This window comes from Peromyscus eremicus, chromosome 6, assembly GCF_949786415.1.
Source record: "Peromyscus eremicus chromosome 6, PerEre_H2_v1, whole genome shotgun sequence".
In the NCBI taxonomy this organism is placed as follows: Eukaryota; Metazoa; Chordata; class Mammalia; order Rodentia; family Cricetidae; genus Peromyscus; species Peromyscus eremicus.
In genome coordinates, this window is record NC_081421.1 from 6,469,979 (window position 1) to 6,542,067 (window position 72,089).

Sequence of the window (72,089 nt, forward strand, 5' to 3'; positions counted from 1 at the left end):
AAGCAAAACAACAACAACAACAACAAGCTATGTAATGCTTTGATCAAAGGATGGCTTCAGTCCAGAAATTCAAGGCCAGCTTAGACAACACAGGGAAGCAGACACTGTCCCTTAAGACTAACATATTGTTTTGCTTTTATTCTTGTGAATATTTGTCTGTTACATCTTCAAAATTAATTTTGTCTGTAGCATTAAGTTTCATCTCGTAGCTTAGAATCTAATTGTGTTTATGATTAAAGGCATTATTTCTTTCATTTTTCCTATGAATACCATGAGATTACATATATATGTAATATATATATATATATATATATATATATATATATATATATATATATATGTGTATTCTAAAATTGTATCTGCCTAGGCAGTTCTTTGTTTTTATCCTAAAGTCAGACAAAGCTTAACAGTGTGAAATAAAGGCAGTGGGACAGCAAATCTTCACTTTCTCGGAGATTTGGTGGGTGAAAAGATCAAACCTGTGCACTAGTCATAAAGTCTTGATTGTATTGACAATGCAACTTCTAATTCAGCTCTGACTCTACATCTTATATGTTTTGATCTCTTTCTCACCATTTATCAAATTTGTGCCCACAAAGGAAGATATTGATAAGCAGTCCTTATTGTGAGACATTGAGTTACTTTTGATTCTGAATATGGGGAATTTCCTCTCTACTGAGTCATATGAGTTTGCATATGAAGAGGGGCTGTGTGAAGGGAGGGCTGGTTGAACATTCACCCCTTCCCCACTTTGCCATGAATTTAAACCAAGTCTTCTGTAGCTAATGCATCTACTCATTTTCTACTTTTAAGTAGCTTTTATGCTAAGAAAATATCGGAAGAGCTCCTGTCTCCTGGGAATAAAGGTATGTTGTGATATGTCAAAAGCAGAATTGTAAAAAAGATTATAAAGTTATCAAAGAATGGGAATCAAGATCAAATCAAAAGGCTAAGTCCTTTTAGTTTCCTCTATGCATTGTTTGCATTCCTCTTCTCTCTATTATAATCATGTCTATTTGGTAAAAGGTTATCCAAAATAAATTAGACTTTTAGAGCACTGACAGCTCAGCCATAGAGAAATTCTTTTTTTTTTTTTGCACTTTATATGTGAACACCTGCTACACTTTTAATGAGCTGTAAATTATACTTTACACCCATGTAACAAGAATGGATATTACTCTTTAGTTCTAATCAAAGAAAGTATCAGAATGACTTGTTGCTATGAGCAACAGCTTGTCAAAAATGGATACTTTCACCAGGAACAATATAGATAGATAGGTCCAGGTTGATAGATAGAAAATATGATTTATATTGCATTGAGAGTTATCAGTCTTTCAAATGTTCTTGTCTTCTGTGGTTTGGAAGGAATTTGTCATTGTTCTGTGGCTATGACTAGATTATTTTCCTCTGTTCTTATCTTTGTTCTTTCAGTCTCCTTGCATCTCATAGGCCAGAGGAGAAAAATGAACACTTCTGTGACAGTTTCACTGTTTCTGACACATTAAAATGAGTATGCACTAAGTAGGATTCAAAGAGACTCTTGAAACAGTGAAATATAATGTTAATTTTGATGTATTTCCCCTGATCTCCAGAAATACTTTTAAACACTTAACTTATGTAAATGATATTTAGCTATTGTCAGATTTCATTTTAAAGGATATTTAGTATATTATAGAACCATTGTGATGTGGCTATTGGCCTCCTGCATTCATGCAAGTGATGTTAGAAATTGTCATCAAACTGAGCTAATTTCTTTCCCCTGAAGAGTATGATTGTGATGCTTCTTACAGAGATGCGAGTTGGCTCTGTGGCCAAGAGAACTGCTGGTGGGAGTGGGTTGTTACCCACGCAGATAGCAGTGCAGGCCATAGGTGCTGCCTCTGAAGAGTAGGAATGGAAGTGTGGGTGTGCCGCATGAGTTCTGAACATCTGGGAATCACCACAGACATCTGCAAAGGGGACTACGTCCTCTACTGAGGACATGATTCGGGAAACAACTGGCATTAAACTAAGGAGAGAAGAAAAAGAAAGGATACTTTAGCACATGTCTCTGAGCCACTTATAAGCCCTGTAAGGACATGGAAAGAAGGGTACTGCTTAATAGGCAAAACAGAACGATAAATTGTGTACCTTTAGCTTTCTTTTATGAATATAAAAGTATTCTTTGGATTTGGGGAAATGAATAAAAATGCAGCAAACAGCACTACCTTCATGAGGAATGAACTAACATGGTTTCCTTCACGTTTAGAAACTCCAAGCCCTGTGCTCTTTTTTATAAAGAAAGAAGATTTAAACAACTCATTAAAAAGTAGAAAAAGACATGCAACTTTCTTCTTATCACCTATAACAAAAACTTCAAAAAGACAATTTAATTCCAAAGTTGTTCAATATGCAAGCTATCTATTTATACTAATTATGCAAGTCATGAGAAAATGAAAACCAGAGATAGAATTCTCACAAGAGAAAACAGTTGTGAATGCTCTGTGTGGGCATTCTTGAACTGCCATTTCATCCAGCAAAACTTCAGGTGAATACTGCATTTGCTATTCTAATTTAGCCAATATAAATTCTAGCTTTTTATAAGTAACAATAGCAATGATAGTGTATTCAAAGAGATGTTTACTTACTTAAGTTAGGTATAATAAGATCATTAAGTATGTAAAAAAGTCCTTTATGCTTCTTCATTTAAACTTCTTGAAATTAATAAGTAACAATACAAAATACTGGAACCAATGCTTGATTTGTTCTGTGGCTTTGTCAAAATTCAGAGAAAATATGTTAAATCTTGTGAATGTCTCTTTCCACATTTGGAAAGATACCAAACTCAGAGAAGTTTTAATGTTTTTGTTTGTTTGTTTGTTTGTTTGATTCGTTTTAATAACTAACCCTCTGTTTCCACTAGACAGTACCCAACTTGAGCACAGTGTGAAAGATGAAGTGTAGACACAGGTCTGTCAAATGTTCACTCTATGTACAATTTAATGTCCCATATAGTTGGACACCTCAGAAGAGGCACATACATATTTTCCTCATGTTAATCACACACTACAATTTAATTATTATATTAGATTTTATTTGGTTATTGATTCCCATTGAATCCTCACTCTACCAACTATAAATAGACATTTAACTGATAATTGCAGGAAAATGGCTAGAGAGATGATTTAGTAGTAAATGGCACATACTGTTATTGCAGAATATGCATTTTTCACAAGTATCTATAACTCTAGGCCCTCTGGCTAATGTAGGTACCTACACATACTTAGTGTACATAAATTCCTGCAGATGAGCGAGTATGTGCACGTGCGTGAGCGTGCGCCGCGCGCGCGCGCACACACACACACACACACACACACACACACACACAGACAGAGAGACAGAGAGAGACAGAGAGAGAAAATCACTGAGGAGTTTATTCCTGCATAAGTGAGAAGTCATGACAGTCAAGTCCAGTCCCTAGGCCTCCCTGGAAACTTTAGAGAGTTCAGCAGGTCTGAGAGTCCCCTTTCCCTATTCACTGTTTACAACTTTTGTGAACTTGTGGAGTGTCCTCATGAATCCTCTAAGATTTAGGGAAATCTTGAGTTTTGTGTTTGCTTTACAGAGCTCAGCTTCATGAGTCTTATGGCTTTCTCTCCTATAATTAGTAAAGAATGTTTCACATCTGGAGAAGCAGTTATATCAAGTAGAAAAAAGAGAATGTTGTGAAAATCCAAATAGAGTTTAGGAAATATCAATTCAGAGGAACACTTGGCCCCTACAAATGATACATCCTGAAGAAGGCTCCATACTTCAGAGGAAATGACTGCAAGATTTAGACTCCTGCAGGTTTGGAGCTATTTAGGGGCCAGAGGGCAGTAGTCCTGACACCTCTAAAATGGACTGAAAACGATCAAGTCCCAGAGATGGTACTATGGCAATTAACTGCTGCATCTGGATGGGGAAGTAACAGTGCTTTCAAGTGCACCAGAAGGGACACTATTGTGTATCGTCAAATTCAGGCATCCCTCACTATTAGGCAAAACTGTTTTCCCCAGAAACTCAGGTTCCTGAGTACGATACAGCCATCTCCAACACCTGTAAGGGAAATGCTTCTAAAGGACTGAGGGAGACCTTAAGGAGTTGACAATTAATTTACTTTCACCTTCTGGAATAGATGCCCATGCTAGAAAACCTGGCAGGTTGTGGAAAATATAAAGATATTTTTGAACTTGAGTTTTGTGAACAAATTCAAACTCAGATTCTATAGTGATTCTGAGTCAGCCACGTGCTACCCATAATTGTGTTCTTGGAGGTGTTGATGTGAAATGAGGAAAATATTTACGGGAAGAGATGTCAGGTAGACAGGTTTGATATTGAATCAGGCCTCTACTTCTCTATCTTTTTAAGGAAGGTGAGTCTTCACAGGTCTGTGTAGTTGGAGAATTTTTCTCCAGCTCCTACCAAGTCAGGCCAGTCCCAGAGCCCACTTATAAAATAAACACACAGACTCTTACATTATTTAAACTGTTTGACCGTTAGCTCAGGCCTGTCATTGTCTAGCTCTTACTCTTATATTTAGCGCATTTCTATTAATCTATACTTTGCCATGTGGCTTGTGGCTTACTGGTACCTTACATCTTGCTTGTCCTGGTGGCGGCTCCAGGCAGTCTCCCCTTTCCCTTCCTCTTTCCTCAAGTCTCCTCTCTGTTAGTCCCACCTATACTTCCTGTCTGGCTATTGGCCAATCAGTGTTTATTTATACAGAGTGATATCCACAGCAGGTCTGCTTTAGAAGTGCTGTGATTGTAGTGATTATATCAAATGCACTTCTCATTGCTCTAACAAAAATAACTTGCGGCAGCAAAGGTTTATTTTGGCTCATGATTTGAGGGTACAGCCCTCCATAGCATGGAGGCATTGCTACTATGAGCATGAGACAGTGAGGCACACTGTGTCCACAGTCCGGAAGTAGAGATGAATGACGATGCTCATGCTCATGATTTTGTGCAGCCTCCATTCAAAGTAAGTTTACCCACTTCAGTGCATTTGGAAACACTCTTACAGAACAGGACAAAGGTATATCTCCTAGGTGGTTGATTCCAAATTCTATCAAGTTGACAAGATTAACCATCACAAGGGTAGAGATAACTTTCATGTTACAAATAACAGTTTTTAATCTTTAAATGGAACATTTATAATCTGTTAGTTAAAACAGAAAATATTTAGGTGGGTTGTGTGTATAGAAACACATACTCAAATTCTCTTAGTTTCTTTTCATGTGGGAAAAACATGAAAGTAAAAGCCTTTGCATTTTATTGTCATTTAGTAGTGGGAAGTGTAAAAAAGCAATCAAGAGATCAGTTAATCAACTTAAGAATTTTTAGTTTAAAATAGCAAAAATAGATGAAGTGTAGAATTTTTCAAAAGAAACTAACAAAATGTATAGAAAGTGCATATATTCTTTATTTTACATACTTTATATAGAATGTTCTTCTCTCTTCATTCTCATTTGCCTGCTCATTGAGCTGTTTATTCATTTTAAGCTATTCTGCACTTCTGTCTCCAACAAATTCTGAAAAATTTTGATTAGTATCTCTTTCTGCATACACATCTTTTTGTTCTCATTTTCAACCATTCATTTTACTTTTTATTTTACTAAAGCCCTAAAGAGGTGATTTAATGCATTGACGTGAGTCATTAATGCCTAGATTTGATCACTCTACATTGATGGAAATATGCAGTACACCATTCCTTTAATAAAAAAATGTCATATAATAGGCAATTTAGTAGGTAATTATGCCTGAAAAAAATGAAAGCATGTCAGTATCTTTCTTATTATGTATAAAAATATCACATACTTCTATCTATGTAAAATCATAGGCCTTTGGAGATAGTCATGTAATAAGAATTCTAGAATATATTTAAAGCATGGGTAAATGAATAGACTATTGCCTGCTTTATGACTCTATCCTGGAATCCTGGCCATTTCCCAAATGTATCTTCACTCTCACTTGGTCTTGAACTTTCAATCTTGTAACAGCTACAGCTGACAAATTTGTCTGCCTGGCTTTAGCTTACACTAAGTTCCCCAAATATGGAACATTCACCTGTCTATTCCTGAGCTCTATCCGAGGGTTATGAAGAACAGATTCTATCAAACATTCCTTTTTAGTCTGTGTAATTAACATCCAAATTTATCTGGACTCGTTCTCTCCCTATCAGATTTATCCCTGTATGTGTAACAAACAACTGTAGGACTCTTCACAAGGCTATATGCTTAATGATCACTTAATTGCTTGACAGGTACAGAGACTAATAAAAATAGTTCATTACTTTTGAAAGACCCCTGGAGGAGATCTTCCCTCAGGAGAGACCCCAAGTCCAAGGAACACACCGAAACCATGGATCAGATGCAAACAGCAAGAGGGTTTATTCAGATACACAGGTACCCGGGGCAACAAAGTCTCTCGGAGGACTTGCGCGCCCTCCTTGGGTAAAGGGGACTTTTTATAGGATCCCAGGGGCAGAGGCACGGTTACAGAAGCGAGAAGCATAGTTACAGGGTTCCCATTGGTTGATTCAAAGAAGGCCAGGGTGAACTTGGGGACATATTTTTAATTCTCGGAAATTTGATGTGTGTGGCTGACTTGGCCTTGGGGGTGCTTTCCCAGCCCAACTGTTTATTCCCCAAGGCCAAGTGGCCAACCATAGATATCTTATTTTGACTCAACGGTTTCTCTCCCAGGGCGGGTGTTCAGGGTGGGTGTTTCCTTGGTCCCAGGCTTTTGCAGCTGGCTGATTACGGTTTATGCCAAGTGGTTTATCTAAACGTACATTTTGCAGTTAGGCCAAGGACGCCCTGTTTTTCTGGTACTTGCCTCGCAGAATGGTGTTTCTTATGCTAAGTAAAAGCCTGCTATAAGCGGGGTCTTTCACTTTATAGATAGTAGATCCTTCAACGTTACTTCACTTAGACTCCCCTTGAGTCAAGTTCAAGGGTACCACAATGTGCATATACTACTTTACTCAAGTACGTGGTCTTTCGTTTTGCTTTGCAGGATGGACTAAGAATCATCTATGTGTTTCCGTTCTTTATAAATATACATACTGTCATTTACCAAACTGCAAGTATAGTATTACTAAAATCAGTATATAAATGAACAACAAACAATAGGACATACAAAAATAAGAGGCACTGACAGGCATATTTGTTACAGAAGAATGTACTCAGTTGTTTTTTTAATGCCTCCTTTTCTAACTTCTGAAGTTATTTAGCAAGTCACATGTGCTAGAAAATAATCAACTTTCTCTCCCCAACATAAGAGGCTGTTTAATTATGAATCTTATCCCTTTATTCTGTGTTATCCTTGATTGTATCTTCTTTTGATGCTTCTGAGAACAAGTTAATGTAAGGTCTTTCATTATCTGTGATAGTTACTGTTTGCTTTATTTCCTGTGTGTTTGTGTGTGTGTGTGTGTATGTGTGTGTGTGTATGTGTGTATACACATGTGCATGCATATGTATGTATGTATACAAAGGCCCAATTGTGAACACTGGGTGTCTTCCTCAGTCATTTTCTAACCTATATTTTGAGACAGAGTCTTTCACTGGAGCTTACTGATTGGTGAGACTTGCAGGCACTGAGTCAATAGAGCCACTTGTCTCAGTTCCTCCGGCACTGGATTTATAGATGAACTGCAAAACACACAACATTTTGTGTGAGTTCTCGTGACTCAGTCTCAGCTCTTCATACTTCTGCATTCGTCACTTGAGTGACACTCAACTTCTGAGCCCTAATATTTCCTAATCTATAGATCTTCTTGCATACTGTATAACCATAATCAGGAATCCATTACCAAAATCAAGAAAAAATAAAACCTAAACAAGGATTATAAAAATGGAAAATGGCTTGACTTAAACTTGAACCAGTCCCTGTCTGTTCTCTCATTACCATGCTCCTGAAGTTCGAGAAAAGCCTACTCTATGCCTCCTACATCTTTATGAAAAAAACTCACATTTCACTCCATCATATTTGAATCTCTATCCTATGCTTTTTACAAATATTATGAGTTAGCTAACACATGATTAAACACAAATGTTAAAGCCTTGTTAATTTTTATATATACACACTTGTGACATTGTGAGCACAGTTATTCCATTTTTCTGAGTGATTACTGTTACAAATATGGTCTTAAGGATCTTTTCATTACTTCAATCACAGATAATTTAAATTTTTTCTTTACTTAAATGTCATTTTGAAAACCATTTTCCTTCTGAAAGGATCTCATGCATTATAGTCACTGTATTAATTGTGATCTTTATGTACTTGGTTGTAGTTAGTTTATTTATTTTTTACTCTTAGAGGGCCTGCCAATTAGCTCCCAAATAATACACAGAGACTTATTATTACTTATGAATTCCTGGCCTTAGCTTGGCTTGTTTCTATCTAACTTTTCTAACAAATTATCCCATCTACCTTATGCTTCTGGGCTTTTACCTTTCTCTCTTCTATATATCTTTATTTCTTACTCCTGTGTGGCTGGGTGGTTGGTGGCTGGCATCCTCCTCTCCTTCTTTTCTTGCTCCTCTTTTTCTCTTTTTTTCTCCTCTCATTTATTCTCTTTTCTTGGCAGCCCTGCATAGATATTGGCTGTTCCATTCTTTATTAGACCAATCAGATGTTTCAGACAGGCAAAGTAACACAGCTTCACAGAGTTAAATAAATGCAACATAAAAGAATGCAACACATATTTGCATCATTAAACAAATATTTCACAGCATAAACAAATGTAGCACATCTTAAATTAATATTCCACAACACTTGGTTATCATGTATGTCTTTATAGCCCATTTACTTTCCATATAGAGTTATATTTCTAGGTATATATATATAGTAAATTTTAACTTTGTTCATTATGAATCACTTCAAATTTATAGTTGTGGACATGCTGAGTGTCTTCAATATTACTATACTTCTCTTACATATTCATTATTTCTATTATAAGTGACAGTTTTCCTGTCATTCTAGAACCGTCCTTCAGATTTTTTTCTATTCTCAGACACCATCTGTTCTGCCATCCATTTGATCAGCCATTTTTACATTCGCATTGCACCTTAAAGCAATCTCTTTTCTCCTCTCTTTGTGTTATCATCTGAATTTAAACATCCAGTGCATTTCTTAAAATAAATCATTTATTGACAGGAACATTGCCAATCTTCCTCCTGCAGATATATAAGCTTTACATATTTCAAATCAGATATGTTTGTTTGCTTTCTCTACTGAGAAATCCCTACTGTTTCTTAGGTATTCATGATCACTTTTGCTATAAACATTGCCTCTCTCTGATCCCTTGAAGTAAATCACTATCTGTGTGAGTTAATTGGGTTTATTTTATTTCGCTTAATAAAAAATTCTCATGACTACAAAACCCATTTCTGGCCTGGTGAGGGACATATAAGGATTAGTTTTCCATAGGATGGGAATATTGTGGTAGTCATCATGAAAGCTGAGCTGGTTACCAAGTAGGTAACAACCAGTTAACACACAGTGTGTGTCCACCAGATGAAGGGATGATTCCTGTCTCAGGGTAACAAACTAGAATGGTACTGACTGCTATCAATTCTACAAGAGTGAAAGTTGAAATACATGAATATTTCATCTCTGGAATTTTCCACTTAATATTTTGGAATGATTGTTCACTGTAGGTAACTAAATTTTTGGTAAGTGTGATGGCTAATCTCAAATTTCAGGATAATGAGATCATTGAGGATCATCTGGGAACTTCTCTTTTGGGCACACTTACAGGGGATTATCTTGATTATATTAATTGAAATGAAGAGACCCACTTTCTCTAGGTTGCACTATATCTTGGCCTTAGATTTTGAACTCTATAGGAAAGATAAAGTGAGATGAGTACCAGTATTCATCCTACTCTGCTACTTCACTGTAGATGCAATATGACTAGCTGCCTCAAAATTCTAGCACTGGGATTCCCCTGCCATTGTTTTACTGCATTATGGATTATATCTTAAACTTTAAGCCAAAGTAAAATCTTCTTCCTATGTTACATATATATATATATATATATATATATATATATATATATATATGTAACATGTTTGTTTGCTTTGCTTTCTCTACTGAGAAATCCCTACTGTTTCTTAGGTATATATATATATATATATATATATATATATATATATATATATATATATATATATATATATGTGTGTGTGTGTGTAGCATGTATAAGTAAATGTATATCTTTCTATGTTACATATATATTATATATTGTTACATAGGAAGAAAAATTATAAGGGAATATATATATGTATATATATAAGATATATACATATATATAATATATTTTATAGCAACATGAGAAGCAGTTGTTCTAGCTTGTTTTCTATGCCTGTAATAAACAGTTTAAGGAAAAGCAATTTGAGCAAAGAATTTATTGGTTTTAAACTTCAAGGTCACAATTCATTATTCAGGGGAATTGGGCAGGAACTCAAGTAAAACCCATGGAAGAACATTGATTACTACATTACTTTCTGACTGGATCATGCTCAGCTAGCTCTATTGTACAACTCAGGACCACCTACATGGAGATGGGACTGTCCACAGTAGGTGGGGCCCTCTGACAATGCTCATCCTTCATGACAGTCTCACACAGAGTGGCCACAGGCCAATGTGGTGTGGGCAGTTCTTTAATTTCCCTTTTCCAGATACTCTAGGTTGTGTCCTGGTTGTATTGTGTTGTTCTTTTGAGAGTGTTGTACCAAGAATCTTCATTCTTACAGCACCTTTTCAAGTTGTGAAAATTCTTAGCAATGCAGTTGACTACTAGAAGTTAGCCTCAAAATCCAATACAAAAAGTAAAGAAGAAACAAAGTAACAACAAAACAAGCCTTGAACCCCCTCTGCTAATCTTTTCTACTTTAGAGGATGACAGTAGTGATTGCTTCATTATATCATAATCTTTAAATGTGTGTCCAGCGACATATTTACCCCTGTATCCATTATGCTATTCTTTGTGATCTGGTGATAAAAGGACAAGAGTTTGGTGGTATAGTCCCTTAGGTAGAGTGATTGCCTAGCATGCAGGAAGCCCTGGATTTGATCTCCAGCACCATATATGCACAGTATACTGGGATATATTTATAATCCTAGTTCTTTGGAAGTGAAGACAAGAACATGAGAGGTTCAAGGCCATGTTTAGATACATAAGAAGAGTTCATTCCAAGTACTTTAGGGATAACTTAGACCATCTGCATGTCCATTCCCCATGACTATCTTCCTTCTAATCTCCGGGAGAGGTCATTTGCTCCCTCTACCAGGGTGGTAATCCCTTTGTTGAAGATACTCAGTCCATTATTGGTAAGTTCACACTCATTAACTAGCCCCATCTTTACTAAAGGTTATGTTTAATATCCTTTCTATGTGATATACTTTCTTTTCTGTTTGTTGTTCTATGGCATGCTTAATTTTACAAATATGGAGGTGTTTTTTTATGCCTCTGTGAGTTTATATATATATATATATATATATATATATATATTAGATCCCATAGGGTCCTATATTTGAATTACTGGTCCCCAATCTGTGGAACTGTTTGGGAAAAATTGGGAAGTGTGGCTTAGTTGGAGGATGTGTATCACTGGGAGTGGACTTTGAGATTTCAAAACCCATACCATCATCTCATGCATGTGGTACAGAAAGGTATGACCAGTCAAAATGCAGAGTTATAGAGCTCAGTTCGAGTGAATACATCTACAAAACACTGCTGCCCCTAAGGCTCAGGGAACATTGTGGAACAGGGGAAAGAAAGCTTGTAAGAGCTGTTGGATCTGGTGAGACCAACCAGCAAAACCCATGAGGCCTCGACCCTACCCAAAGACTATAAGCAACTCAGAAAAGTTGGGAGCCAAAGCTATGGTCTTCCTAGGGAAGAACATACAATTGATTGCTCAGTGCCAAATGATCATCCCTGAAAACATGCATACAAATAACTTTATATAGACTGAGCATGTTATATTTGTGAATTTATGTGTGTGTGTATGTATATATATATATATATATATATATATATATATATATACATACACACACAAGCAATTACAATTAATGAAAAAAGGTATCATGAATCTGAAAGAGTGCAGGAAAGAGTATATAGAAGAGTTTAGAAGGAGGAGAGGAGGGATATATAATTGTACTATAAAATATTTAAAAATTTGAAAAATTAAACTAGAATAACTTTTGCTTTACATAAAAGTCAGAAAATAAAGATAATTATCATGAAGTCTTACACTATTTCCCCTTAGCCACCTCCTATATTAGTATGGTATGCATGTGCTTATTGGCAAAATGCTATTGAAAAATTATTACAGTTAATCAATTCTTTTACATGATCTATACAAGACATATCACAGATAGCTGTCAGTGTCATTAGATTTTTGTTGCTAACAACGGTCTCTGAATTTCCTTGATTTTTTATGACCTTCAATGTTTGAAAAACAATGCTGTGATATTCTGTAGAGTATCTTTTAATTTATATTCTTCTGGTGTTTTTCTTTTTATTAAGGTTGTAACTTCTCTGAGGAAGACTTCAGAGGCAACATGTCATCCTTGTCACCTTATAGTGAGAACATATATTACCATCACAATTTATCATTGTTCATAATAACTCCAGGTCAGTGTAAGCACTCATTCCATATTGTAGTCCTTGGAAGAAAGTCACTGTGCATAGCCTATACATAACAAGCCAGAACATTTCCTTCTCCTTGTGTATATAGGTCAATTGATAATAATTCTTCAATACAGAAAAATGTATGTTTTATTAGTAATCTAAGTACATATTTATCTATAATCTATCTATTATAAATTAGTCTATCATCTAGGTATCCATTTATTATCTATGAATCATATATCTCTATGGTATTTATCATCTATCACTGATCTATCTACTTATATTCTGTAATTTGTTTTCTATATATTTGCATCAATATAAGTCAAGGGATATTTAGATATTTATCATATAAACAGGACAACAATGAATGCAACTTTATCTCAATGTGCAATCTGTTTTAATTTGATCCATTAAAATATCTTTCATTGGTTACTGTCTGTCATAAACCCAGCATTATGAGATTTTTACCCTTTTCTGATGAGTTTCTTACTATACCAATGTCCATGTTCTTTATCCTTCCAGGACTAGAGCGAGTACTAGCCATTTATCTTTTTTATTAGAAATTTTTATTCATTTTATACACCAATCACAGATCCCCTTCTTCCCTCTTTCCACCCCTCCAGTCTTCATTCTTGTAGGAGGGAATGAGGGTTGGGGGTGGGCACCAGCCATTTCTTGAAGGCACCAAGGTTCTGGGTATTGGAAAAGAGCAATAAAATCCACAACTGAGTGTTCAATGTAGTTTCTCTTACAATGCTTTAACCTGTACACTTTGTTACTTCTAAGGCTTGGAATATTCTTATCTCTCTCTACACATACGGTCTTTTGTTCAAACTTTTTTTTTCTTCTGATTACCTCATGAATCTGGAAAGACTCAATCATAAGACACTTCTAATGCAGGATGTCAATTAAGATTTACTTTCTCTTAGCTTCACCTTACTCCTCCTATGCTTTTTTGCTGTTCTTTAGGTTAAATAAAAATCTATATTGTTTACTTGGTAATAAATGAGAACTCACTCTCACTCTAGGATTAAGCACAGTGTTAGAAACATTTGGTTTTGTTGATAAATTAAAATGATTGCAAAGTAAATGAAATTAACAACAGCAAAACCTAGTGCCATAACTGAGATCCTAACACTTTGGAGGTTGAAATAGGATGAACATAAACTTTAAGCCAACAAGGACTACACAGCATCATCATCACACATTAGTAAAAGAAAACGAAATTAAACTAGCAATGATAGTGGTTTCGTGTTACTAGTTTAGCTAATTGATGGGGTTGTAGAAAACAAATGTTTTTTTTTTCTATCTAGGGAGATTTTTGTCAACAACTATTAATAGGCTCCATTGTACTCTTGTAAATTTAACTTTTTTTTTCAATCTCAAGTAATTATATTAAACATGCTCTCTAGTCCCTATGTTGTCGCTAAATGAATTTCTGCTTGTAGTAGTATAAAAAAACGAATTCTCAAATTAAACTAAATTACAAATACATAATCTTGTCATTTCAAAAAGTGATATGTCTACACCTATAATGGGCACCCATAACTTAAAATTTTAGTAAGCCAAACCTACATTATGACCTTTAGCTTTGGGTTTATACTGAAGATACAAAGCCAAGCTAACTAGTTATGGTTGGCTTTCATTATGCTAGTCTAATATTTTGGAGAGGTACATATAGAGAAAATATAGAAATATTACTATAGAAAACTGTCTTTATTAAATTAAAACCATTGGTTTGGTTTCCCTTTTCTTAGCATTGTATTTTCACCGGTATTATTAATTTTTCAAAGTGTTTTTGACATTATAACATTTAACCCCTAGATTATTTAAGGTACATTTTCATAATATTAATAACACTACAAAATTCAATAATCTACTACTAATACAAAAGGCATATCTCATTAAAAATTGAAATATCTAAAATTTCCTAAATATTACTCTGAGCTGGTTTATTTTGTTAATTCTTGGCAAAAAATTTATCACAAGAGAGCCATATTTAAACTCCACATTAAGATCCTCAGAGGAACACTGACAGTAGCATGTATGGAATTTAAGGGGCATGTGTAAAGGATTGATTCATACCAATGTGAAACCTGATAGCCCAAGATCTTTAGAAAGTATGAAGGGAAGGAGCAAACCAGAGGTCCTGGAGCACTGACACTCTTGTTTAGTTGGGGAGGATCAGGCTTTTCATTATAAGATCTTTGAGTGTCTGGATGAATACTATCTATACTAAAAGGGACAGTCTACCAATTTAAATGTCAAACTCAAGAAACCACTCTCTCACAGAAACACATAGGTTTAATATAATGTTTCACTTAATGTATATCAAACCCATGATAAAACAAGTTAATGCACAGTATTAGGCATTTTAGATGCTTCATGTTATTAGTGTTTTAACTGAAAAGGGGGTGTGTCGAGATGGCTCAGTGTACAAAGCACTTGCCAGGAGACATCAGGAAAGGATGTTGGATCTGCAATACCTACAAAAGTTCCACATAGGTGTAATAACTTGTCTATAATCCCAGTGTCTGAAAGGTAGAGACAGGAAATCCATGGAGTAACCAGGCTAAATCTAATTAAAACTGGCTAAATCTGCAAGATCATGGTTTAAGTGAAAGACCTGGGTTCTGTAAATAAGGTGGAAGATGATGGAGAACAAAATTTGACATCAGCCGCTAGCCTTGACATACACTGGTACACATGTATTTGCATACAAAAGTGTTCCCACATGCATATGAATACATATACACACTTGAACATAGATATACATATGCAAAAAGAAACTACAAGCAATATGATTACTCATGAAATAAAATGTTTAAAGGTCTCAACTTTTCTTTTTCAGTTAATTTCACAGTAGAGTAATTATAATTCTACTAGTTTAACATATATGTTAAAAAGTCATCTCATAATGCTTTCCTCATTTTAATATCTCACATCATCAGACATTTTTCAAAACTAAGAAATTAATGTTGGTTCAGTATACTGAACCAGACATTATTTGGATTATTTGATATTTTTGGAAGCAAATCACTAGGACTGTATGAGGGAGCAGGATGGTAGAAATTTAACTCCACCTCCTGCAGGGAGAGTGCTTATAACTCTTATGCTAATTTTCACCTACATAGGAAATTTGGGCACCTATTTAGTTTTCACATTTTCTATTTCTGCCTTTGTCAACTCATATTCACTATTTTTAATTTTGGATTTTAGTCCAAATCTTCTGTTATCATTGTTGTGGCTTGTTCCAATTTGGGAATCTCTTTAGGAAATTCTCCCTTTATAATTCTGTATATTCCTGTAATTATTCCACCTATATTCTTACAGAAATCTCATGTCTACACTGTCTGAAAGGAAATAAATTAAACTCACTGAGTTCATTGAATTTCACAATATATATGATTATGAAGACTACTTTTCTATTCCTCATTTAATGTTTTTGTAAATGTACTTCCTATCATCTGATTACTTCAGTAAATTAATTTGACATATGAGGCTTTATTAAAACCCACTCACTGTGGAGACTATGAGAATTCATAGAATAGAAAAAAATAAGCTATCAAGCCATCTGTCAGTGAAATCTTGGTACTTAAAAGGATGCGCCTTCTCTTGACACTTGTACATCTCTCCCACTTCTCATATGCTGCTCTGAATTTGACAGCTGCATGGGTGATTGGATCCTTCACCTGTGAAATTCAAATTCAAATGCTTAATATGTCATTTTTAGCTAAAATAATATAGAGTAATGGAAAGGCTATCTATATTTATACATGCATATATTTGTACATTGTTGGCTTATCTTGCTACCAATGCACAAATGAAGCCTCAATGTGTCACATGCATTTGAGAGAGGACTCACAGCTTTAATATTTAAAGCTATATAAAAATCTAAATTTCAGTTATCCATTAGTGTTGTTTCATTTTTCTATGAAGGATCTTTCAATAAAGTCAAGATCAAATTTATCATCATATGCTATCTACTTTTTGTTTTATTTTGAAGGTTTATTTATCTTTATTTTCATTTGTGTGGGTGTTTTGCCTGTATGTATGTCTGTGTATCATGTGCAGGCATCATAACCAAGGAAGCAGGAAAAGGGTGTCATATCCCCTGAGACTGGAATTACAAATTGTGAGTGCTCTGAATTGAACCTGGGTCCCCTGATAGAAAATTCAGTGCTGCTAACCACTGAGTCATCTCACCATCCCTCTACTTAAATACATTCTGTGTATGTAACTTTTATATAAATACATAAAGAAATTTTATGTAGCTCAGAATTCTAGCTCTAAGAGTCTTTTCATCTTTGCCATACATAGAAAATGATCTCTTAATTATGTCAATGAACAATCAAATACCACAAGCAAATAACAAATCAAGTACAGCACTTGTTATAGAGTGGACCCTTGATATTTTTCTACCTTCCTTCTTCAAAAGCAGATGCTTACAAGGTTTTATTATGCAAAGAAAATTACGTAATTTTATTTTTAATGTGCATTAATAATTTATGGTTCAAATTACAATTGATTAGCCTTCATATTTTACCATCTCTCAATTTAAATGAATATTTAGTAATTTTTCTTGCATATGAGGACATTTTTTAAATCTTTTTTATTAAGAATTTTTTTTTACTCATTTTCCATACCAATCAAAGGTTTCCATCTTCCCTCCTTCCACTCCTCCAGCCTCCCCCACCCAATTCACCCCCCATTCCCTCCTACAAGAAGGTAAAGCCTCCCATGGGGAGGTACATTTAGTAAAGGCAAGTCCAAGCCCCTCTCCCTGACTCAAGGCTGTGTGAGGTGTCCCATCATAGGTAGTGGTTCCCCAAAAGCCTGCTCATGCACCAGAGATGGATTGTGATTCTACTGCCAGAGGGTTCCTTAAGCAGATCAACTGTCTTGCTATGCAGAGGGCCTAGTCCAGTCCAATGCAGGCTCCACAGCTGTTGATCTAAATTTCATGAGTTCCCACCAGTTTGGTTTGGTTATCTCTGTAGGTTTCCCCATCATGATCTTGATGCCCCTTGCTCATAGAATTCCTCTTCTCTTTCTTCAACTGGACTCCTGGAGCTCGGTCTGGTGCTTGGCTGTGGATCTCTGCATCTGCTTCCATCAGTTACTGGAGAAAGGCTCTATGATGACAGTTATGGTATTCACCAATCTTATTACTGGGGTAAGCCAGTTCAAGCACCCTCTCCACTATTGCTAGTAGTCTAAGCTAGGGTCATCCTTGTGGATTCATGGGAACTTCAATAGCTCCAGGTTTCTCTCTATCCCCATGATGTCTTCCTCTACCATGGTATCTCTTTCATTGCTCTCCTACTCCATCCCTTTTCCAGCTTGACCATCCTGTTCCCTTATGTTTTCATCCCCCATCTCCTACCCTCCATTGCCCACCCCTCAACCCAGTTTGCTCATGGAGATCTCATCTATTGCCCCTACCAGGGTGATCCATGCATCCCTCTTTGTGTCTTCCTAGTTAGTTAGCTTCTCTGGAGCTGTGGGTTGTAGTCTGGTTATGCTTTGCTTTACATCTAGTATTCACTTATGAGTGAGTACATACCATGTTTGTCCTTCTGAGTCTGGGCTACCTCATTCAGGATGATATTTTCTAGTTCTATCCATTTGCCTGTATATAGGGCACTTTTCAGAAATGCTTATGTTCATAAGAGTGCATATGTGTGTTTAGAGGTTAATGAAAAATATGCATGTGTGTATTCAGGTGTGTGTGCATATATATACATTTATATGAGGTCAGCCTTGGCTGCTCCTCAGGAGACATGCATCTTGTTAATAAGTCCTTGTCTTTCACTGGCATGGAGTTCTGGCTGGCCAGTCAGCACCAGGGATTAACCTATCTCTATCTCCCTAGCACTGGAATTATAAGGGTGTACCTCTAAGCCTGGCTTTTTTTTTTCCTTACATAGGTTCAGGGAATCTAACTCAGGTCTCAAATTACTGACTGTACCTCAATTCAGTATTTTTATTTAATAGTTCATGAAACACCAGTGTAATTTCTCATAAGGTTAAGTCACATTGAAAATTTTATGTTTATTTTGCAATCCTTCCAGATATGAAGATAAAATCTCATGATCATCATCTCTATTGCATGAGGATCAGGGCTTTTTCTACCTCTATATCCACTTTTTCCTTAAGAGCATATCAATCCCTTGTGGATAGTTTATTGTCTAAACTCTTGAAGCTGTTATTTTAGATAGAGAAGAGGAAATAAAACATGAAATGACATGTCTTGATCCTTTTCCAAAACCATGAGTACATTTCTGGAGGGTCTGATGGAGGTGTGTCTGTGCTGCTCAGTGGAGGGTCTGATGGAGGAGTGTCTGATAGTTATGATAAACAGCGCTGGTGGTAGTACTGGTTACTGGCAGAAAAGTCATGGGCCACGGCCACTATTACCAGAGTTACAAAGAGCTTTATTAGAAAGAAGTAGGGTGCCGGGCGGTGCCGGGCGGTGGTGGCGCACGCCTTTAATCCCAGCACTCTGGAGGCAGAGCCAGGCGGATCTCTGTGAGTTCGAGGCCAGCCTGGACTACCAAGTGAGTCCCAGGAAAGGCGCAAAACTACACAGAGAAACCCTGTCTCGAAAAACAAAAACAAAAAAGAAAGAAGTAGGGTATAGGAGGGAGGAGAGCCAGGCCTGGAGAGAAAGAAAGATGGCGGGAGCAGAGCCGAGAGAAGGAACAGAAAGAGAGCAGAGAGAGAGAGGGTGGGGATCCACATCTGGCTTTTTTAAGGCAAGTACGTAGTCACCAGTGCCAGTTGATGACATAAGGACGAAAGACCCTATGCTGTGCATGTGCGGGAGTGAGAGCAGGATCCTAACAGTGTCTGCATGCTCAGTGGAGGGTCTGATGGAGGAGTGTCTGTGATGTTTAGCTCAGACATACTTTGCTTTCTTAAGATCCATCACTTTCTGACATTATCTCCTACCTTGGTCACATTTTCATTTGCTGCTGCACATGGAATATGACAGAAGCACTATGCTGGGCAAAATAAATTCATGGTTGTTGATCTAGAATCTCTGGTTGCATTCACTGTCTCTCTCCAGAAGCCCATAGGCTTCTGGGTCAGGAATCACTAACATGAGTGCTGGTCAGAGTCAAGAGGATATAAATTGACAGAAAGTTATTTTAATTTGATAATATCAGTGTGCTTGAAAGGTCAGTAGTTTTTCCACGGGTATATAAACTTACTGAGAACAATGTTAAACGGTGTGAAAATGCAGAAACAATCACAATAACACCCATTTTGCCCAAATGCACTTGTTGTATTACTTCTTGAACTTTGTGAATATGTAAGCATTTATACAAAGCATATAACTATTTTCCTTGAAATATTTTTAGATCATTGAAGATGTTAAATATCCTGATACATGCCAATGGCTGTGCAACTTACTGCCAGTGATATTATTTAAACATTATAGCAAAAATTATTTTCCAGACAAGTTAAGATAAATATTTTCAGTTATTCAATTTTCAATAAGTACATAAATAATTAAATATTTAAAAATAGAACACTTGGCTCATGAGATAGCTCTGTAGGTAAATGAACGTGTCACCAGGCCTAATGAATTGATTCAGTCCCTGGTGATAGAGGGACTGAACTCATGTGTTAGAGATCCAATGTTTGTAAATTGTCCTGTGATTTTCACAGGTATGCCATGCCACACATCTACTTCTGTCTCTGCTCTCTCTCTCTCTCTCTCTCTCTCTCTCTCTCTCTCTCTCTCTCTCTCTCTTACACACACACACACACACACACACACACACACACACACCACACATACAATCAATAAAATGGAAATAAAAACAACCTTTGCAAGACTATGTTTTCTAGGTACAACAGGGATGCTACCCCTCTAGATGAAGGGCAATTGAAGTCCTGAGAGTGAGAATTAGTCATCTCCATACATGAACACCCCCAAAAATTAACTGATCCCAACTGGTCAGCCCTACAAAACATACATGCAACACTAAACAGACCCAGAAAGCTATATTTTTGTTTACATACACCCCCCCAACACACACACACACACACACACACACACACACACACACAGAGACAGAACGTTTATAAAGCAATAATAGTTATAGAGGCCATGAATTTGCATGATTTTGAAAGGAGGTGATGGAGATGTGGGTGAAGTTTCAAAGAGGAGAGGGAAGGGAGAATATGATGTAATTACATTTTAATTAAGTCAAATATACATATAAAAGTGGCTTTTGAGTTTGAGACAATAATCTCTTTGTGATTAAATTTGCAAAGTATTACAATATTTAATTTGATATGTTATAATTAAATTCAAATATTTCAATGATTCCTCTCTGTGCCTTTTTGTCTATAGGCAACATGGAAAGAAATGGCAAGCCTCAGACCAGTCCACTCACCTTCACAACTTTGATAATGCACTTAGATCAACTTCAGTTTGGATCACTTAGTGCATATAATGGCTTTTCTCTGTCTAAACACAAATTTTCATTGGAGATAAAGAAATATTCTTTAAGTATTGGTAAAGCCATTATTTTAGATATTTAAAAAAGATATTTATACTATATTCACAATGTTCAATATTAAATCTTATTTTAATTATTTTCCTTGGCTTACACAAAAGAATACTAATAATTCTTATGAATCCATATAGTTTGGGTTTGATTTCACAATTTTTGTTATAATAAAACTGACACTGAGATTTGTAAATATTTATTCCTTCTGACATCATGCGATTTATACTTAATTCAGTGTTTTTTTTAATACAAATCTCCAATACATATTATTTTCTAGAGGTATCATTTTTCTAAGAGTTTATTCTTCAAATCCATAAAATAATTTCTGTATGCATAAATATTGGAGCTGGTGAATCTTCGTCCGGTAGATAATCAAAGAAGGAAATGATTAATACATGCTGTGGTACGAGGAGATGACAGGAAGTCTCTGGTAAAAAAGACATTACTATTAGACAAGTTGGGATGGATGGAATCATGGAGATGCAGCAATTTCAAGTTTTCTTTAAAATTACAATTTGGAGTAGAATATATTTTAAATCAAGTTTCTAAATGCAGAAACACTAAAGACTAATGAGGTAAGAAAGTTACCTCAGTTTGTTCTGTTCTGATAAGTTCAATTTATTTAAGGAATGAATGTTTAATAGTTCCAATCCTTACACATTTTAAAGTTCACTGTTATTCTGCTCTGTGTTACACTGTGGCTGGGGTTTGAAAACAGATTGACTATTTCACTTTTAGAACTATGTACTTTGATGAGGTACACTCCCACTCTTACATATCACATTTTGGTGGTGAAAACATGACCAGACTACATGGGAAAAGTAAAGATTATACAGCAGAACAGGAAGCCAGAATGAAGGTAAGGGTGAAGCTCTGTGTTAGCCAGCTTTCTGTTAATATAAAAAAGTACCCGAGATAATTAATTTAAAAGGTGAAAAGACTACTTTGCGTCACAATTTCAGAGATTTTAGGTTAAGATAAATTACTCCCTCACATTGGCCCTGTGGTGAAAATTATATCATGATAGAAGTATGTGACAGATGTGACTGGTGTTAATTGTTAACATGAGAGAATCTAGAATTACCCAGGAGATGGGCCTCCGAGCAAGACCACTGGGATCATATTGATTGTATTAATTGAGGTAGGAAGAACCATCCACAGTAGGTGGCACCATTCTCCCTCTGGGATCCTGGACTATATAAATTTAGAAAGGAAATGCATCGTTCTCTGTTTCTTCATTAGTTATTTCAAGTTCTTCCTGCCTTAACTTCCCTGTTTGATGGACTATACTTGTAAGTCAGAAAAACACAGAAGCTGTCTTAGGCAGTGTTGTATTGCTGTGAAGAGGCACAATTACCACAGCAATTCTTATAAAGGAAAACATTTAACTGGAGCTTGCTTACAGTGCCAAGGGCTTAGTCCATTATAATCATAGCAGAAAGTATGGCAGCACACAGTCAGACATGGTAGCTGCAGGCATCTAGAAGTGAGAGACACTGGGACCTGCTTAGGGTTTTGAAAACAAGGAAGTTATCAAAAAGGGGGGGGGGGTTGGGGTAAATTACCTGATAGAAAAACAGACAAAGCAGCAGACAAGAAAACTGTAAGCTCTAAGGAAAACATTTTCATGAAAAACATTGAATATCTGAGTAGTATTTTGGAATAAAAACAATATAAGGTTGTGCAACAAAGAAAAATTCAGGGCAGTAGGCAGATGCAGTTCTTACCTCCGACACTGTCACAATCCCAGCCACCAGCACCCTTTGTCTCTCAGACCATGCTTATGTCCTCAGGGCAATGGTAATGGGACACTTTGCCATCAAAGATCACATCCGAAACAGATGCATGGGAAATGGGGCTGGAAGTGTGGCAGCTGTGTATTTGACTTTCATCGTGAAGCACTCTGTGCATCTCATATTTAAGCTCCTTCATTGTTTTCACTAGGTCGCTTGGTGTATGTGATCTGGAGCCCGCTTGCTTGCTTATCACTGTTCTTTCTTCTCTAAGGAAACTGGATAAAATGAAATATAAAACTGACCGAGGTAGCTGCTGCCAGCAACTAAGTTAACCTCCTTCAGCACATCCTGGCTGTGCTGCTGGAAATCCTATGACTTGGGCCACACCAGAATTATGGGATGTAGATGCTGTTACAGCTCCTAATGTAGAAAAGAGAAGGCAAATCTGACCAGGCCTGAGTCAGTGGCCAAGTCCAATCAACTCAGCCACTGGAGCCCAGGGTCTAGGTCAGAAGAAGCTGTAATGCCCTTTCACTTGAGTGGCTCACTCCTTAAAAACCTCCCATAAGGAAATAATTTTAATCACCCCATATATACTTCTGTTTAACTTAACAAGTATTGAAAACCCATTTTTAATTTTTATAATTTTATTTTTTATAATTATTTGACTTACAAAAATAAAAGTGCTGCATGAAACATCAATATCTCTTTGTCCTTTTTCCTTGCTATGATTTGTCACTAATAAGATCTGCTTCTCTTTGTTAAAGGACCCATTGATGGTGCTTATGCATTCATTTCAGCCAATTTTAGAAAACATGTGTTTGAAATGATGGCATTCTCTTTATAAAGTGGTTTTAAGGTGATGTTAATTGATAGATTCTTATTTGCCCCAGTTCTGTATTTTATTGTAAATTAAAACATTCCTTCAATAGATGTAGCTAGTAGATACTGCCTCCTTTTATGGTACAGTTTAACAATATGTAATATTCTCACAATCCACGGAAGCATAAAAATAGCTTGCCTTTGTTATCACTTGAGAGTTTTCTAATTTATTCTTCTTATTAAATCTTTAAGAAAAAGTAAAAGAGTGAAATTTGTGAATTACCCTATATTAAAGATAACCTCGCATTCTTTGCACAGTAGAATAGTGCATTAACACATACTTGGAAATGAGGTATACAGTCTTAAGAAAGAACATTATGCAAATATTTATAAAACAATATTAACAATTAGGTAAAGTTAATGAGGACTGCAAACAAGGTTGAATAAATTCATGTTGTTGCTAATATAGGTGACGAAAAGGAGAGTGTAAATATGGAATCGTCTTTCACTTGGAGAATATGCCTTTAAATAACTTCCACCTAAAACATATTTGTCAAAGGTTATTTAAATAAAAACACGTGAATTGGGCCAATGTATTTCCTTACAGAGGTGTCTCTCAAGAACTCCAAGCACACAGTTGGATCATCAGCTGTGTTGACATATATGGAACCACTGACAAGAAGATGCGTCCTATGTGTCAATGAGTCTTTGGATGCTCACAGGCGCAGTGCATGCACAGCGCTGTTGCACCAGCTCTCGCGAGACTAGCTGTTAGGGGCGTTGCTGCTGAGCTAGTGGCCACAGGGTGCAGGCCCCACTACAGGAAAGCGTGGCTTGCGATGACTCCCATCAAGCTGCTGGTGCAGCCTACTCAGAGTCTGGATGGCCGAACGTACGCGGAGTATGAATCTGTGAACGAATGCATGGAAGGCATCTGTAAGATGTACGAGGAGCACCTGAAGCGGATGAACCCCCTTAGCCAGTCCATCACTTATGGCATCAGTCAGTTGTTTGAGTTTATCGACCGTCTGGTGGACCTCAGCTGCCTGGTGTTCCGAGAAGATACCCAGACCTACAAGCCTTACAGCCGAGAGTGGATCAAAGAGAGGATCTACGTGCTCCTCAGTCAGCAGGCACAACCAGCCGCGACATAGTGATCTGGAGGATTCCGGGACTGGGGCTGACCTGGGCCACAGGTGTGTGTGGTGGATGGTGGTCGCTATGACTCATACCTTCTTTTATCCTCATTTTGTTAGGTGTTTGATGAAATCTGGACCTCTTTTTACTCTGAAAACTCCATTGCCCTCTTCATTGATTTTTCTCCTTTAACATTTTTTTTTTTTTTATGATGCTGTAGATGGAAATGGTTCATGTTTGCTTTATTCACTATGCCAACTCTTCGAGATAGCGAGGGGGTGGTGACACTGATATATGATGTTCTCCAGATAACTCGGTGAAAATAAAGTTCTTTAGTTACAAGTTTAAAATGGGGGCCAAGGGAGTCAGGAAAGATTCGTTTAGGCACCAGATTTTAGAGGGTTCTGCTCTTAGTGACTTGACTCTATTATTTACGCTCCTGGTGAGGCAGAACAGAACAATCACCTCATAACTAACAGGAAGCAAAATGCTTAGGCAGGAATTGGGGATGCTCAAGGTGTAGTGTAGAAAGTCATGAACTCGTGACCCACACTCAGCACATAGGTCTCTTCTCAAACAGCACTAGCAGCTATGAGCCTGGAGATTTGGTTTCATATTCAGATCATAAAATGCAACGTAAGTTTATATTTTACTTTGATTCTATTTTAATAAGTATAAATTGACTCTAATAAATACATTTTTTATGTCCTTACATACATACAGATAAAATGTGGTCAACAGAGATCTATGAGTTTAATTGTCCTTATTATTTCTGGTCATATATCTAACCCTGCATTCCCTTTAGTCCACCCATCCTGACAACAGAAGGAATGTGTTGTACTTCTCAATTTGTGGCATTTTTAATTGACTGATTAACATTTGTCTCTTTTGAATCATAAACAAGATTTTGTAATAACCTTATGATTAGTGAATGACTTTTCTCTCCTACGTCTAAGTGGCCATGCAAAAGAACGTGGATGTTAAGCACATTAGAATATGACCTCTCTAGTGCTAATTAAATTAGCTAACAGTTTGAAACAAATACACAGAGAGCTTTCTGATGATTGATCTCCTGATAGCTGCACCAACTGTGATGAGCTGTTATTGCTATTATTCCCCATTTTGCAGATGGAAAAGTAAATCTCACAGAACACATGAATTGTTCAAAGTCATATCTCTAATACATTGGATAAAGACAAATTCTTCATATTTTATGTCTATTTCTCATCATTCTTTTACTGTATTCATCCATTATGTATAAATATTTTATGATTGGGCAAATAGCTGTTTTTCTATTTGTAAATAATGGTGTCAGTAGGATACTTTTAAATATAGATATGGTGCTTGAAGATATTTCATTATATAAATTATGCTGTTGGACACTGAAATGAGCTATTTAGTGATTTGCATTGGTTTCTGTACATCATCGGGTTTGTTTCCACTGATGGAATTCTGAACTCTAACTAGCATATAAATACATGTCACCTTCATTTGTGAATCATTTAAATTGATATTTGTACTTTTTAACATTTCACTTTCATTTGTTTTTGCACATATGTGTAAGCACATGCATCCCATGGTGAGCTTGTGGAGCACAGAGAACAGTTGCGGGGGTCACTTCTTCCTACCATTTTGTAGACTCCAGGGATTTAACTTGGGTCTTCAGGCTTAGCAGCAAGTGCCTTAAGTAGTTAAACTATCTCATTGCCTTCAAATTCAGATGTCAAGAGAGGATTTCATGTAGCCCAGGCTTGCCTCAGAGTTGCTTTGTAGCTACAAAGCAATGTCATCTTCTCATTACCTCCCATGTGCTGGTATTACAGGTCTCCACCCAATCCTGCCTTATGTAATACTGAGGATTGAACCCAGAGCTTTGTGCTTGGTAGTCAGACACTCTACCAACTAAGCTACATAGCCATCCCTTTAACTTATACAGACAGTACCCTTTAGAAGAAGAATAATATTTAAAATCCAGTACTTCCCACTCTATTTTTCATGTGTTATACACAACAAGATCTTGTTGTGCTTAGGAGTAAGTATAACAGGAAGCATCAAGTATAACTCAAACTAAGCAACAGCACTAAGATAGGTAGCAAGGAAATGCCTGCCAGGTAATAATTTATCATTATTTTTCCAATTCAAATTCCATATAAACAAAAGGAAAGATAGCACTTGTGAGAGCTACGATAAGAACTGTCGGGGCTGCTCCCAGGAGAAGCTGAACCGACTGCAATAACTAAGAATTAAAATAGGGCCCAGTCAAAAAAGTGCTTGACTTCAGTCTCTGGAACACTTGTAAAAAAAGCCAACCATACAGGTATATACATATAAGCACAGGAGTCTCCTTGGAGCTCATTAGCCACCAGTCATGCCTGTTTGGCAAGTTACAGGCCCAGGAGAGATTGTATTAAAGCCATGGTGCATGGTCCCTGAAAAGTAGCACCAAGTAGCATGTGTATCCACACACACATGTACCTGAATATATATGAAAATGCATGCACACAAGTACACATGCAAGATTCAATAAAAAAACACATATAAAATTGCATTTGCATGTGTAACAAGATCTAGTTTAGAGTAGCAAGGTTGCATAAATAAGAAGAGCTTTATATAAAGAAATAATAAAATAATTTAGAAAATGTTAAACCAGAGGGGAAATTTGAAGTATAATGTGGAAACTATATTTGATAAAATGTGTATCAATATATATTTCTTGTCTGATATGATTTCATGAATATATATTTATATTGTTTTATTGACCTACAGGGACCATTCGTGATCAAAGAGGCAAGAGTAAGCTGTAGAGACGAGCCATTTCCCATGGAAGGCTACAACTAACCTGCGAATTATTTTTCTTCACATGAGCTTTGAGAATATGTGTCCTTGAAATTTGTATTGTCACCTACTAATAAAATTCAAAACAAATCATAGTAAAAGAATCCCTTTAAATTGCTTTAAATTTTAGATAGGTCTATATCAACTGCATATTAGAAAAATATCCATATTACATCTTTTTATCCTTTTTTTTCTCCCAACACATATCCATTGTATGTATGTCTACCATCATTGGATTTTGTCTGCTTTGGGTGTAATTTGTCTGCAAAGGATGACTAAGCAAGGAAGCAGTAGATTCAGGGTATCCTCTTTGAGTTCCATGGGATGCTGGGAATGATTGTATGTATTGGGCTTGGCTATAAAGGTGGGAATACAGAAAGACTGAATAAAACAAAAGAAATGAGGAACCATAAACTTCCAATAAAAAACAGTCACCTTCTTACCACTACTGGCGCTGTAAGCCCCACTGTAATCCCCTTTTCATTTTACTATTATTTTATTCTAACCAGGTTAGCTCATTGTACCAATGATAAAGGCATCTGATCTAAGGGGCAACAGTGGAGGTGGGTCTACCCTTCTGATAGCCCTTCTTGCTCCTGTTTTGTTGGATGGGTTTCTTTTGTATAACCCAGATGGAGATTATGAGTAGGTCCCAAAGCTGCTTCTCCACTGTTAGTGTGTCTAGGGTTACAGCTCTCAGGCTTTGGGTATTGAGAGGTTTGAACCTTACAGGGTTCGTTGTAGACGAATTTCTAAAAGGTCTTAATAAATAAAAAACACAGAGCTGGAAATCTGGGTTAAAGCCTGAGAGAAAGATCAGAGGAATAGGACAAACCATGAGCTATTCTCACCTCACCAACTCCACAGCTTCCAAAAAGAGCTTCTTCCTGTATAATCATGTTTATGTGCCTTTTCTGTTCTAGTCTCTCATTGGCTTTCTTAGCCCTGCTACATTACTTCCTCTTTCTACCCAGCTCTGTGTCACTTCCTGTCTGTCTGTACAGACCTCCATAGTTAACTAGTTTTGGAATTTAAGGTGTGTACCACCACACTTGGCTCCTTTTCCAGCGTGGCCTCGAATAGGATTAAAGACATGTGCTGCCGTTGCCCGACTTCTTTGTGTACTTAAAATGTCTTGCTATTTCCTCTGATCTCCAGGCAAGCTTTATTTATTAAAGCACAAATAAAACATCACCACATTTCAGCACAAATAAAATATCACCATAGTTGGTGGTACAGCTCTTGTGCCCAGCATATCAGAACCCACCCTAGGTCATCTGGCCTTAGCTCCCTAGAACTCCTCTAGTAACTGGACCAAAGGTACCTCATCTTTGATCTTCACAGGCTTTGACTGTCTGTTTTTGGTTATGGCCTCTGCTTCCGGACAGAGATGCCCTGGGATGCCTTTGAAACTTTTCAGCCACCTTCTCACCACCATTTTTACTGTAAACACTGCTGTCATCCCTATTGGTGAAATTATTAAGGCCACTCCACGTAGTTAAAAGGGAGGTTTATTTTGTGGGGTAACTTACAAGTGAAGGGATAGTTTACAGGGTCTGGGAAAGGTGTAGCGCAGTCAGGCTGTGTTCTCTGGAGAACTCTGCTTGGTCTACCTCCAGCGTCCAGGCTCCAGGAACCAAAAGGGCCCACGCATCCAGATCTCCGGTCTTCAGCGTCCTCTCTCAGCCCTGCCTTGTAGGCATGACCATTACCAAGCCTCAATGGGGGTTGGAACTTCCAGGTCAAAGCTGGAATGGCTACCCTCTACACATCCCCTCTTCATTTATTATTATTATTGTTGTTGTTGTTATTGTTTTATTATTATTGTAACCAGGTTAGCTCACTGTATCAATGATAAAGTCATATAGCCAGAGATTGAGAGTGGCATGGTTGTGGCATACAAATGAAATAAAACGATTTTCACCAATTACAGCTTAGCTTCTCATTCCACCAAAATTCCTAAAGAGTTAGTACAGAGCCTGCCAGAGTGATGAATAGGATTCAAAGTTAATAAGGCACATGATCTTTATACTAAATGACCCAGGGGCAATTCACACATGCTAAGCACGTGCTTTGCCACTGACCCACACTCCTACCCCAGAGACTGGTAATTTAAATGGAAATATTTCATTAAAGCAATTAAATACTGCTAGTGCATTCATAAATAGGCACATACCTCTCTTTCGTTTTGTCTTTCGCTCTCATTCATATACAAACATAAGTGAGACAAAGATCCATGAGTTGTGAATAAAAAAGCATTTCCCTAATATAGGATGATAAAGATCTTTTGAGGTCTATATTAATGTTCTATAATCCCTGAAAGAGATATATTAAAGTATACAGGTACAAAAATATCTGGAAAACATGGCTTGATACAAGTAGATTAAATTTAATTTACAGCATAAAATAACAGTATAAGTTATCAATAAGTAAAAAATAACAGGAGGGAGGGAGGGGAAAGGGAGAGAGAAGGAGAGGGAGAGCACTCACCATAATCTTGGAAGTGTTATGCAACCAAAACCCCCGCTAATTTGAGGAAATTATATCTGTGCTTAAACCCATGTCTGCCATCACCTGCATGATTATAGGTTCATGAAGGAATACAGATTTTCCCAGTGTTTTGTAACATTTTTCCTAATGGAAATGTTCCTTTCTGAAGAAAGGAAGAATTGAGACTTACAAGCCTCTAGAAGTTCATAAAATGTACCAGACTCAGGAAGCCCAGAAAATGGGTGATTCACAAGGCCCTTTGCCCAGGATGCATCTGTTGTAAGTAACTGGAGAGAGGAGATAATTTGGTGGAGCTGACTGAAAGTTGTGCAGGGAATCACAGGATACAGCTTTTGTGAATTGTCACTCTACTGGGCTGGCTTTGTAGTGATGCAATAGCCTTTATGTTGCCAATGATTCTATAAGTAGCCCCTCATGTATAGTCCTGTAAGCAAGCTCAGTTTAACTGAATGATTAAACGAAAGTTCTGCTCTATTTGCCTGTTTGTCATCAAAGTTTTAATTTTGTGTATTCTCATCTACTTTTCTCCCAACTTATTTACTGTTTCATGTCATCAGCACAACATCAGGATGCCCACTTATTCAGTTTTCAGTTTATTATTTTCAGATTTCTCACAGGAATAAAGCCCTTTTCCATTTATAAAAGTGATTCCTACTTGCCAAGGGTATTAAACCTTTGGGTTGTAGAAGTGTGTATTACTAATTAATCCACCAGGTAGCTTTCCTGTCTACTAATGTATTTTCCAACATTCCCGTTGTGATACATTTTTTTTTACATAGGTTTTGTGTGGTTATTTTTCAGTAAGTGGTGAACATTCTATGGGAAATACATGTAGAAAAGGCTTATTAATGTGTTATCCTTCCTCAAAAATTAAAGAGGGAAGCAGCTCGCAATCTTAGGTTATTTGACTCCATTTTTAAGATTGAGATCATGAATATTTTTTCTGTCCATATAAGGATGGGACAATTGTTTTATCTCATTTCTAATTCTCTTTCCTTGGCTCCTGGCACTTAAGTTTTTCTTGGATGGTTGTTCTTCCTTGCTCCTTTATTTTGTTTTGCCCCTTAGTTTGAACTTGACCTGATTTTCTAATTTGCTTTATTTATTTACTGTTTTATTTTGAAACTATTCTTTTCATTCCATGTTCTGCATTTTCATTCCCTTCCAATTTTCTAGATAGTTATGTTTCTAGTTATTTTTTTAAGTTGACAACCATGCTTAATAGCTAAAGTTTTGTGAATTGTTTCATTTTGTCACCACCTATTTATATTTTAATATGGATGCAAGAATATTTTAAGACTCTCTGAGCATACCAATAGGAATACTTTTAAATTTCCTTTCTTCTTGCTTTTTTTTCCCCTCTGAATTATATCGAAGTTCTTTGGGGACACATGTTCTATTTTATTTTTCTCTCTATGTTCCTTTCCTCATCCAAAATAGCAAGCATTTTGCAGCATTATTAATCCTCATTCTCTGAAGTGTTCACAGATTGTGACAATATCTGTGTCGGGATCATTGGGACCAAAGTCGTCTTATTCTATTACTATTTATCTGATTGGACAAGAAGTTGAGAATTCTCTATCTGGCGTGCAATGGTTCTGATGGACATAAAGCCCAGAGGAGCACCCTGGGACCACCTCTGGGATCATACCTCTCATCTATAGTTTTGTGTGTGCATGCACACACATACACACACACACACACACACACACACAGAGTCTTTTATATTGTTTGGTAAAATCATTGATCATTGTCATCACAAAATATTTTAAAGTAACAGTCACTTTGTAGTTCATAACATACGTCTCATTCATGTGGAAATCCTGGGGTTGTTTTTTCCTTCAGTCTTCCCTGCAATGGCCTCTCATGCTCACACTGACTTTTATGTAGCTATTCATTATCTAAACTTCTAAAGCATCTGCCCAATAATCGGTCGCAGAGTAGGCAGCTCTGGATCCTGATCTTTATCTTTTACAAGTGATTGTTAATGTTTGGGTGTTGTCATTTCCAGTCTCATTGTCGTTCTCCTTGTGAATTGTTGTCCCAGGCACTGTGGTACTCTAAGTGACTCGAAGATGGTAGATTATGTGTACACTATTCTGGTTTCTCAGCTGAGTGACCTTCATTTCATTTTTGTATGGATGTCACTTTATTTTGTTTCTAATTTATTATTTTTTTGAGATTATAACACAGTTACATTATTTCTCCATTCCTGTTGCTGTCTCTAAACATTACCATGTACCTCCTGGCTCTCTTTCAAATTCAAGGCCTGTTTTTTCACTACTTGTCCTTGCATGCATACTTGCACATGTAAGTACATATATATTCCTAAATATAACTTGCTCTTTTGGCATAATATTACTTGTATGTTGTGGTGATATTGTGTCCCCCAATATATTGTGCACCTTAATAAACTTATCTGGTGTCACAGAACAGAACAGCCGCTAGATAGACATAGAGGTTAGGAAATTGTGGCACACATACCTTTAATCCTAGCATTCTGGAGGCAGAGATCCACCTGGATCTCTGTGAGTTCAAAGCCACACTGGGAACAGCCAGACATGGTGACACTGGTGACACACGCCTTTAATCCCAGGAAGTGATGGCAGGAAGCAGAAAAGTATATCAGGTGTGAAAACCAGGAACTAGAGTCTGGTTAAGCTTTTAGGCTTTTAGCTGCAGTTCAGCTGAGATTCATTCCAGATGAAGACTCAGAGGCTTCCAGTTTGAGGAAACAGGATTGGCTGAGAAGTTGGCGAGGTGAGATTAGCTGTGGCCTGTTCTGTCTCTCTGATCTTCCAGCATTCACCCCCAATACCTGGCTCCAGGTTTGTTTTTATTAATAAGACCTTTTGAGATTCGTGCTACAGTATGTATGTGTTCAACGCTGACCATTTGATATTGGGTAACCAATTGGTGTGCTCTTCCCTGGAGAAGACTGTTTCTCCTGCTCTCAGAATTCCTTCAGTGCCTGTAGTTCTTTGTGTATGGTTGAGTCCTCATGGGCTTTTCCCTGTCCACTTTGGCATGTCTTCTGTGACAGTCCATTTTCAGCTCATGTTTAGGTAGTCATGTTAAGGTGGCTTTATGGGTGTATTTTTTTTTTAATAACATTCCTAGCAGACACAATCTCAAAGCACTCTCCCTAATCCCCTGGCTCTTACACTCTTGTTTGCTGGGACTAGGCTCAGCAGCTCTGCATTTTGGTTGGTTATGGTTTTCCATAATGATTTTTTTTCTGTTGCTAGAGGAATTTCCTTGATGTGAGGTAAAGACTACCCTTATCTGTGGATATAAGGACAAATACTTTGTGTGTAATTAGAGGTTATGCTAGGTTATTGAAGTGGTGGTTGTAGGTTTTGCCTCACATACGGTCTTCTCCTAAGCTATGTACCCAGTTCTCTTCTGGATTTCCTTGTCTGAGTCCTAAAACTGGCAAGGCATTAATCCTTGGTCACAGCATCAAATTTTATCAATGACAATTCCTTCAAAATATTGCTCACAAATACTCACATCTCATCAGTTATTTTCATTTCCAGTTCATCTCTTCTAGAAATCTAACCACGGTAATTACTACAAAACAAAGCACAATATTTTTTCTCCCATTTTTTTTTCTGTTTTATTTCCTAAAGTCACCATTCCAATTTCTAACTTCACAGTAAATCCTTAACATATCAACCATTATCAATTCTTATGTACAAATAGGTAAAAGAACAGAAATCTGTATGTTCATTTGAAAAATATGAAGAAATGTACCTAGTCAGAAGCCTATAGTGGTCAAAAGCCCAAAACTCTAACCAGGTTAATACACTTACTGTTGTACTGATATTGCTTAACTACATATTTTAACTAGCACATAAGCATTGTATAATTGTCCTCAGGTGGGTAATAGAAAGTGTGTGTAATGAGGGAACATATAAATACTCAAGCATAGCTCAGATCAGGCAACTGAAGCACTCTTATCATAAGATTATGGATGGAGTCATAATTTCCTTGCATGAATAATATGGAGGTTATTTTATCAGAGAATTGTTTTGTTTTAACTGGTCCACATCATTGAATACACTCCTGGAAAGAAGATGAAGTACTTTGTTTTCTGGGATTATACCAAGGAAACATTCCAAACTATTCTGTACGTATGTAAAGGTCATTCAATTTAATTAACATGACTACAAACATGCCATCCCATTTCTCATTCTCATTAGGAAAAACTTCTTTAATAAATCCACCTGCTGAGTTTCAGAAGTAATCATTGCATATTGATCAAAACAAAGCTTCTTCCTTGTTGCAGAATGCAGACACACAGAGGGAATGGGGATTTGGAACCCTGTGGTACAGCTGTAGGAGATATTAACAGCAGCAGCGGCAAGGGACTAGGGTGCCAGGTACCACTGGTGAGAAATTGAGAAAAGCATGCTGTGATGCTTGCAGAAAAAGATCCAATCTATAGTCACCAATTGTAGAGAAAAGCTGAATATGTCCCAAGTTAAGAGACAAAGTTAGAAATTAGAAAATTTTGAAGAGATGACATGTTTAAAAATCAAAGCGTGGCACAGTAAATTTCTAGGAAACTTGAGATCCTATAGACTTGAGTGAAAAATTAGATATTTTCTCCTGCAAAATGAAATCTTCTGTAAGACTTTCAATTGCATTGTGATTATTAAGTAGCTATTATGATATATGTCTTTGCTTTTCTTACTATTTAACATTTAATGTAACCTAGGATTGTGATATAGCTTAATAAAGAATAGAGTCTTTTATTGTTTTAAGTATTCCAAATAAAATATGACCAGTTATTGATGAAACAGAGAGAAGGGAGATAAAAAGATGGGAATTAGGAGAGAGAGAGAGAGAGAGAGAGAGAGAGAGAGCGAGAGAGAGAGAGAGAGAGAGAGAGAGAGAGAGAGAGAGAGAGAGAGAGAGAGAGAGAGAGAGAGAGACTTTACAAAGCATAGACCTGGCAAGGCAAAGAGGTCTATGACTTTATAAATATTTTTATTAGCTCTTTGAAAATGTCATAGAATGTATTTTGGTCATATCCATGCCCTCCCATAGCTCCCCTAGATCACCTGGCTTTCCTACTGACACAACTTTGAATTCCTTCATTTTTTCTTTTTCTTTTATTTTACCCTCAAAATCCTGATTTGTGATGCCCATATATTCTTAGATATGTAGCTTCCCATTGGAAGGGATGACAGTCCTGACCAAACTGACTCTCCCCCAGCAGTAGCCTGTTATCAATAACTCTTTAGCTTTAGGTGGGACTCTGCACATATCTCATATCTGCATGCTGAGATTTGGACTGCCTTGAGCAGGTCTAGTGCCTGCTGTCACAGCCACTGTGAGTCCATATGTGCAGCCTTCTACCTATGTCCAAAAGAAACTTACATGCACATCCTTTCTTCTCTGTCTTCTGTCATGATCCCTGATCCTTTGGAAGAGGTGTGTGATACAGATGGCCCTTTCAGGATTAAGCATCCCATAGTCCCTTACTAATAGTGTTAGAAGGTTCTATGGATAGTACCAGAGGACAAAATTAATCATCAGTATTATCCAAGTGTAAAACCAGCAAAGTACTACAATCACCTACCTGACAAGATCAGCTCACTGGTGCAAGAGTGACATGAACAACATTTGAATAAACAGTCACTTTTTAATTGGATTCAAGTACTGCTCTTCAAGATGAAACTTAAACCTGTCACTATTAGAGGTCATGGACCTATGGCTAGACAGATCATAAGATCTAGAAGATAAATTACTGCTGTTATTTTCCTAAATGAACATAGTACCAAAGGGACTAGTAAAGTATTTTATTTTTCAATTATAATTTCAATTTCTGAGAGTATAATGTAACTATATCTATTTTCCTTTTTCTTTTCCCAAAACTCTCCCATATACCCCTACTTGACCTTTTGAATCCATGGACTCTTCTTTTTACACTAGTTGTTATTATACACACACACTCACACATGCACATGCACAGGCACACAGACACACATGTGTATGTGCATGTGCATGTATGTGCATGCATGTGTGTGTGTGTGTGTGTGTGTGTGTGTGTGTTTTCCTAAATAATAAATATAACCTTCTCAATCTGTGTAATGTTTCTCGTATGTATATGTTTTCAGGGATGACCATTTATTTTTAGATAACCAATTGGTGTGCTCTTCCCTGAAGAATACTGTTTCTCACTCTCAGGTGTTCCTTAACTGTAGTTCTTTGTGTAAAGTTGGCTCTCCTGGCTTTTCAGCTCTCTACTTTAGTATACCTATTGATGTCATCTTGTTCAGCTCATGTTGAGGCTGTCTTGTCGGTGAGACATTATTAGTGTTACTGATGAGTTTCCTAGGAGACACAAACTCACAGAGAACTCCATTTCTATAACTCTTTTGATCAGTCATCATGTCATCTGCAATGATTCCTGGGCATTAACTATAGGAGTTTTTTTGTTTTGTTTTGTTTTGTTTTTGTGGATGTATCAGTTGCAACTGGGCTCCACAACTCTGTTTCTACTGGCTGTGGTTTTATGTAATGGTCTCCAACTGTTGCGAAGGGATGTTCCTTTAGTAAGGACTGAACTCATCTCTGTGTAAGGATAAATATTCAGAATTCAGTTAAGGATTTTTCTTGGTTAATAAAGAGCTGGCTGTAGGTTCTCCTCTCAGATCTATAACTTCACTGGCCCTGGGTAGTTGACTAGGTTCCCAGTACTAGGCATGATTTCTCTCTTAGGCCCAATTATGGAGCTGTTGATATCGATACTGCCAAAGTATGAGTGTCACTACTGTACTCTTAAGAGTTATTGTACCATGCTGCTCCCTGTTATTCATAAGTGACATAGCTGGGTATGACCGTTGGTTGCCTTCCGCCTTTGGAAGCTTACATTGGGGCTATTCAGGTCAGTTCCAGCTGAGGGGTCTCTGGGCCCTGAAACTGATTCCATGGTATCATCAGCAATAGATCATGCCTTCTACCTCTGGAGGGCACCCAAAGGTAATGACTATAGTCTGTATGTTTTGGAAGTCCTTTGTACAACCTTGACCAACAACTCAAAAGAGGGCTTTTCAGACCCACTAGTATGGTCTATGGATCTTGGAAGGACATTTTCATCCCAAATGGGAAAATTTCATTATATATATATATATATATATATATATATATATATATATATATATATATATATATTCATTTATTCTAGGAAATTTTAATCAAGTAGTTACTAGCATGATTCCTCATGACTTTTAAAGACATCCTTATTGTTATTTTACCCACACTGTTCCTCTGTTTTTTTCTCTCCCTTCCATCCCTAATTAGAGCTCCCCTTTTCCACTTCCTCAATTAGATCATCTGTACCCTGCTATTCCCCTTTAATGTTTCTTGGCAAATGTCTAAAGACCTTAACATCCTCCTCCACAGATACTTTTTGAGTGATATTCATTGCTACACTTTCACAGCATCTAGAAAATGGAAACAACCTACATCTTTCAACTGATGGACAGATAATGAAAACATGGCATGTATACATTATGGAATACTACTCAGCTATAAAGAACAATGAAATTAGCAATAAATAGATGCATGTAGAAAAAAATATTAATTGAAGTAACCCAGACCCAGAAAGACAAATGGTATATGCTCTCTCAAATAACCTGAGGCTCGTAGCTCCAAATGTTTGGTTGTGAGAGTATATAATCTGGATTAAGTGCAGAAGCCAGGAAAGTAAAAGAGTACTATTGAGGGAGTGAGGGGGTGGGGGATTGATAGAGTCTATACATTTTTTAAAAAAAGATTTATTTATTATGTATACAGTGTTCTGCCTGCATGTGTCCCTGCAGGCCAGAAGAGGGCACCAGATCTCATTACAGATGGTTGTGAGCCACCATGTGGGTGCTGGGAATTGAACTCAGGACCTCTGGAAGAACAGCCAGTGTTCTTAACCTCTGAGCCATCTCTCCAGCTCCGAGTCTATAACTTTTAATACTAACAGTAGGGGACCTGATTGAGGAAGTCCATGAGTATTGAGACAGTTTGCTGTACATAGTAAGACTCATTCTTGAAAGAGAGAGAGACAGAGACAGAGACACAGAGAAACAGAGACAGAGATAGAGACAAAGAGACACATAGAGAGAAATGAAGGAAGGAGAGAGAAGAAAGAAAAAAAGAAGAGAAAACATTGTTCTTCTGTAGTAATAGTAGGCAGTGATACTGCTTTTGAAACTTCTCATTTTTTAAAATTTTATCAAGGACAGTTGTTATCTTTTTCTCAACAGATGCTTGTGTTGGTGAGATGAAAAACTCTACTGTACAAAAGAACAAATATTTGAGGATGAAAATATGAAACGAAAAAGTTTTAATTTCCTACCGTTTTACCCAACCATTTTCAGTTGTCAACACTAAATAGTATTGAGTCATACATAATTTAAATTTTACAGAGATTTTAGAATTTTAGATTTTACTCTTTTAGTTCAATCCTTATTTTTTTTTTTTTTTTTTTTTTTTTTGGTTTTTCGAGGCAGGGTTTCTCTGTGTAGCTTTGTGCCTTTCCTGGAACTCACTTGGTAGTCCAGGCTGGCCTCGAACTCACAGAGATCCGCCTGGCTCTGCCTCCCGAGTGCTGGGATTAAAGGCGTGCGCCACCACCACCCGGCCATGTTTTTTTTTTTTTTTGAATCCTTAATATTTTTAAATAATCAGATTCAATAAGAAAAGTTCTTTTCACTGTGTTAGGCTTTCCAATAATTTAAGAACCTCGACGGTTGCTTATTTTGAAGCATTTAAGAAAAGATTATTAATTACTGCACAGTCATCTGATATTACCACTTAATATGTAATGTTTTTATGAAAAAAAATCTTAAATTATATTGTAATTTTCATGGGACACTGGCTAATCTTGTCTTTCCTATGAATTTTCTCCCTATCCATGGCTTCTTGCAGAAACATCATATTACCTAATTTTTTATATATATATTTAATATATATATATATTCCCTTGTAACAGAATCTGGGGTATCCCAGGATTTCCTCTATCTCCTTGTAGCTTTGGATGACCTTGAACTTATGATCATTAAGCCTCCTTAGTGCTGGCTTTACAGAAGGGTAGACAAGCAAACTAACAACCAAGTTACATCACTCATTGTGTTTAAATTACTTGGAAGACATTTTGGAGTTTTATATCAGTAAGTTTTCACAATCTATTCCTATAATAGCGTAACTTGAAGGTAAATCTGAATTGCACAACTACTTCAGGGAGAAATTAAAACAGGTACAGTGAACTATATCATTCCTATTTTCTAACTATGACATAAGGACTGACTGCCAAGAGCTGTAACTAACCTTTCAATTTACTTACTTTCCTTGGTTCCCCCTGGCTTATTGTTCTTCTGATTTTCATTTTAATAGTTTCTTCTTTTGATCATTCTCTTGGTACCAGTGAAAAATCTTAATTTAATAGAGTGAGTCACCAAAAATAGTGATGAAAAACACATCATTCTTGAGCAAAATAAATTCATACCTTTATCCAAGGATCCCTGTTAAAGTAAATAACTAAGTTCACCACCTTTAATTCTCCACACAAACCCACAAGTTCCCTGCTGAACAGCTAAACAGAACAGCAGGCTGGCTAAGCATGTGCTTAAGTAAAACTAGTACATCTTGTCTCATGTCCTGTTTTTGCCTCGTGTATCTGGTAATCTTTTCTGTGCTTTTCTTTATTCCCCATGAAAGCACAAAGAAATGGAGCCCCTTACAATGCACCAAACTGGGTATCTTCAAGTAATTTGATTGGGAGAATGCTTAAGATCCTTTACAGCAGTACCTCATTAGATGCTTCCCAGTATTAATTATGGGGTAACTGTAACAAGAGAGACTGGATATGCAACAAATGAGAATTAAGTAGGTTAATTTAGTCTTTGGGCAAAAATGTAAAATTGACTTTTAATATCACCCAAAATGGTTTAAAATCATTTAAGTTCTGATTTGGGGCCCTCCATTATCACTACTTCATGATTTATACCACATTTTACAAGAATACATTTTATGTCGAGTGAGCCTTTTGAGAAAATTTCCCAGGGGATGTATCTAAGGAAATGATTGCTTAAAATTAGTCTTTTCTACCTACCATTACTTGAAAATAATACACTGACAATAGAGGTAATCTTTTTTAAATTTTGTCGCCTGGTGGTGTCAAAGCAAACAACATTGGCGTCGGGCTTATTATTTATTCAATTCCTATTTAGTTGAAACTGCCAAACAAGATTAGCTCCACTTCAACATTGCTTTCGGATACTCTATATTGTTTAATGTTCCCATCCGCATACTTTATTTACTTTCTATATTGAATATCTCAGTTCTTTTACTTCAAGCACTAGCAGTGCAAACTTCAGCCAGCAATGTTCTTTTCCTCCTCCTTATTCTCAGTCACCCTCCACAAATCCATCTGGTGGTGTGCTGGTCAGTATTGATTGTCACATTGACATAACGTAAAAGCACATAGGACACAAGCTAGTGAGCCTGTTTGTGAGAGATGTTATAAACTGGATTCATTGAGGTGGGAAGGGTCAATCTAAATGTCGGTCTCAGGCTGAATAAAATGATGTGTTAGTTGAATACTAGATTTCATTTCTCTGTGCATCCTTTCTTCTGTAAGTTGCTCTTGTCCCCAAAACAAGAAACAGGTGCAGTTCACCCTCTAAGCACCAGTGAACGTAATCCCACAAAAATTCTCTAGTCTAACAGTCTTTGATGACAGGCTCTGAATTGTTCTTTGAAGACTTTACCTTCCCAGCCTTATGCGATGATGTTTAAGGGATTCCTTGCAGAGATCCTACCCCTGCCACACACTACCTGTCCTTCACACTCTTCTGCAAACGTGGCCCAAGCCTTACTGAGTCCCCCGAGTCTTATGTCTCTCATGTCTACAAAAAAACCCAGTACCACAAGGATATTGTTGATAGGTCCTGTTTGTGAATCAAAATGTAGTCTTCTATCACAGTTGTGATGATCCTAGTGAAGCTCAGAAACTGACCCTGGGAAAACAATTCCCTAAGGCTTTGTTCATAATCAGGCATCCCCTTTACATAGGCTTTCAGTTCCAATTATGTCTTTTGAAAGGAATTTGTATTTTCATGTATTGAACCTTCCACAAATGCTATATTGCTATCAAGATATCTTTCTTGTTGTCTCAGTTAAGAACAGGTTTTTGTTTGTTTTATTATCCTTTAATGATGCTAATCTTTTTAAGAATTACAGCTTTTCCTTCTGCATCCTCTTTGTTAGCAACTTCAAATGTGTCTGAAGGTCCACTGCTTGTCAAGCATCTCATGCTTTAGATCTTGCTACTACATTTATTCCTGTACCTAGTAATGTTAGGTAACTCTTAGTAAACAGAGCCTGCCACCTACCCTGACTGCTATTTGCTTTAAAGTTTCTTTGTCAGAAAAGTTAGTCAAATTTCCCTTTGCTAAAGTTCTTGGGACACTGGCAGACTATGGCCATTTTCTTTTTTGCCAGAATATAGTACAATTGTTCTTTGGCTTAGTTCCTGAGAGAATATTTGTTCATCCCTAAAACTGAGTCTTTACATCAAATTCCTCTTACAAATTCTGCTCTCAAACTAGAGCCCAAAAGCTTAAGTCATCTGGTCAGGTGTATCACAGCAATAGACCCAATCCTTAGTAGCAACTCCTTTAAGTTACTTTTGTCATTGGTGTGAACACACTTCAAGTGCAACTTAATGAAGTGAGCATTCATTTTAGCTCACAATTGAGTGTGAAAACTTCGTGAAAAGTCCACGAAAAAACTGGTCACATTGAATCTGTAGTCAGGAAATAGAGAAATAAATGCAGGAGCTCTTTGTTCTCTGATTTTATTTCTTTTGGGACCTAGCCTATGTGATGGTGCTGCCCACATTTGGGGAGTCATGTTCTGAAGGTACACACATTAAAGGATGAGTTTCCAAGGTGAATCTGAATTCAGTCAAGCTGAATATTAAGCACAACAACTTAGTCAATTTTTTGTATAATTGCTTTTTGTATTATCAGGATTATTTTCTAGAGTTCTACAATAGTTAATCTTATCTAAAATTTTAACATGCTCAGCTATGTGTTATATTCACTTTTAAATTATTCTCCATTAATTTGCATTTCATGATTTATTTATGCTGTCATTTCAAATTAAGACTTTTTACTACGCCTTCATTTTACTTTGAAAATATAATATTCTATGTTCTTATACTTTGTTGACTCATTTGAATGTTCTTCTCATGATTTTTATTAGATTAAATGGAATCTCTCTTTTTTCTGTTCACTTAATTGAAAGCATTAGGAGGCATCAGAGGGAAATATCTTCCCTTCCTTGTTTCTGGGTGTTTCACACATGAATTGTGTACAAGCTATGTAGCTACTCCTTTCTGATTCAGAGAATCCCTCTGAGTTCAACCCTCTGTGCTTCCTCTACAATTCCCTATGATGGCACGCAAAATGTTACTTAGTTGTGCTGCCACTGCGACTTCTGACATCTTCCTTTGGGAACTCTACTCACCTAAAATAGGAGAATCTTCTTACCTTCAGAGATAAGCATTACATTCTGTAAGAAATTGCAATGTAATATATTTCCAGTGACCTGAGGAGTTGCTGGTAAAATATGGCATATTTGCCCAGTGATTTCTCCCTGCCTCCCTCATCTCACCTTTCTCTCCTCACTCTCTCTTTCTCTCTTTCTTTTAGCATTACTTGGGCTCTGACAGAAATTACTGAGTCTCTTGTCTTAGACTTCCTTTTTCTCTGTGTGCTTTGTTATGTGTTTGTTTCTTTTCTGTCATGAATGTCATTAGGAAGTAAAAAGTACTTTCCTGGCATTATATTTAAGTTTATTGTTTTATGATGACAAGGGGATATGCCTACCACTGAACTGTGGTATTATTGGAATCAGTGGGTGCTGTGGATATCGCTCTGTATAAATAAAATGCTGATTGGCCAGTAGCCAGGCAGGAAGTATAGGCGGGACAAGCAGAGAAGAGAATTCTGGGAACAGGAAGGCTGAGTCAGGAGACGCTGCCAGCTGCCGCCATGAGTACCAACATGTAAGATACTAGTAAGCCACGAGCCATGTGGCAAAGTATAGATTAATAGAAATTGGGCTAATTTAAGATAGAAGAACTAGATAACAAGAAGCCTGCCATGGCCATACAGTTTGTAATCAATGTAAGTCTCTGTGTGTTTACTCAGTTAGGTCTGAGCAGCTGCAGGACTGGCGGGTGAGAGAGATTTGACCTGACCATGGACCAGGCAGAACTGAAGAAAACTCCAGCTACAAGTGGGTTACATCTTTGTCAGACATGTGATTTATTGAAATAAGTATAGCATAATGCTTGGCCCTCAAACCAGAACAGATTTTAAAATCACTTTACAATTATTTTTTGTTTATTAATTGGAAAGAGATAGTATGTAAACATCAATAATATCATCAGGAGATAAGACTGTTTATTTTTCTTCTGATAATATATCATTGTAGCAGCTGAGGAAATGGCTTACAATTTAAGAGCACTTGCTACTCTTCCAGAGGAGTCTGGTTCAATCTTATGAGTTTTCATTGAAGGAAGAAAAACAATCTAAAAATATGGAGGCATAGATCATTTATAGGAGAATAAAATCAAATGTCACATAATGCTGTTTTATATTAATTTATAAATTAAATGTGATGCAATAATAACCTTAAGAAAATCAATTTCATATTGATTTTCCAGTTATTTTTAAATTGACTATGAACAATTTTAATGGAAACAGGAATAACTAGTTCTACCAGAGATTTAGGTTTCTATAACTATGATGTTTAAAGGTATGAAATGTGTGGGAGAAAATAAGCCACGGTAAAATAAATCCAGTACTTTTTTTTTTGTTAACAATAGTTCATTTAAAATAAACATTCTTTCCCACATGACCTAGATATACCATTATTTTCCTATGTCAGGACAAAAATCAGAACTTCCAAATTCTTATTCTTCATGGAATAAATTACTAGCTGTATAATCTTGCTACCACTGTTCAGTTATAGGAAATTATTTGTTAAACAAATTTAGCTGCATTGTTCTTCCTGCATGCCCCTTATCATTGAACCAACCTCAGCCTTTACCAGCCAATAGCCTTCTTTAATGTTTGCACAGTACGATTTAGATCAACAGACCAACTCCTCATTTTCCATGTATTCCAAAAGACATTAGGCAAAGAAATTAGTAAAGACAAATAGTTTGATTTATAGTTGGCCAAATTGGAGTTGAAGGGAAGAGAAAAGAATGATTTCTACTCAACCATCTCAATGGCTACTACCTTAGCTACTATTCTATTGCTATGAAGAGACACCATGACCAAGACAACTTATAAAAGTAAACATTTAATTAAGGGCTTGCTTACAGTTTCAGAGGGTTAGTTTATGATCACTGGGCGGTTGGTCAGGGGACATGGCATCAGGTAGGCAGGTATAACCCTCAAACAGTAGTTGAGAACTCATATCTGATTTATAAATTGTTAGCACAGAGAGCCAGCATGGGCCTGGCATGGACTTTTGAAACAATAAAGCCCACCCCTTAGTGACACACCTCCACCAAAAAGGCCATTCCTCCTAATCCTTCTCAAAACATTCAAATAATTCAAACATATGAGCCTATGGGTGCTATTCTCATTCAAACCACCACACCACCATACAATTTTAGAAAGTTATTATTAGAGACATGGTTCAGAATCCAGAGGGCATCCAATAAAATTTCCAGGCTCTTGTATGTCTCAGAACTAACAATCAAATCAGTGACACATGAATACATAGAGGATCCCTGGATATATTATCAATTCTTTTGGAATATGAGCATAGAAAATATTTATGCAAAGTATGTCAATGGTGAGGGAGAAGATAGGCTGAATTAAGATGGGAAATATCTAGCATAGGTCAATGTTAACCAGTTGAGGTAAGACTATCAAAAATCTAAAATGTAGAATGTAGTAAAGAGGAACTCTGGGCAGAAAATATGACATTTTCTATTTGATCAGTGGGAAAGGTATCCAGAATAATATAATAATTCATTAATCATTAGTAAAGAATTACTGCAAAGCAGTGTGCCATATACATTCATTTTTTACTGTCATCTTTGTAGAGATTGTGTGACCATGCTGGGCTTTCTCAAAACTTTTGGTAGATCTCTATTGAAATTATTCTCTATTAGTTGTTTAGGGAAAGTCCTTTAATGTGGAAGGGGATGGTTAAAGAGTGAGAAGAACTACATAACTCAAATATACATAAAGTCTTCATTTAGACAGATTCTTAAATCATAGTGCTAAGGCAAGGCTTATGCCTTTGTCCAAAATAATACCTCAAAGAATTTTACTCCCAGTATATCATGGGAATGTTAGACACTCTATAAGTATCTCTAATGGGGTGCAGGTGGGGGCTATCTGTTCCCTTGCAACGTGTTCAGAGTAGAGAACATGTTTGTGATGCTCCTAGTCATGTATTAACTGACTTGAAGGTCATAGAAAATATATTTCTCTCTCATCATCAATATCTTGCCAAACCAGGCCTTGAAACTGCTAGACTTTTATTACTGCTCAGAAAAACCAGATCTGAGTTGAATCTTGGGTGTAATCACAATGTTCCAAATAACCAAAGTAACATACAATTGTAATCCAGATAGAACTTTCCTGGTGCAGAATAAAGAATTGCTATTGTCTCATTCTTTAAGAGTTAATCCAAACAGGTCTGCCAAATCCCTAAGCAAGAAAATAGCACTCAGGAAAAGCCATCTGTTTTAGGAACATTTGAAAACATAGTATAAAGCTTACCTAACAAAATTTTTATTGCCACATCATCACTTTGGTGATTATTCACTCTCACTGCTTGGGAGTGTTTACCTCCACAATGGTCTCTCTCTCCATTGTCCACTCATAAATATGAATGATTCTGCTGCAATGGTCGCGATGGTAAGGGACTATTACCCTTAAGAGTTCCCTGATCCTTATAACTAATGCATTTACCTCTATGGTATGATTTTTTATTTCCTGTCTCAATTCTGAATTAGTGACTTTCACTGTTATCACCGTGGGTGTTAAAGAAGATTCTGTAATGCTCATGACAGCCCCTAGCAACAAACAAATATATGTCTCAAATGTCAATAGTACTTAGGTTGAGAAACATCATGTACAGAATCAGACTTGTGTAAATAAAGCAACTTGCTCAGAGTATCAAAGCTTAAAAAAAATGAAGCAAATAGAACAGAAAACTATATTTCAATGTAACAACAGACCCTGAGTAATCTTTTGCAATTACATTATATACCCATTTAAGTTTGTAGAGATAAAAAAAGAATATGGAACCGCCAATGTTAGGACCTAGCAATTAAAGGGATTGCCGATGGGAATTAAATAAATAATGAGTGGGTTTGAAAACAAAAGGCTATTGAAATGAGGCTGCAAGCTCCAATCACTGCTTGCTTTGAGAATGTTATTTTACTGCATAGAGACAATGTGAACCAGTTAGAAATGCATTAACCAACACAGTGAGATAACCATATAACTGGCTAAAAGGAAGTCCAGAGAGTTTCAAAGTTATAGGTAATTCTTGTGGCACTGCCTATGAGATGGGAGTAAGCTCACTGAATAGTTTCTGCTTTCCATGACTAAAATAGTTGGTTAGATTTTTATCAAAAATTGTGTTTGGGAGCTAAGACAATAAATTCTACCTCCTTTTCTTCAATCCTTCCTTCTTATATTAAGTTGATAGAAAATATTCACACTAGCTCTAAAGCTAATCAAGAAGGAATGACTCTTAAGTCAATGACAGACTTTGATTAAGCACCATGTTTTTTCATTCATTGACATGAGTGGTCACCTCAAGTGGTTTTTAATTTCTTGCCTATTAAAATGTAATGCTCTTGGTTCTTATATAAACATAAGCAAACCAAATCATTAACTTGCATTTCAAGTCTCATCTAGCAATATCAGTTATTTGAACAACATTTCATAGAACATTGGGAGTAGGACTCTTGCCTTGATTTCTTTATGAGTAGTTCAGTGTTAGCTATATTATGCACATGCTATGTGTTTATGAGATGTATTAACAATTGTAGGAATGTTTGATAATGTAAGTTGTGACGATGATCTTGGGGGAATTGTTTCAGGTCCATACATTTTTTTTTTTTTGGTTTTTTTCGAGACAGGGTTTCTCTGTGTAGCTATGTGCCTTTCCTGGGACTCACTTGGTAGCCCAGGCTGGCCTCGAACTCACAGAGATCCGCCTGCCTCTGCCTCCCAAGTGCTGGGATTAAAGGCGTGCACCACCACCGCCCGGCTCAGGTCCATACTTCTTACAAAGCCATTTTCATCTACAGGCTTTTGAAAGAACAGACTGTGAGAAGAAACACTAAGCTATTATTGGCTTTTTTGAAAATTATCAGTCCTATGTCCATGTGGACTCTGTGAGCTACAGTAACAACTGGTCTGACAAGATGTGCCCACTGGACGATAATGATACAAATGTCATAGGAGTAGCCAACTACTTTCTCATTGGATCTAAGTTAAGTCTGGTCTCATGAAATGGACTCATATCTGGCATTGTTAATTGGGCCAAGAATAGGTAGCTAGATGAGTCATAAGGCCTAAAGGAGAACCTGCTACTATTATTCTGGTAAATGGACATAGTAATGAAAGAAGTACTAAGTCTCATAGCTATTCCCACAGGTCAGTGCATCTCTCAACAGCATCTGAAAGTCATGACACTTCGCAATTTTAATATCTATATCAATAAATTAAAATATTTATCATTTTTATTGAATCTGAATCTATTTGAGTTGTTTTAACTAAATATTAAAGTAAGGTTGATGTTTCCTATGGCATGATTCCAAGGGCATAAGAATTGCATGTTTCCTAGATATTTTTTGAATGCTGATGGCTTCTACATCTTTCGCTGGTTTGAGATTATGTAGTATCTCTTATCCTATTAATATCTTTAAAACTTCAAAGATGCTTCTATCAATATTTGTAGAGTGTCTCAAGTTGAGGTGTGATCTCTAATGATGGAATTAGGCCAATTCTTGATGTGCTTATGGCTTCAATCAGCTTACCTTATCTGCTTTTTTGGAGAAAAGCCATTTAGCTATAAAAGATTCAAGCAGCTTGAAGATTACCAAACAGTGTGTGTTCTTTTAGTAATATAGCTTAAAGTGTTCCCATTGAGGAGGGAAGAAATTCTCTCTGAATGCAACCAGCCACCAACAAAGTACAAAGTATGCTGCATAAGACTTGGTAATTCATTCATTTATTGTATTTGTTTGTATTCTTTATATTCACATACATAGCTTAATAGAGTTGATTTTAGAAGGGAAAGAGTAAAATTACTTTGAGCCAGTTTCGTGGTTTCTGGTCATTTTCTAAATTTGATGCACTGTGTTTCCACAGTTTTCATGTTTATGATACTAAAATAATAAAAATAAGGCACAAGTTATGTGGATATTTCTACATGATTGTAAATGGTGCCTTGCTGAAGCAATCTATGAACACTGGTTTATTTATTTTCCTTAAAATAAGTGCATTAAGAAAAGGGTTCTCCCCCCTTTCTGTCTCTCTGTCTGTCACTTTCCGTGTGTGTGTTTCTTTTTATTGAAAGTGTTAAAATTAAGTGACAGACGGCTGTTATAATGGGCTAGCTCCTGCACATGACTGACAGACAAGCATAATCATTACAATGGGACAATTGAAGCTAAAATGCTATCACTAAGCTGAAATGTTTGCTCCAAACCTCTGAGAAATAACAGAAAAATTTCCCAAGCAGACCAGTTTCAGTTCTCATGATTCTGAAGTCAATTCTCACAGAAAAGAAGAAACCTGCAATAAATTAATGTTAACTAGTCTAGAATTTTGCTATGTTGTCTGCCTCTTCCCTTCCTTTTGCAAGAGAAGTCAGCCAAACCAGAAACACTCCTCCAGTCTGCTCTGCTTAGCCTTTTTTCACTTATGAAACCAACTTCTTCAGTTCAGTCAGTTGACACACAGAATGAGGGACAAGTGGCAAGTTATCCCTTCTGACACCTGGTGCCCATGATGAATCCTTCAGACCTAGTCAACTTCACTTGATAACACATTAAATACTAAGTGTGCCAACTGACCACCAAGGATAGGCACTTTTGGTGAGAGAGCATGTAACTTCTACCTAGTGTGAAAATATAGATGAGTAGGAAAAGATGTATTTACATAATATAACTAAATATTAAATGTTTTTAAATAATCAAATATTATCTCAAAACTTAATATCACTGATAATAAAAATGTACAGAAAATTATAAATTAATGTGGTAGATTTACAAAGAGAAATAAATGCTTGCTTAACTGTATGTCTTAGATGGATATTCTAGTGCTGGTTTAGTGTGTCATTCTCTATTAATGCAAGAATTGTCTGAGAATAATTTCAGGAAGTATAAATATGCATGATCTCTGTGCATGTATGCAACTAAATTGTCATCTCTACATATGCTTTCTCTATCCTTCAGTAGTAGAAGAGATGAGTTAGGCATCTAGGCCCAATAATTTAAGACATAGGAACATGAAATATGTCCTTCAAAGGCACACTGTTCGAGCTGGAAAAGAATGTCTCTTCATGGCAGATGCTTGCTACTTCTTCCAAATCCAGCAATCTCTGATTGAGGCCCATTAAAACCTATCACTGTCTGTCGCCTTGCAGTGTAGCATCATGCAATCAGGACACAATGATGCCAGATGTATTTTGACTCCTGAATAGTCTGTATAATTAGATTTGGCAGAATTACCACAAAATATCTCTTCTCACACTGACAAAGGAAACAAATCTGATATTTTAATGAAGCTCATTCTGAATTCTCACATATTATAAGCATTGATAAAAAGTATAATTTGATTAGGTTTAAATGCATCATTCATGAAAAATATAAGCTATACTTATAAGTCAATACCAGAAAATTGAATTCATAAAAATATTCTGGATTATGTTAAACCAAAGATTCATAAAGCTTTCTTTCTACTTTAATGTTTATAAAAGCAATTACCCCAAAAGGTCAACATAAAGTTGTTTTCTTCAGTTAGAATTTCCAAAAGAAAATGAAAAAGAGTATAGACTTAAAGATTTTGGTCATTTTTGAGTAAGTTTGAACCTTGAATTTCAGAAAGCTCTAAACATCTTATCATGATTATTATTTTTATATGAAATATGACATAAATAGTTTACTCTACTTAAGCATATATGTGGTTTTATAAATACCCCAGAGCGTCACTGCTGTTATGTGATTTTCTCAAAAAGCAAACTTTTCTTGGATGTCTCTGTACAAATTTGAGCACTATTGTTCATGCCGATTTTTCTTAAGCTGAAAGATGTTACTGCTGGGTCTTAAACACACTGAGAAGAGTGCCAAGAAGAACAACTTGCCCAGTATCTGTCAAGTCAGGCTGAGCTTAGGGCAGTGCCCAGAATCTAAAAAAAAAAAAAAAAAAAAGAAATGCTCTAAAGGTCAGGACGACAATTAGCTTCCACGGGCTTAAAATTAACTATCAATAAGCAAATACACGTTTAAGGTTTACCAGGCATAAGTGCGTATGCATTTGTAGTCTGTCAGAAATTAGAGGACCATAGATGATGTTATTAGGAGTAACACACTTCAGATAAGGTTGTGGTTCAGTAATAATGCTATAATATAATTTAAAAGATATTAAGTTCAATTTATGCTATAAAATTACTGAAAACAACTTCAGATACTTAAAACCCAGAAAATTAATTTAGTTAAAAATGCAGAGCAAATGTAACATATTGAGAAAATAAGAGAGTAATTATTTCTCTAGTGTTAAAATCAATAGAAAACAGGTATTCTGTAATTGAAATAAGACTTTATGTCATGGCAAAGAAAATGAGAATTTCATTTCCAGTCTCTAGAGGGGGCAGCAATGCAGCTGTTGTTTTGTGTTGTTACTCTTTGTTTATTTGTTTGTTTTTCATTACACGAACAAAGGACAAGTAATAAATATTTTAAAACTACAAGTGTGAAATAAAAATAAATAACAAAGTGTTTCAATTTAGGCAACTGTTTCTCAACAGAGAGAGGGCCAACAAAAAAGGAGAGAGCTAAGATATTAAAAAACTTAGTTAATTTTTGAAAAATAGTATGGTTATCTCAAATAGATTTAGATATATTATTAAGAGGAGTTGTAAAGATGCCTTCATGTAACAAATATTAGGCTCTTTATCATGTTCCGTGTTTTCAATGGTTTTAAATAATGGTTTATTTGTATAAAAAAGAGAACTAATATTTCTCCTATTTCATGCCCTGTAGTTTTTAATTATATTTTTCACATCTGTCGATCATTTACAGTTATTTTTTTCATTTCCCATAAGATCTGAGTTGTCCTTTGGGTTTGCCAGGGTGTCATGAGCATAACTAGAGCACAGCCCATTCACATTGTGTGTGCCTTTGAAGGCATATAGTCAGTAGTTATAGGAGCAGACAAAAAAAGAAATGGAAGAATTTGTAATAAACATAAAGACCACATATTTGACATATTTTTCACTGGACTCTTTTTTTACTAGAATCTAAAAATAGCTTCATAAAAATGATAAATATTAAAATTAATAACAGGATACATGTTAAGTGATGATACAATCACTAACTTGCTAAAAGACTAGAGATTCTAAATGTGAATTGAAATGGCTTCAGGTTTTATGTCATATTTGATACTGAAAATTTTAAATCACCTTTTAAAGGTTAAGAAATGAAATACTTGCTTTAATTGACTATTGTTTGTTTTATTAAAATCTACAATGTGTATATATAGAAGCTGCTGTCCCCGAAGTGCAAATGAACTTTGCTAGAAAATTGTTATCATATTTTTCTTCCAAAAATACACTTGCTTGCCTGAAAAATTATTTTTGTAAGATCTGGTGAGCTTTGTTTTCACTTAAAATAAATTCTTTCCTTAGTTATTATTACAAAATGAATAATCTACTACTATGATTTAATCTTCCACTAAATATTTAAAGCAAATTTCAAAGCTGTTGATAGTAAAGTGGACAGTAAAAAATTCCTTACATATATTCAAAGGATAACATATTTATAATTCTTTTTTAGATTTATTTATTTTATTTTATATGTGTGAGTGTTTGGTCTGCATATATGTTTGTGTACCACATGCTTACCTGGTACTCTTGGGGGTCAGAAGAAGGCGTTGTGTCTCCTGGCACTGAGGTTACAGGTGGTTGTGAGTTTCCATGTGGGTGCTGAGAATACAATCCAGGGCTTCTGTAAGAACAAGTTCCCCAATTGCTGAGCCATCTGTCCATTGCTGATAGTTTTTTAAAGGGTATAAATAATCAAATGGAAATTATGAAATTGTATAAGTTTTTAAATTAAATTACCATAAGACTTTAAAAATTAAAGAATTTACTAAGTTAATTCATTTGACCATGTTAATATGTAAGTTTTAAAAACACCAAATAAACTTAAAGTCTTTTTTAATATAGCTTTTAATTCTTTTCCATCATGCCATCAATTACATCAACAAGTAAATTCTAACTATACATTAGCAAAGCTAATACAAACTTTAGCAATACTCTGTAACTTCTCAGTAATTTTAGATGAAAAGAAACATTAAAAATAGTTATTGAACTTTGATATCAATAAACGTGTGTGTGTGTGTGTGTGTGTGTGTGTGTGTGTGTGTGTGTGTGCATGCATGCTTCAAAGAGAACTTTATTGTGGGATGGAGATTTAGCTCTCTGATAGAACACTTGCTAAACATGTGAGACACCCAGGGTCTGATCTGCAGTGATGCACAGCATTACAAAAGAATCACCCAAAACTTAAAAAAAAAAAAAATTACTTTTTGTTCAGTGCTTACACATCAGCATCAAATTGTAAATCTGCCTTTTAAAAAAACTTTTGCACTGAGTATTTCACATTAAAAATTACTTGATCATCTTATGTGTAGGCATTTTTGCCTCCATGTATGTGTGCCTGGTTTCTAATGAGGCCAGAAAAAGGAGTCAGATCCCCTGAAAATGGAGTTACAGATGCTTGTGAGCCAGGAATTGAACTTGGTCCTCTGAAAAAGCAGTCAGTGCTCTTTATCTCTGAGAGATCTTTTAAATTAGCCTGTAGTTAACATTTAGTCAATTGAACAAAAAAAATATCTAGATATTTTGAACATCTAATTGAAAAATATTTAAGGAACATCTATTGAAAACAGACACATTGCTGTCAGTACACCACTCACTTCAAGCATTATCCATTGGACCACTCACTTACATTGCTTATGCATGCGTTTGTGGATTTTTTTGCCACTTTCAAAGTATCTCTTTGGTGTCAAATCAATTCAAATAATAATTTATGGAACATAATAAAGAAGACCAGTTTCTTCTCATGTGCATAATTGGACTGGGTAATGACTGTTCATACTTCTGATAATATGTAAGGTCTGTGTTAGAATAAACCATGTCCTACCTTATCTTCATTTAAGGAAAACATGTCCTCACTGCTGGAAAGTATTTGCATTTGTACACTGCGCAGCAGCCAGCTTTACCTTCAGACAAGAGAAACCCATTCATCCATTTCACTTTCTCAAGTGCAAATGAATGAGAGTCAAATGCGGTAACAGTGTTCATTGGCAAAATGAGGTGTCATCAAGACAAGAACAATTACCTCCCATGCTAAGAATATGAAGGAGTGTTCAAGTATTCCAAGTAGTGAAAATGGATATCCAAGAACATGTATATAAGAATTGGAAAACTGAGTCTATTATTATTATTATTATTATTATTATTATTATTATTATTATTATTATATTTATGCTGCATTATTATTCAATATTTATTATAGGGTAGATATTTAAGAAATACATTCTGTGACAAAAGCTGATACTAGCTTCTGTCATCAATTAAACAAACTACTGTGACATCTCTTGTTCATACTGCTGCTCACCATTGAACCTCATTTTATTTTTCATTTTAGTGGCAAGATTAATATAACATCTTCAGCTTCTCAGAAAATATTTACAGAAAATTATCACTGCCTCTTTGGGATACAAATTCTGTTCATTCTTAAATAAAAGTGCAACATTTGGCTTAAAATTCTATAGTTGGAATACTTTATTATTTGCATGTTGAACTAACTAGTAAACAATAAATCAGAATATTACAAAAACATTAGCATTATCATTTACCTATTTATCTCTCTATTTCTACTATCAATCTATCATATGCAATCTTTCTATTCTTCTTATATTTTTGGTAAACTCTAGACAGAAGTTCTTGTGTAAACAGTGTCATTCATTTCTGTATGATTGGGTCTCCTTTCTATTGTGTGTTCCTGTGGAGATGATATTTCTATCTTTGGCTGCTGGAGAGGGGGCCACAGGGAATCTTAACTGATGGTCAGCTCAAAAATTAGAAGAGTTATTTTGTGTACCTGCTCTAGGTCATTTCATGTTTGTCCTGGAGTAACTCAGCTCGAAGATAAGGTGAGACATTAACTTCAGTGCCTGGGTTCAGCAACTCCTCTAATCATCTGTTCCTTTCTAGTAGCTTCTTCCCAGAACAACCCACTTGAGTGCTGTGCAGTGACGGACATGCCCGGGTGTTAGTACTTCCTTATTTCTCCATATTTAATGCTTCAAAGTATATGCAAGAAAACTGATCTGGGAGCAGAAATCCAAAGCCTTTTCCTTGCATGTGATTCAGTGTCATCAGGATGCTTGAAATGTCTGACCAACTACCAAATGATGTTAGACAAATTATTCAAAGTGTTTCAAATGATTAAATCCCTTTAATTCTATTAAGTAAAATAAAAATTTTCACAAAGAAGCTGACAATGTATTTCTGATATTTGCTTTTACTGCTGAATCAGCATCAAACCACTTCTAAATTTTAAAATAAAGAAATAAAGACATACAATTTCTGTTAATGTATAGAAAAGGAAAATCAATTTGTAAATATATATACATTTATATATATGAACTTAAAGGTGAAGTGTCGGTTTTCATAGTATAAATGAAGGTACAACAAACACAAGGCATTAGTATTATTTGAGGAGGTTACATGTGAAATTTCTAACATATAATTAACTAGAAAAAATTGCATTAATTTCTAGAATATACAATGCAAACTTTCTTACTTCTTTGTCTTCATTAGCTACTCTACGGAGGGTTACTTCGTTTTAGCCAAGATAACTGTCCTTCTACATTCACATACATATATGAATGTGGCTTATGTCTTGAGACTTATGCATCATTATATTCATTGAGTGTGGGAGCCCACAGACGTTTCCCAGTGAGATCTGAGCTTGCTTTACCCAACACAGCTGTATTAGGGGATGGCTTGACCATGTGTGTGGTTACCAAGGTTTTGGAAGGGTCTGTGCTAGAGGGATATCTTTTGCCCTTCCTTCCCTTTGGCATTTCTATAAAAAGCCCTTTTGAAGAGACAGAAGGGGCCAGTGGACATTGATACAGGTCCTCTCAAAGCTATCCTGTATTTTTGTCTGTCTTCTCCACACTATCTATCTAAATATTTATTATCCCTCTCTCCTGAAGAGTACCCTGGGAAAACGTGGGAGCTGGCCTCCTACAACTGAGGATAAGAAAACATACACATATACCCGATATTGCTTCAGCTTTATACTATGAGGGGAATACATACGGTTTTTTCCTCTTTTATCTGTTGAATGGAACACAAGCAATGACAGCTCCATTAAGATAATACAGTACAGGCAGGCTGTTCATTCCTTTGACCTCTCCAAAGCCTCTTTTCATTCTCCACCTTGCTTGATTCCCTACTCTTAATGGGGTGCACCATGTGTGCTGGACCTAGCCTGGAAGTCAAGGAGCTGATAACCTTTCCCCAGTGGATGAGGACAGTGAAAGCATGGTCTTTATTTCTTTGTTTAAAGAGATCCAAGGCTTGTGTTTGCTAAGGCTAGCACTGAACAGCCATCTTCCAAACGCTCTCTCCTGTGTGTGAAGTACCTATTTCATTGCAGGACCTGACATCATAATAGACACTTCTGTCTCCCCTGTTCCTGATTGACAGACTCAAGTAGTATACTGTAGTTTCTTGATTTTCCTAACATCTTTCTGCAACTTTCTTTCATTAAACCCTGTCCAAACACTCCATTTCTGTGAGCCACAGCTCTTCCACGTGGAATCTGAGTGTTGAACTGAACTGTTTATTTGTGGGACAAAATTACACAAGAAATGGAAAAGAGCATTTCAAATAAGATAGAGTTTTGCTTGAAAACTTATTACAAATTTATACATAATGTGGCAATTTCATTTCATTTTAAAATGAAATGTCCTTAGTTATCAAGTTCTGAGCAAAGCAGATGATTTGATGCTGCTGTGGCTCAGATTTGGAAGATACCCTGTATTCCACAAGTGAAAGTCTAGGTTTTAGCTTGACACTTAAAAAGTGATGAACACTTTAAGATGTGGGCTCCAGTGAGAGGTTTTATGTTGTTGGGTTCAAAACTTCGAGGGGACTTTGAGAGCTGGTGTCTTCTTTCTCCTGCTGTTTCGCAGCTCCAAGAGAGCAGACACTAGCTTCACCAATCTATCACAAGGTTAGTCCACCATGGACTGAAAGCAGAAGTCAACCAAGCCTTAACCTTTTCAAGTAGGTTTTCTTAGATATATCACTGTAGTAAAAAGATGTTGATATATATGAAAACAACCAAATATGTTTAGTATGTTATATATCAATTCTTAATAAATATGTGAAAGAATACCATGTGTAATGCTATCCATGTACTTCAAAGTGTCTATTTTCTTTAAGTGTTTATTGCAAGCAGGACTTAGAGTTTCATGCATATCTGAAAATAAAATTAAAAATCAAAGTGTCTACATCAGTGATTTATTGTTTTTATTTTCAATCTTTCATGTGTTTCTTAATGATAGTATTACATCCATCGTCAACTCTTTTTCAGGTATTTTTATTTGAGAAAATTAATTTTTGTACCTATTAGTAACCAGCAAAGGAGTAATTCACTTCCATATAAAATTTGTTGGAAACCAAGTGTGATGGTGCACCCCATGCCTTTCTCCCTAGCATACTGGAGGCACAGGCAGCAAGATCAGAAATTCAAAGTTATCCTCAGCTATAGAGAGAGTCTAAGGGCACCCTGAGCTACATAAGCCCCCATCTCTGAACAAATAAACATTCAGCAACAATAAAACAAGAAGGAACTCCCAGAAGTGATAGTCTTGGTAACATACATGAAATAACAAAACTCCAAATACAAAGTTGCTGATTTTTAGTAAACTGTAGCTACTGTGAAACTGTAGCGTGAGAGTAGAAGCTGAGATTACACTGGCTGTTATTGTTTCCCTGTCGCTGTTCTCAGATCCACAGGACAATTGAAGGGTTCCATTTAAACAAAGCTCTCCCTCTTCCCACAGTAAAGCTATTTCTTTCCATTACTTTACAGCAGATAATATTAATTCCAACTTAGAGAAAACTGTGGCTGTTTGGACTCAAGTGATCAAGGTACTATGCACTCAGGAAAATCCAGGGCATATTAATTCTTCCTGACAATTTTGTCATGGCAGATATGACTATGCTTTAGTTTTAAAGAACATGAATAAAATAAAAAAAAAACCATCCTTGTATCCCTGGGATAAAGAGAATATGGCATTAAAGAAACTACATAAGGAGTTAACTTTCATTGTGGCAAAAGTTAGCCACTGAACAACCAAGTATTCTCGAATCGACTGCTGACAAACAGGACAGACAGGACATGAAACAAAGGACTACCCATTCTTGCCAAAACAAGTGTGATTGTGGCTTTAACAAAAGACATCTTCTGAGGCCAGGACAATATGGCACCATCCCTGAAGTGGGCTTTGCAATCCGGAAAAGGTACAGTGTCCTTTTCTTCGAAAGCAGCTGAACAGGCAATGGGCCCATGGCTTCTGATGTGCAGTGGAACAGCACCTGAAACAGTCATTCTTGAAGAGTAACTAAGCTCACACTTCTCAATGGTAGACTGGCATTTAATAGAGGGATGTGGAGAACAATGGGATGCTGAGATGAAGCCACACACACACAGCCAAAAAGAATGGACAGCTGAATTCAAAAAACATCAACAATTTCCAGAATTTAAAATCCTGAATCATGACATGACACTAGTGGAATTCATATGTTTCTGGTACATGGACTGCTCTCACCCAATGTGAGGTCGAACTGTTGACCTTGTGTACATCCTACTTCACAAATGAGTCTGTCAGATACGCTAAGCCTATAGGCTGAAGATGATGCCCCAACACTGTGGAGAAACCTCAGGTGACTGTCCAGGCAGCTGGCTGTTTCTGTCAACTCACATTTTTTTTTTGAAGCTGCTTGCATGTACTTCCTGTTTTTATTTTTATATTAGGTAATATTATTTCCTTCTTGGCTCTCTGAGGGAGTTGAAGATTAGTTAGTTATAGTTGAAGATTAGATAGTTATAGTTATAGTTTTCTTTGTTAAGAATTTCAGAAAAGAAACTCACTAAAGAGGTGAAAGTGTATAAATTTGAAAGACATTATAAGATAGTTGTGTTAGTAATATAAGTTAGGATAGAAAGTGAATTAGATACATTTTGGACTTACCAAAATAGGATAGATAATGGAATTATTTTCTCTGAATTTGTCAAATACAAATGGACTAGAAAAAAAAAAAAAAAGGAAATGACCAAAGAGAGAAACCAACAGACCTCCTTAATGGTCTTGCTATCTCTTATTAAAATGCAAGACTCAGTTCCAGAAGCTACTTTTAAGAGTGCTTACATTAATGTGTAAAATAACCATTGATTGTAAATGCTAATTTTTATGTGTGGAATCTTTGTAAGTAAAGTGAAAATTAATATTTAAAATTATGGAATGTAGTTCTATGTTTTTAACAATTCAATAACTTTTAGGAAGATGAAGAGACTGTAAATGTTCATAATTTAGGAACAACCTGCATTTACACATTTAGAATGATAGAAAATAGAAGAAGCTATTTGGTTATGTTAGGCTTGAAATAATTATGTTTAGTTAGCTTTATTGAATGTGTATTAAGTATTGTCAAGATTGATGGACATGGATTACCATGAGACTAGTAAGGAAACTCTCAACAGTTAGAACGTTGCTGTCATTTTTATTGTTTGAGTGAAGCCTTGTTTCTCTTTTCTGTGCTGGATGGGGAGTTCTGGCTTTGATGAGGATCTATATAATCAGAGACAGACAAGTTTTGAAACCAAAAGCATGGAGTCATTTGAGTCCCATAAAACTCAAAGTCTTCTGTAGAAGTCAGGGATAAATGCAATACTAGTCCTTTAGGGCAGGATGTGAATCTAAGAGGAAACTTTTAGCAATAATCCTCATGATTGTTTTATATGTGAATTTTTCCACCATACATATGCCCTTAAATTATATCTAATCTCCAAACGTGGATATGAGTAGGTCCTACATCTACCAACCATGATAAAATTATCTCACACAGACAAATTAATCATTTTCTAGAGACAAATGTCCTCGGGAATATATCACATGGCAGACATTATGCTGTAAAATAAACAATACACAACCACATCTCAGTGTTAAGTGAGGACATCTTAAGTCATATGGGATGGAAATAATGGGAAGCAACAGGGCTTTGATCACCAAGACTGATCTGGGTATACTGTAGCCAGTTGATCTCTGGAGCCATCTTTGAGCACTCTTTATCTTTTTCATTGAGGTAAGATCTCTCATTTGGAACAAGAGCCCACTACTATGACTATTGAAGCTACTCATCTTCCTATAAGGATCCGTCTCTGTCTCTCTAGTTGACCTCTGCACAATAGGCTATCAGTGGGTATTGGGGATCTGAATTACAGCTCATATATTCACTTCTTACAAGGAAATACTCTGACCATGGAACAATTTCTCTAGTCACTAAAATCATATGTTTTCATGCCGGTTTCTCAACAGACCTTTCATAAAGTACTAACATAGTATCCATATAAGGACTCTGTACCCGTATTTGCCTGAGGTTCCTAATACCATTGTGGGTACCAATGAGTTTAATTCCTGACAAGCTATAAAATTTTCTGTCTTTATCCTAAAATAGATTATTTTGTCCTTTGTAAACGTCGATGTTTGACTCAGGAATGGCGCCTCTATTCTCAAATACTCATATGTTGGTGGCTTGATTTTCCACAATGGGCTTTAGGAAAATGACTGGATCATTAAAATCATCAAGCGATCTTTATCTTCTATTCCACATCTTTGCATGAAAGTCCAGATCTAATATGAAATCACAATCAGAGAATAAGGAGATGATTGTCCCTGACTTTGAAAATACTTATACTATGTTGCATTTTGAACAATGTTAATATTTTCACACAAAATTCAGAATATATCAGAATTTTCAAATAGTATTCATCAAAAACCACAGAAGATTAGCAGAGGGCTCATTGTGATTTGAGATAGCATAATGTAAATGTAATATCTTGGAGAGATACCATAATTTATTAAATGACAGGAACCTAGCATAAAAAAATCCTCTTTAAAAATATTATCAAAGATGAGTGTAGTACCTTCCAATTGATGAGCAGCACAGGACAAACAAAGAATAATACAAAAATGAAAGAACATATGAACTTTGTTTAAAAAAATCACAATCTTGGACTTGTAATTATGTTATTACTAATTTCTTTTTTGTTTTTTTTTTAAGACAGGGTTTCTCAGTGTAGCTTTGCGCCTTTTCCTGGAACTCACTTGGTAGCCCAGGCTGGCCTCAAACTCACAGAGATCCGCCTGTCTCTGCCTCCCGAGTGCTGGGATTAAAGGCGTGCGCCACCACCGCCTGGCCTACTAATTTTTAATACTGAGATATAACATTGTTCCAGAAAGTTAACCAAGTTGATTGCTAAGTTTACCACTTTATTAAAGCCCTCTTTTGTTGCTTGAGAGAGACCAAGGATAAAAGGAGCACATTATTCCTGCTTTGTTTGAATGGTAAGTATCCAGGTCTGTCATTCGATGGGCACACAAAATGATTTGATTCAATGGTAATATCCAAGCATGTCTTCAGGGTTAATTATTAACTATCTTCATCACATCTGTGAATTTTCAGACTATTAAATCAGACAAAGAAATTATCCTGACTGCACACCTGCTGCTATTTATATATACAAGAACCTGTCATTTTAGAGCAAGGTCCAAAAATAAAAAATAAAAAAAATCTCCATTTGGAACATTGTGGCTTTACAATATCAGCAAATGTAACAAGTGAGATTGAGCTATAATCTTTTAACTTTTATGGAGCAAAGGTAAATTACAAATAATGAAAATGTAATAACATTGATTCAGTTGATAGCGATGCCCTAAATCAGTGCTGGAGCTAGATGCAGCTGTTGATACCTTACTGAAACCCAAAGTAAATTGGGGCAGTTCCCCCAGCAGCATAAATTAGTCAGAACCTTGGAGACATTGGGTATATTTTAGGAGTGAAGCAATGAACTCTCTTTCTAAGAATTATGTCACCTTAATTCAGTAATTTGGTATGCCTCGGGGTTTGCATGTATTTCAGAGATACTGTAATGAAGTGTGTGAGTATTCATTTAAACACAGAAGTCCCCCAAGAATAAAAGGCATGTCTAATTCACGAGGAACACTTCATTCTCAGAATGTTTCCAGAAGCAATGGCAACATGGACCAGTTAGGTGAGATAAGTTATTAGGAACACATGGGGTTGAAATGGACAAAATGTACTACAGAAATCATTGAAAACCAGGTCACTTGCAAATGAATTAATAAAGACCCATACAGTTTACAAACTGTCGAGCCAGGGAGTGTCTCCTCTTTCCATTTCTTACTGCTCTCTCTGGCTTGCACACACTTACCACCACAGTTTCATAGTCTCTACACCATACTCTTTGATTTTAGTGATTTAAGTCAAGTGTTACTCATAAAAAGGAGAATATAAAATGGGAGAAATTTTATTGGCCTTTTTCAGTAGTCCAAAAGAAAAAAAAAACTTACCATTGTATATTTTTGAAAATGATGAAAGAGGTATAGATTTTCATGATGAAGTCATCATGTTTATATTTATGACTGTAATTTGGTCACCAACAACACTGACTACTAGTAAAATTATGCACTACTAAACTGTCTTCATTCACAATAAACTGCTTCTATATAGAATATGCTTTTATTTTTACATGGGACTCATATATCAGTCTTGAGTTTACTATAATTGCATGTAATCTATATTTTACTTTCCAGAATAGAAATAAGGAGAGCATATTAGAAAAATTTGAGTTTTAGAATTAAAGGACTATTTTGAAACTTTGCCCTGTCATTTCTTGTTTTATTATTATTGTTATTAATTAAACTCTTAGAACTATAAGTTCTGATTTCATTTATGGGAACTATATGTGAGTCTTGAGAGACCATGCTTTTCCTTTATCACTGTGAACTACTTTTATATTAAGCCTAGAAATGTTAATTCTTGTCAATTTGGGTAATGAGAAGAAAACAAATGTTTGTTTGTCCCATTCTATTTGGTGTTTACATTAAATGCTTAAATGGTGTTGGTTTTCTCATTACTAGATTATGTGTGATTTGATTGTAGCTTTAAACTAATTTCATATTTAATTGTGCTAAGGATGTTTCAAAAAGTTGGTTGATTTTCTATGGTTCTAGAAAATAAACCTGAACTAAAACATCATCATGAGAAAATATCAATAGGACTGCACGACAAATTTACACACACACACACATGTACACACACACACAGAGGGAGAGACAGAGAGGGGGGGACAGAGGGAGAGAGGGAGGGAGGAAGGGAGGGAGGCAGGGAGAGATTGTTAACAAGAACTGAATCCATCCCAAGTGATCTCTAATAACCTAATTTTATGCTGGGCAGGAATGTATACAGAAAATGAAAAAAATATATATAACCACCAGTTTATGTGCACCCAATGTCAACATTTAAACAGATAAAAGGTGAAAACATGAACCTGGTATTTTGATTTCATTTTAAGTAACAAGATTACTGTTTTGGTTCATTTATTTTCACTAATGTTGCTGCAGTTTTGCTCATATAGACACAGCCTATGTTAGGTATTTTCATGGGGGGGGACTTCCAGGAGGGCATACTGAAAAAATTTTCATATTTTTCCTCTTTGGAGTTTATACTGTTAAATATTACTAGATATGTACCGACGACATGTTTAGATTAGAATTTCTTGGACCCTCTCTTAATAGTATGATTATCATAACATTTTAATTAAGGTACAGAAGTGTTGTCATGGTCACTTCAGCTGGAAAAATCAAGGCCATTATTGTGGAGGACAAATACTAATTAGTGATCATTAGTGTATTAGTATTATTTGTATTGCTGTGATGAATTAGGACACTTTATAAAGAAGTACATAATGTTTACAACGCTGAAGGTTCCAGGTCCATAGGTCCCATATATTTATGATCTTTTGATGTGCAAAGACCTAAGACAATGCACAATATCATATTGTAATACCTCTACATGCTCCCACTTTTTGTCAACACACTAAGATTCATTAAATAATTCATGGGGTTGTGGTCTTAAAAATATCATGGCATCTGAATCATTGTCTATAGGTACCCCTTTCCATACAATATAAGGATGAGTTTTGTTGTTCTTCATACCTTACAATGCAATTTATTTCAGCATATGAACCCCCAATGACTGTTCAAGCTGCATTTACATCACAACAACTGCAACACAATGCTTTACCACAATATTAAGAAATACATTAGAGTGAAAAGGAATACTTCAATTGTTTTATTTCAAATTTCTGGTACATTTAAGACTTATTTCTGTTTTTTAATGTCACTCTCTGAAATCTGAAATTTTGAACAAATATTTAACTTTAGAATTAAAGTTTTATATAAAAACAAATATTAAACCATAAATAATTATGTACTCACTAATATGATGAAAGGATGTTTATTTGGAAACATGTGTCTTTTAATATTGCTCTTATACTCTGTGTTCTGTGATGTTATTCACCTAACTGGATTATGCTGGTTCTTCATTGAGAAAAATAATGTTTTAAAGATGTAAGTAAAGTTTTTCTTTTCTATTTTTTTATTAAGAATTTTTTTATTCACTTTATATAACAATCACAGATCTCCCTCTTTCCTTCTCCCACCTTTCCAGCCTCCCCCGCCACCATCCACCCCTCATTTCCTCCTACAAGAAGGTAAGCCCTCCCATGGGGAATCAGCAAGACTGGTACATTCAGTAGAGGTAGGTCCAAGCCACTCCCCCTGACTCTAGGCTGTATGAAGTGTCCTATGATAGGTAGTGGTCTTCAAAAAGTCTGCTCATGCACCACAGATGGATTCTGATCCTACTGCCAGAAGGCCCTTTAAGCAGATCAGGCTAAAAAACTGTCTTGCTTATGCAGAACGTCTAGTCCAGTCTGACGCAGGCTCCACAGCTATTGATCTAAAGTTCATGAGTTCCCACTAGTTTGGTTTGGTTGTCTCTGTAGGTTTCCCCATCATGATCTTGATGCCCCTTGCTCATAGAATTTCTCTTCTCTCTCTTTAACTGGACTCCTGGAGCTTGGCCTGGTGTTTGGCTGTGGATCTCTGCATCTGCTTCCATCAGTTACTGGAGAAAGTCTCTATGATGACAGGGTATTCATCGATTTGATTACTAGGGTAAGCCAGTTCAAGAACCCTCTCCATAATTGCTATTAGTCTAAGCTGGGGTCATCCTTATGGATTCCTGGAACTTCTCTAGCACCAGATTTCTTGCTATACCCATGATGTCTTCTTTTATCATGGAAGGCATTGCTTTCATTGCTCTCCCACTCTTTCATTGCTCTCCCACTCCATCCCTGTTCCAGCTCGACCATCCCTTTCCTTTATGTTCTCACTTCCATCTGCTACTCTCCATTGCCCACCCCTCATCACCAGTTTACTCATAGAGATCTCATCTATTTCCCCTTCCCAGGGCAATCCATGCATCCCTCTTCTGGTCCTCCTTGTTAGCTAGCTTCTCTGGAGCTGTGGGTTGTAGTCTGGTTATCCTTTGCTTTACATCTAGTATCCCCTTATGAGTGAGTACATACCATGTTTGTCCTTCTGTGTCTGGATTACCTCACTCAGGATGATATTTTCTACTTCCATCCATTTGCCTGCAAATTTCGTGATGTCATTGTTTTTTACTGCTGAGTAGTATTCCATTGTGTACATGTATCACATTTTATTAATCCATTCTTCAGTTGAGGGGCATCTAGGCTGTTTCCAGGTTCTGGCTATTATGAATAATGCTGCTATGAACATAGTTGAGCATGTGTCCTGTGGTATGATTGAGCATTCCTTGGGTGTATGCCCAAGAGTGGTATAGCTGGATCTTGAGGAAGATTGATTCTTAATTTTCTGAGATACCACCATACTGATTTCCAAAGTGGCTGTACAATTTTGCACTACCACCAACAGTGGACGAGTGTTCCCCTTGTTTCACATCTTCTCCAACATTTTTGATCTTAGCCATTCTGACAGGTTAAGATGGTATCTCAGAGTCGTTTTGATTTGCATTTCCCTGATAACTAAGGATTTTGAGTAATTCCTTAACTGTCATTTGGCCATTTGAGAATCTTCTGTTGGGAATTCTCTGTTTAGCATTATAGACAATTTTTAAAATGGATTGTTTGGTATTTGATGTCTAGTTTCTTGAATTCTTTATATATTTTGGATATCAGTCCTTTGTCAGATGTGGGGTTGGTAAAGATCTTTTCCCATTCTGTAGGCTGTCATTTTTTTCTTACTTACAGTGTCCTTTGCCTTACAGAAGCTTCTTAGTTTCAGGAGGTCCCATTTATTAATTGTTGCTCTCAGTGTCTGTGCTACTGGTGTTATATTTAGGAAACAGTCTCCTGTGCAAATGCATTCAAGGTTACTTCTTACTTTCTCTTCTTCAGGTTCAGAGTAACTGGATTTATGTTGAGGTCTTTGATCCACTTGGACTTGAGTTTTGTGCATGGTGATAGATATGAATTTATTTGCTCTAAGACCTAGTCCCTGGGACCCAACCAGTCCCCAGGAACCTCTACCCATTGCTACCCCACTTGCCAGCCAACAGGGAAGACTTCTGAGGGCAGGTTCCCACACAAAAACCCTGCATCGTACCCTGCAATATACAAGACCTATGCCTTACCCCAAACCTACCCTTCCCCCTGCAACCCCGGTGGTTTCCTGAGACACAGAATCTGCCAGCTCTTATTGGCCCAAGAGCTCTATTGAACCAAGAGAGGCTTCCTGAGACAAATGTGCCAGCTATGATTGGACCAAATGCCCTGATGGGACCAAGAGTGGCTCCCTGAGGCACAGACACAGCAAGCACAGATCGGACCAAGAGCAGCTTGCTTAGAAACAGGCACCTCTTGAACCTATTGCAAGAAGAGATGGGTAGAAGCCAGTACAAAAATACATACAATACCATAAAGAGCAATATGGCATCACCAGAACCTAGAGCTTCTACAACAGCAAGTAGTTTTTTAAAGAAAACTAATTTCACACTAAATGAAATACATACAATGAAAAGAAAGACATAAAGTATCCACAAATAAATCATAAACAGTAGTCAATAGTGTAAATCATGTTTACATTTAGTTAGGGACACACAAGAATTTTATTTATAGCATTCTGTCTTCTGAGTACTAAAGTAACAAATCTGCAGTATATTTTCAGGGCTCACGTATGTGTTTATATCAGTATGTATGAGAGTTGACAGAGTAGGGAATGACTATGGACAAATGTAGGCTGTTCTCATTACTTCTAACTACATACAACATTACAGAAAAACAACCTGTTTTCATTTGGAAAGAAAGACTTCAGCTTGGAATATTACTTGCTGTGATGAATAAACAGTTGTATAGACTAACTATTAAAACATCAATATTACTAAATGTGAATATTTCAAGGCAACACACTAAAGCAAGCTCACTGCATTTGATTTCTGTGGTTCTGTTTGACTGAAAGTCTCAAAATCATCTTGTGAGAGTAAGTCAAGGTACCAAAAGAGAAAGCAATATTGTGCATAAAGAAAAGGAAAATAAAGTTTTATCAACATCTACAATATTTGCTTTACTATGCATGTCAATTAATATGCTTTTTTACATTCTTCCTTTTATTTTTTTAGATTAAAATTTAATTAAGACATGTTCCCCTTTCCTCCAGCCAAACCCTCACTCACATATACCCTACTCTCATTCTTTTTCAAATTAATAGTATCCTTATTTATTAATGTTGTTACATACATATATTTCTAAATTCACAAATACAAGTGAAAGTGAAGTACAGTTGTCTCATGTGAGGAGTGGCACAAAAAGGTGTGGCTTTGAGGTATGAAGATGAATATGGTCATTTTGTGAAAACTTTAAAATGAATTAAGATTTAAAAAAAAGAGAATGTTTGATCCCAGGATACAATGCAGAATGCTTCATTACCTAATAACCTACAGAAAGATCCTCAATGACAGGGTGGAGCATGAGAAACATAGCTAAAGAATGGTACCCCTATGTCCAGAGCTAAAAGAGTTAAACCTATGCTCTGATTGACAAAGTGACTCAGGCTTGCAAGGTTGATGCTCCTTTCAGTGAACATTGGATTTGAACAGGAAACTATGGGAAGTGAACAGTGTGATCTCAGCTCCTCACTGGTGGAGCAATAAGTTACAGATGAACAATAAGTGAAAGGAAGAATCACGTGTGATAATTGGCTACAGTTGGATCCTCAGCTTGTGTCATAACTGAGCTGGCCATGAACTCTATCCTCCTGATTTTACTTCCCAAATTCTGTGATTACAGATGTGTGCCACCACATTCAGCATCATTCTTATACTTAGAATTCCACCTGACATGTTAAAAGAGCAATAGGATGAGAGTCATTTGTAACCAATGCTGTGAGAACGGCCTTTTCCTTTCACAAAAAAACAAGAAGTTAAGGGACAAACATTATTCTGATACAATGTAATAGAGTTTTGAGATAGAATAGACAATAGATGATAGACAGACAGACAGACAGGTAGACAGACAGATAGATAGATGATATTTAGATAGAGAGATACCTATGAAACCAGAGTTCAAGTATACCCTTAAAATACTACCTAAAGGATGCATTAGGGAGACAGAGACAGAAGGCCATAAGTTACAAGCCAGCCTCTGTCAAAGAGTGACATTGTCTCAAACAAAGCAAAACAAAGAAAAACATCAGTCAGGGATGTAATAAAGTGATGGAGAACCCTTCTACTACATCTAGTGCATTGCCCCATCCCAACATTGAAACCATAAAATCAATACAATTAATCAACACTTATAATGTGGAAATTAGGGAATAATGTACAGCAGGCCATTCTACCCAACAATTGCATCTATGTATCAAACAGAAGCAAATCAGTCTCTGATTCATATTACTACATACCCTTCATTATGGTACATTTTATATATGACACTTAAATATAAGGTAGGAAAAATAATATCATTTAATCTCCATTGTTATGTATGTGATAGTGTGTGTATGTGTTTGTGTTTGTATGTAATGAGTATGCACATATACCCTGGTAGGTCAATATATTGTGATTAGCCTCCCTGAGATGATATGTTATAGGGGAGGCTAATCACCTTAAACTAAGGGCCTCTAGGGTGCTCCATGATTGTGCTGTCAGTAAGTCAGGCCATCTATTACACATGTTCACACACTTGTTCTACTGTAATGGGAAGTTTGTAATCAAAACTCCTTGCTCTATGTTTTACTGTGTTAAAAAGTTAGTGTGCCAATTTGCTTAAAGAAATGAAAATTTCAAATGAAGAGTGAATACTAACAGATCCAATGTTCAATCTTTTGAGAGGAAAAAGAATACAAACCATAAAGAGGAAAAAGAAAAAAGAAAAAAAATAATTACCAAATTACCAAACGATAAATAATTATTCTATCACTCTGTTGTTTGTTTGATTTGGTCTTTTCCCCTTTCTTCCAATATTCCACATTATACTTTATTTTTATAGTTCACCCAGTGGTGATTTAATTAATAATGGACAGTCTTTGAAATTTGTATTTGAGCTAAAAGACTAATTTAACTAATGACATAATTTATATATCAGAAGTTAAACAAAATCAGGATTATCATTTTATTGCAAAATGTGATATACTTTATTGGGTATAAAGTATATGCTACATGTTTTACAGTCATGGAGAATAATACATGGTAATGTGTTTACCATTTATCTCAGAATTGGAAGGTATAGGTAATACATGATCACTAAGTGGCTGGAAACTACACGGAGGTCAGTTAGCCAGCTACATGAGTTGTGGGTACAGATCTTCACTTATAGATAAGTTTATGGTATGAATGTGAACACTCTTTCATATATTTTGGCATATATATATATATATATATATATTTCATTTTAAGTAACAATATTGATCATTTATCAGTTTAAATGTTAGACTTAGAGAAATGTAGGAATTTACATTGGAGGCCTTTTTTGGGGGAATGCTTTTACAAATAACAGCAGAGAATGAAAATACCAACCACCCACAGTGTGTAGCAAAATTTGCAAACAGGTACCCCAAGAAGTAATGCTGCACATAACAAAAATGAGTGCAAGTGTTTCTGTTGTCTTTTCTGAAGCTACGTATAACACCTGCCTCTTAGTTCTTAATTTCTATTCTTAAAGTTATAATGATTCCAAGAATTGATTTTGTTGAACAGTTTGTTTGTGGAAGCAGTGATGTCTGCCAAATTAAACCATTTCTGTGAAGAGTGCTCATTTATCTTCTTTGGATTTCAACCAAGCACATTTCAGAGATAATGACATAATGTAACTGCAAAACTTCAACTTGACTGGCATAAGGTTTAAGTAGAAATATTCCATCTCTGACTCTATCCATATCCATATATATTAGGCATGTTGCCCGTTTTTACATTCACTTATCCTTAGGGTAGTGAATCTCAGTTTTGTCTGAATATCACAGTCACTTGGGAAGCTGGGGAGGATGTTGATATTTATATTCTATCCATAGAAATTCAGATTTAATTGGTCGTGGGCACTGAAACTCCTCCAAGTCATTCTAATATCCAGTGAATTGTAGAATCACTGTCAGTATTTCAAGGGTTGAGCAAAGAAGATAGAATCTTTGATTTTACGAACACTCCTTCAGAATTACCAGATGAGAGCACTGAGTGCTGCTTTGAAAGTGTTTTAAAATAACAGACTTTTTATGATGTAAGTTTTTGTTATAACTTGCTTGCTATAAATCAGTAATTTAAATCCAAGAAATGAAGCCAATTTCTATATTGACTTGGTACCTAATCTATAAAGTTGAGAATTCCAGATTTTCTACTATGTTGTAATGTTCTAATTGCAGTACTATCACAAATGATGTCATTAATATAAATTAAAATGCATGCAGTAGTATATTAAATAAGCAGGTCACCAAAGAGAAATAAAATTATCACATGTAGAATTTTATGATTTCCATGGCATGGCTGCTCTTAAGCTACTCTATAATGTCAACCTGCTCAGCATTCAATGCTGGCTTCAACAAATGACTACCAGTGGCATTATATATACCAGGCTTAATAAAGACTACTGACCATTCTTGGAGAAATATGTCAGTTCTTCAGTTTGTACATCATTGCTTCTAGTTGATAGGGAAGAAATGAGAGGTTTGAAGAATAAAAAGCTTTTCAAATCAAGTCAGGCAGAAACCTTCAATTTTGAACACAGTATGAATCAAACGTACTTCTTGTTCTAGATTCATGATAGAGTCTCCACAGTTAAAGAAAGAAATTATATCCCACTATTAGGGATATATATATATATATATATATATATATATATATATATATATATATATATATATATATATATAGAGAGAGAGAGAGAGAGAGAGAGAGAGACAGATAGAGCAAATCTGTTTATAGAAACAGTTTAATGACTGTTATGAGGTGGGAATAAAATAAGATAGATGATACAATAGAAAGAGATTGACAGAGGCAGCAGTTTCAGGTTGGATGGCAGAGGATTTGCTGAGAAGTCTCACTTGAATTGGCAAAAAGAGGACCACAAAGTAATGATGCTCTAACAGGTTGTATTAATTAGTAGGGTGAACAAAAGATTTTTCGTCATGTAAATGCTGCAGAGAAAGAAGGAAAAGTTATAGATTGCTGGTGCAGTAGACCAACTGTACTATTGTACACTTGATTTTATTTACCTGCGATTTAAACTATTTTAGGTATCTAGCTCTGATAATGTTGAGCTCCAAGTTATGATTCCAAAGGTTAGTTGGCTTCACTGACCAAGAAGGCGTAGAGCCCATGAGATAGACAGTTTTCAGATGTAGCTCAGGCAATAATAACAGGGATTAGAGTACACTTTCTTATATTATATGTTGAGGTCTCATCCCTGCCACTTTTCATGGTTTGTTTGGTGAGCATGATGTTCCTGGTTCCTCGTGCATATTTTTAAAGTGACCTTATCTGAATACTCTGCTCTTCAAATCTATTGCATGAAATTCCCTTGGACTTCTGCAAAAGTAACTAGAAAACAATGGTTAGAACTAAGCATGATGAGGTAAATTTGAATTATGGTACAATTGCTGTGTAAAGGTGTCTGTATTTGCTGATCATTTCACTGTAGTATTTAGAGAAATAGAAAAATTTAGATCTCATTAAGAAAGAGACAGAAAAATCAGATGTAAAGAGAAAAAAATGAGTTAAATAGAGAAACTTATTAAAAAAAACTATGGACACACTAAAGGAAGTTTAAAAAAAAAGAATGACATATTATCCTGGTGCTCTGCAT

At 36.1% G+C, this 72,089-nt stretch overlaps 1 protein-coding gene across 1 annotated transcript; it reads left to right on the plus strand.

Moving 5' to 3' along the window:
- The first annotated feature begins 24,513 nt into the window (after window positions 1-24,513).
- Window positions 24,514-24,974, plus strand: LOC131912347 (enhancer of rudimentary homolog). Its single transcript, XM_059264667.1, has one exon. The coding sequence runs from the start codon at window positions 24,598-24,600 to the stop codon at window positions 24,910-24,912; it is 315 nt and encodes a 104-aa protein (XP_059120650.1). The 5' UTR covers window positions 24,514-24,597; the 3' UTR covers window positions 24,913-24,974.
- The last annotated feature ends 47,115 nt before the right edge of the window (window positions 24,975-72,089 follow it).

What these genes read in the sequence shown, in the direction of transcription:
- LOC131912347 (XM_059264667.1), top strand. Translation starts at nt 24,598, where the DNA reads ATGACTCCCATCAAGCTGCTGGTGCAGCCTACTCAGAGTCTGGATGGC.